Below are 63,371 nucleotides of genomic sequence, written 5' to 3'. Positions count from 1 at the left end.
TTGATTTGGGTGAGTTAAGATAGAGATACAAGACAGAGAAGGAGAGGAGAGGGCTACATTCAAACATCTGCATTTATAGAATTATGAGATCGTCAAAAAGGTAATTTATTCATCTCTTCAAATACACTTAGTAAAGCTCAGAATAAAGATCATAGACATGTAATATACTTAGAAGGTAGAATGGACCTTTTTTCTCCATAACTGATAAAAATATAGGTTAATTAGCTCTGAAGTATAGGGAGCACAAGGTCATATATACCCCAAATTAGAATTAATATAGCATTAAAGCTGCTTGACCAGATAGGCTTTGAGGTCTGAGACAGCTGTGAGCAAAGAACAGTTTCTTTCCGCTCAACATTAGATGTGATGAGTCATTGCAAATCTTATGGGAGGAAAAATATTTGGAATAAGGTGAAAAAACTGTGTCTGTTTATTGAGGTGATCAATTGGTCAAGATCAAGCCATAGCCAACCTTTTCTCCCTATAGCCTTTATTTTCAAAACACTCCAGACTCCTACATTCTCTTAGTCACATTAACTATCATAATATTTGATGTAGTTCATCTTCAAACTAGTTAATCTGCACAGATAAGAGACAGTACAAAGTATAGAAATACTTCATTGTAAACCTTTGTGGGACATAAACATTTCACCTAAATGGATTTTCTAAAAGAAGGCAGTTGATATTTCTGTGTGCCGCCTCCACACCCACATGTTGATTTCCAGGCTGAAGTGTAGGAAGACTAATAATTCTAAGAAAAAATGCAGGGTATGTTTTAGTAGGTATAACAAGGTGCTTTGCTTGTGCTTTACAATATAAGATTATTAATATATCCATGCATATTTGAATGCACTTTTGAGCATTAAAGTGGTGTGCTTTTGAAGGAGGCTTTATGTTGTATTCAAAAAGTTGAAGAGTCTTTGTGTGCTTGGATCTCTGGATGTAGTGTAACATAATTTATGACAATACAAAAGAAAACTTCAGATGTACAAAAAATCTGCTTGTTTGGGTCTCTAGGCATATGTGAGTACAGGTATCTAGATCTTCTCTGAATGAGTTTATTAATTAAAAAATTATTTTAATGTTTATTTTTTGAGAGAGGGAGATTGAGAGCATGAGCAGGGAGTGGTAGAGAGAGAGAGAGAGATAGAGGATCTGAAGCAGACCCAGTGCTGACGCAGAGAGCCCAGTGTGGGGCTCAAACTCATGAACCATGAGACCACAACCTGAGCTGAAGTTGGACGCTCAACCGACTGAGCCACCCAGGTACTCCTCAATTTGTTAATTAAAACGTGTTGGGAGCCAACAGAGAAATGTGAATAGCTTTGTGTTTCTCTGAAAGTGGAGATGTGAGTAATCAGGATCTTGAAGCCCTCAGATAAAGCAGTAATTATATTGAAATCCTCTTTCAATTAGTTGCTTTATCTCTCTGTCCCTGGAGTCCTGTCTCAGAATCATGGAAGAGCAAAGCAGTAATAAAGATCAAAGGCAGAAACTCTTTTATTTCACTATGGGCAGAGGTGGCAGGGATAGTTCTCTTATCTTACCTCTGATATCTAGGTATCTTGTGGAAATCTTGATAAATACCAGACATGGCATTGCATTTGTGAAAGTGTTGGGGAACACGATAGATTTGTCAGTGAGAATAGGGATGTGGAGTTACACAGGCTGTGCAGCTACTTGTGTTACTGTGTTAATAGGCATCATCCAATGCTAGTCTCAGGGCTGGGTCATGGTAATATCTAGCTATGCTATCATTTCTATACTGAGGAGAATTTAATCCTATGAAAGTGATAATAATAATATATTTATGAATCTAATATTCCACAACTTGATAAGATCTGTCAAAAAGAAGTGTAAAAGACTTGTAAAGATGCAGTAAGAGCAAAGAGAAATAATCTGCCAATTTCTGTCCGAGGTAATTCAGCAAAAAGTCAGAGAGGAGATTACTTTCGAGCTAGACACTGTAAGAAGAGCAGTAGTTTGCAAAGGGAAATGAATAAAAGGGAGGGGGAGGAAAGTTGCAATTAGAAAAGTATGTGAACAAAAGCACAATTTTACAAAGAAGCATGACATACTGGGGGATACTTAGAAGGTTGGTGTTACCCCATGGAGGGTATAGAAAGAGTACCTGGTGAAAAGGCTGGAAAGAATGGTTTATTTTGTTATCTAAAATGCAGATCTTATTATGGATACTTAGAAACTTTACTGGAGCTCATTACCTATAGAATGATTACCAAATTCCATTAGAATCATTAGTTTCTTAAATTCTTGCTCTTTGTAAGATAGTGTTCTAATTTGTTAGTGTATTAATTAACTTAATCCTCCCAGCAAGTTTTTGTTTCACCCACTTTCCAGAAGATAATACTGGGGAAAAAGATATAGTCAGTATGTATAAGACAACCTAAATCTTATTATGGAGATAAATGCATTTAATAAAAAGACATAAGAAGAGTCTATGATGAGAATGAAAATAATCAGATGGAAGGGAAAAAATAACATCACTAGTGATACTTGACCAATTTCAAGGTTTATTGAACTTTATTTCTTCTGAGCCAAATATTGTAATAATTGAAAGTATTATATAAATGATCATTTTATAAGGCCCAGGCCAAACTGAGAAAAATTCCCAATAACACTGAGAATATTTCTAATCAAATATATAATCAGTCTGATGTGTTCTACATTCTTCCCCAAATACTGGGTAATGTAAGTCATATTCCAGTTTAATAAGGCATTTGACCAGTGTCTATGAATTATAATGTAGGGGTGCCAGGGTGGTTTAGTCAGAGCTCATGAGTTTGGAGCCTGTTTCGGATTCTGTGTCTCCCTCTCTCTTGGCCCCTCCCCTGCTTGCACTCTGTCTCTTTCTCTAAAAAATAAACAGTAAAAAATTTAAAAATTTTTAAATTATAATGTAGTAAACAGGATTCAGTGTTTGTAATCTCATTATTATTATATTTAATAGGTCTCTTTCTAACTAATAAACAGTATACACACCATGTTAGAGGGATCAATACAATATTCCAGGATCATAAAAAGAATCCTGTTATTGGAATCTACTTACATCAAAATTATATTTCACTTGTTTTTATGTAGATGTATGTATGTGGATAAATGCTTAATAATAACAAAAGAAACACATGATAATGATTATTTTAAAATGTTACAGATTATAACGTTTAAATGAAAGGGCTAGTTTTTTAATCATTTGTTTAAAATCTCTTTGAGAGTCTTCCTTGGGGCACCTGGGTGGCTCAGTTGATTAAGTGACTGACTTGATTTTGGCTCAGGTCATGATCTCACGGTTTGTGAATTCAAGCCCTGCATCAGGCTGTGCACTAACAACACGGAACCTGCTTGTGATTCTCTCTCTCCCTCTCTCTCTGCCCCTCCCCTGCTCGCTCTTTCTCTCTCAAACTAAATAACCTTTAAAAAAAATTAAATGAAATCATCTTGAGAAATCTGACTTGAAGATTGTGAAAAATATTAATAGGTTATAGTTGACTAAGACTAACAACTGTGCCACGAAATATTGAGTATAGCATAATGAAAATATCATGGATTTGGCAGTCATGCAGAGTTTTGTGTTAAGAGTTCTGGTGTCTCGCCAGACTTTCTGTGCTGCCATTGCATTATCTGTAGCACTCTGGGATTCTGTTTCCTAACTGGTAAAATTGGCAGAAAAATATTTGGTTTGCATTGGTTTTCTAGCTAAAGTGAACAAATAGAAGGATTCCAGGACAATGTCTTTTTTCATGTTAGGATCAACTAAGTATTACTTTTCTTCCTTACTTCGTATAAGAAATAATTTGAACTGAAATCACACTAATAGTGTAGAAATCAAAAGAGATAACAAGTGCATGTATCTCTGTAGTGACTAGTATATTCAAATACAAGTAATAAAAGTTCAGAACTGGACACAGAATGTACAGAACAGAAGAGAACTTAGTGGAAGCATGAGTATTAAATGACTTTGTGAAGACTATGCAGAAGACAGGTGAGTCTGTAGTGCTCCATCAGAAAGGCCAGTAATGCCTTGCAGCTCCTGGGGCTTGGTTCTGTGACAGCACTAGAAAAAACAGGACTGTCTGAGAAATGAGTAACTATACTTGAGAAAGTGAGACGTCGGCTAGAAAATTACATTTCAGGATGACATTGAGAAGGCTGCTGGACTAGATAAATTCTAAGATCCATTTTGCCTATAACACCAGATATTTTAGCAAAAGCTAATCTGGCCTTAAGACTGAATCGAATTGTGAATTCAAGGAGTGGCATTGAGTTTTATTGTACATGGATGTTACAAAGTTGGGTTTTTCTGCTTTGTTTTGAACAAATTTGTGAAATTCATGACTTGATTGAGAATAAGGGCTTTGTATTGGGTTGCATAGTTTTGCCTAGTGTTACTAAGTTTTTTTCACTCTAAATTATAACCTGAATGTTTTCTAATGTGATATTTTGGGGTCTTCCAGTTTTGTTTTCCATTTGTTGCCAGATTTGATTGTGATGATCTTGCCAGAAAACTTTTGCCCTAAAAAGGAGGATTGCTTCCACAAAAGACAGAGAGCAGCAGTACTATGGGACCAGCCAATAAATCTCAAACATCTCCAGACACCTTCTTGCTGATGGGCATCCCAGGACTAGAGCACCTGCATATCTGGATTGGGATTCCCTTCTGCTCCATGTACATGGTGGCTGTGGTGGGGAATGTGACCATCCTGGCCGTGGTGAGGGCAGAGCGGAGTCTCCATGAGCCTATGTTCCTCTTTCTGTGCATGCTCTCCATCACTGACCTGGTCCTCTCCACATCTACACTGCCTCGCATGCTCTGTCTCTTCTGGCTTGGAGCACGTGACATTGCCTTTGATGCTTGCCTGGCTCAAATGTTCTTCATCCATAGCTTTACTGCTATGGAATCAGGTTTTTTCCTGGCCATGGCCTTTGACCGTTACGTGGCCATTTGTCATCCACTGCACCATACCACGATTCTCACCCATGCTCGCATTGCCAAAATGGGAGCTTCTGTGGTACTCCGGGGAGTGGCCTTCTTTTCCCCACATCCCATCCTGCTCAGGCAGCTGCCCTACTGCAGAACACGAGTCATTACCCACACCTACTGTGAGTTCATGGCCGTGGTGAAGCTGGCATGTGTGGACACAGGAGCTACCAAACATTACAGCCTCAGTGTAGCCTCTGTCATTGGTTCCTGCGATGGCTTTTTCATTGCTGTCTCTTATGCCCTAATCCTCCGTGCAGTCTTTCGCCTTCCATCACAGGAAGCAAGTTTTAAAGCTCTAGGAACCTGTGGCTCTCATGTCTGTGTCATCCTTGTTTTCTACTCCACAGCTGTCTTTACCTTCCTCACTCACCGCTTTGGCCACAATGTGGCCCCCCAAATTCATATCTTTATTGCCAATATGTACCTTCTGGTACCACCTTTCCTTAACCCCATTGTTTATGGTATTAGAACCAAAAAAATTCGAGACCATGTCCTTAGTTCTCTAAAGGTAAAAGTCACTTGATTATCCTGGAATTGTTTGCAGAGATGGTATCATAATCAGAAGGGAAGTAGGGAAATAATTGATCCCATTTTTATAAATGACATGGAATTTTCTCCCACTGAAATCAGACATTTTCACAGAGAAGAGTGACCACACCTAATAGAAATTCCACAATTGTAGTGAAACTAGAGGGCATGAGACATTTTGTGCACACATGGATTTTAAGGAGCTTCCTTAAAGCTTTTTTAATTGGAAAGCAGTCCCCTTCTGCTCCTTGCTGCTACTGATCTGTGTTGTAACTGGGGGTGGTAGTTTATTTTCAAGTAGGTGTGATTTAAAAAAAAAAGTGAAGAAGCCCATGAGAACTTCAAAAATTCCATGCAAAGTATTTGCAATTGAAAATTTAATGATCACTATCAATATTCTACAGAAGAGGCAATATAATAGGATTGATGTCTTTTTAATACAGGACATAGTAATTGTGTATTTTAGTCACAAGAATGGACACACACAAGACAAGTTGTCAAGCAGAAATGTGGAAAAGTTCAATAGTGCAATAATCAAGCCCACAGAATTTTTAAACATATTGCTCATAGAATATTGTGTCTCCACAAAGCATAACTTGTGCCTCTTATTGTTTTGTTATCTAAACTAAGACTGGGTCTCTTAAAGATATTCTCTTTACCTTCATCACAAATTATCCTGAAACCAGAAACAACTTTATGCTTGATGGTATGTATCTACTTGGGAATTTGCCCAGAGCTTAGGCCCAAGCCCACTGAACTAGATACAGATATTACATGTGGTTGCTAAAGGAGGTATCTATTATTATAAATAACTCAATTAATACATTTTTAGTGATTATGCTCCTGGTGATAATTAAAAATAAAATTATTAAAAAAGATATAAGTATTTTACTGGTAAAAGTCTGAATATTTTCTCTTTACAAAATATGATTCCTTCACTTCTTGGCTTGTACAAAATGGAAATTACTCCAGAGTCACTCAATAAACACATGCTGAATTTCCTTGAATTGATGTTCTCTTTTGTGGTTTTCTATTTGTAAAGTATTATTTGTACCTTCTTTCTTCTGTTTAGTATAGGAGCTTCTTAGAAGTAAATATCTGGGCCGCTTCTCTGTATTCCTTTTCCTTAGACTCTGTTGCAATGTTGTTCAAGCTTTTATAATTTTCAATTTGGGATATTTCAACAGTTGCCACTGATATGTTCAAAGCATTAGCTTTTAATTACTATGTCTAATACATCCTTTACATTGAGATCATAGTTATCCTCATAAAAATTTAGAAAACAAACAGAATTGATATGTCAGACCCATGTAAGCACCAGAATAGCAAAGCAAAACTTAATGAAATTCTTTTCTGCTCCTTCTCTTCTCATTCTTATATATCATTTGAACTGGTCCTGTTCATAAAGTCCCCCGCCTTCATTCAAACAATACGTCTCTCCATATCTTCATGTTTTGCTTAGAATGTTTCTCTCCTACCTATTCTCTTTGTCACCTGGGAAGAACTTAATTATCCTTCAAGATCCAGCTCTTGTTTAAACTCCCCCACCTTATCAGAAAGATTATGTTTCTTTCCTCAAGTCAAATTAACTAAAAATTTCCCCCACCTCTATTGTAAAAAACGCCATGATAGATTTTAGTTAAATTCTTAATATGCCTTTTGCCAATTAAACTCTTGGTATGGTTTGGGGTTAAGTGTGCTGGCTCTAGAAGCAGAGTGCTGAGTTCATTATTCATCTCTGTCACTTTCTATCTGTGTGCTCACAGGCAAGTTGTCCAAACTTTCTGGACCTTGTTGTCAAAATTAATAAAATGAGGATTGTAAGATTTCTTGCCCCATAGAATTTTAAGGATTAAATGAATGAAAGCATGTAAGACACTTAACATAGTTAACATCATGGATTATCATAACAAGTATAATTTTGTGTATTTATTATATGTCAGATTTGCAAGACATAGGTGTGCATTTATATGTATATATGTGTGTGGGTAAATGTATACATTGATACGTATACATGCAATTTAAATTATATAATTATCACCATAATCACTAGATTATTAGTCTTGATTTTACATATGAGTAATTTAGACTCAGAGAGATTAAATAATTTGCTCATAGTCACATATTGACTAAGTGGTATAGTCTGGATTTAAACAAAAATGACAGTAATTAATCCCACTTTAAAATCCATTTACTTTTATTTTATTTTTTTTTTAATTTTATTTTAAATTCCAGCACAGTTAGCACACAATGTTATATCTGTTTCAGGTGTACAATATAGTGATTCAGTAATTCTATAGATTACCCAGTGATCATCATGACATGTGTCCTCTTTAATCCCATCACCTATTTAACCCATCCTTCCACCCATCTCCCCTCTGGTAACCATCAGTTTGTTCTCTATAGTTAAGAGTCTTGTTTCTTGGTTTTCCTCTCCTTTTTTTCCCCTGTTTGTTGTTTCTTAAATTCCACATATGAGTGAAATCATATGGTATTTGCCTTTTTATGACTGACTTATTTCACTTGGCATCATATTCTCTAGCTCCATCCATGTCATTGCAAATGGCAAGATTCATTCCTTTTTATGGCTGAGTAATATTCCATTGTGTATATATACCTCATCTTCTTTATCCATTCATCAGTTGGTGGATATTTGGGCTCCTTCCATCATTTGGCTATTGTAAATAATGCTTCTATAAACATAGGGGTGTGTATATCCTTTTGAATTAGTGTTTTTGTATTTTTTGAAGTCCCCTTTACTTTTTATCTATAACACCTCCAAGTGTCCTGTGAACCTATGTGTTCAGTGAATGATTCTGAAGGAATGAATAAAGCAATAAGATATTTGAATTCACATTTCCTGTATTTTAGAACTCCCGATCATGTGATAGTTGTAATTAAGGGACCTGGACTAAAGCCATAAGGATATCTTTCAATGATCTTTTTTTGTAAGATAATGGAGAGTAATGACAATGACAGTAGAGACAGATCTCTCCCAGTCTAAAGAGAAAAGACGTCTTAAGGAAACGTAAACTCTGAGACTATTGCCATTATGTTGGATGTTTCCTGAAGACAAATTATTAAGTCTGGACCTTCTTGCTATATTTTTGTTATTTGGAATACCATGAACCATGGAATTTAATTATAATATATCCCCTGACAAGTATCAGCATTGCTTACATGTTAGGTTTGGAAATAACTACTAAGGAGTTAGTACTCACAGATTATATACCAATGGATGGCAAATAAGAAATGTCCAACAATAACAAACACAAAACTAAATCCAAATCTTCAAAGATTCTGAATTGAATTCTAGTTAAAGGAAGGAAGATATACAACTTATTCATATATTCATGCATCAAAAAATGATGGAGTGGCTAAAATGGGCCAGATTGTGCTAGGTCCTGAGAAGAGGTGAGCAAAACACAAGTGCATGTCTCAGGGACTTTACATTCTGGGGAAATGTAATGTGAAATAATTAAATGATGCTCAAATGCATAATTACACTGGATACTAAGGGCTGTCAAGTAGAAACAAAGATTTCTGTAAGTGCACATAACATGGGGTTTTACTCTAGTCTAAGGGAGTCAAGGAAAGCTTCCTTAAAAATGATATTTGACGGGGCACCTGGGTGGCGCAGTTGGTTAAGCGTCTGACGTCAGCCAGGTCACGATCTCGCTGTCCGGGAATTCGAGCCCCGCGTCAGGCTCTGGGCTGATGGCTCAGAGCCTGGAGCCTGTTTCTGATTCTGTGTCTCCCTCTCTCTCTGTCCCTCCCCCGTTCATGCTCTGTCTCTCTCTGTCCCAAAAATAAATAAACATTGAAAAAAAAAAGATATTTGAGGGGCGCCTAGGTGGCTCAGTTGGTTGGGCTTCCGACTTTGGCTCAGGTCATGATCTCCCAGTCCGTGGGTTCGAGCCCCGCATGAGACTCTGTGCTGACAGCTCAGAGCCTGGAGCCTGCTTTGGATTCTGTGTCTCCCTCTCTCTGCTCTGCCCCTGCTTGCACTCTCTCTCACTAGCTCTCTTTCGCTCTCTCTCTCAAAAATAAACATTAAAAAGAAAATTAAAAAAAAACATATTTGAATGCCAAGTGGGAGGGAGTTAAGCAGCTGAGAAAAGAAATATCATGAAATGGGACTGGTGATGTTACAGGGAAAGAGAACAGGATATGTGAACATGTGTGGGTGGATCTTTAGATAGGAAGTTGCACCATATGTTTGAAAACTTGGAGAGAGTCCATTTTGTGGGCTGAAGGACGGAGAGTGAAGTGAAGAGTGGATGCCTGGGGCTGAGGATTCTCAGTTTTATCCTAAAAATGAGAGGAAGACTGTGAACATTTTATGCACAGGAGTGACATCATGTTTGTGTTTTTAAAAGATCATTGTGGGGCATGTGGATAGCTTAGTCCATTAAGCATCCAACTTCGACTCAGGTAATGATCTCATGGTTTGTGAGTTCCACCCCACATGGGGATTTCTGCTGTCAGCACAGAGCCCATTTCAGATCCTCTGTCCCCTTCTCTCTCTTGCACATGCACACTCTCTCTGTTTCTCCCCCCCTCTCAAAAATAAGGAAACATACAGGGAAAATAAAAAGACCATTGTGACTACAGTGAGGAAAATGTTTTGCGACAAAGAATGGAAGAAAGGAATGCAAACCTCTTAGAACATTATAAAAGTTTTTGAGGACAATATGATAATAATTTGATCCAAGTTGGTAGCAATCATGATAGAAAGAATTAAATTTATTTGAGTACCCTGAGTATACTTTAGGCTAGGAGAAAATGGCTTAATGAAGACTTTGCTCACAGGTTGCAGGACTGTTGGTTACCCTTCAGGTGTTATTATAGGCCTAGAGTCTAGAGTGGAGACCTGTGGGGGCAGGGGAAGAGTGTGTGCATTTATTCATATGTAAACATTGGAAGACCTGCAATTCACCAGGCACTGGGGAAATAACAGTGAACAAACAAGATCCAGTCACTATCATTAGGATCTTTATATTTGACCACCAGCAAAACAGTTAACAGATTTTCCCTCTCTTTACCATTTACTCTCAGATTGAGCTTCTGACTTCTGCCAAAGGTCTTTCTGAAACTCAGTCTCTCCTAAACCCAGTATTGTGCTTTTTTAAAAATTTTTTTGTAGAGCTCCTCTCTTGTTCCTACTTTAATCTCGCTCCTTTATGTTTCTTTTTATATATCCTACTTACCTAACAAGGGCCTTATTTAGTCACTTAAGATGTATTTCAGTAGATACATTTTTTGAAGCATAACTAACATATAGTTATATTAGTTTCTGGTGTACAGTATAATGATTCAGAAATTCTGGGAGCACCTGGGTGGCTCAGTCTGTTAAGCGTCCGACTTCAACTCAGGTCATGATCTCATAATTAGTGGGTTTGAGCCCCAAATCAGGCTCTCTGCTATAAGCAAAGAACCCACTCTGGATCCTCTGCCCTCCTCTGTCCCTACCCCTCCCCTGCTTGGGCTCTCTCTCTCTCTCTCTCTGTCTCTCTCAAAAATTAATAAATAAACTTAAAAAAAAATTCTGTACACTTCTCAGGGCTCAAGATAAGTGTGCTCTTAATCCCCCTTTTTTTCCCCAACTTTTTGTGGATTTTAATTGCATCTAGGAAATCAAGACTCCTAATTTTAGTTTAAGTTTTGCTTATAGAGGTCCCAAAGTCACTGGAAATGAAATGATTTCAACTATTGGTTTGGAAGCAAGCTGTAGCAATTTTAAAATGCTTATAGCTTCACACACATCTGCCTTCTGTTACTCCAGGTGTGCTTTAATTTCCATCCTAAATGATTCTCCAGCCCTTACTCTTTCTCTCTAGGGTTTCTAAACCTTATCAACAGTTAGATTTACAGTGCTCCTTAATATCTGCTCTTATTCATACGTGGTATCCTTAGCGATTGGCTCTAGGATTTGTTTTCCAGAATATCCAGGCTAAATAAGGCACTTTGCCAACAGAGAGGCCAGTAGGGATCCCCAAGGACCAGAACAAACAGCATAAATCTGCCTTTTATTCTGGTCATCAGCAGATCTTCCCCATACCTTCAGTAAATGAATGCTTTGCTGCTCCCAGTCCCACTGTGACAACCATCTACAGGTACTACTTACTCTAGGAAAAGAGAGGAAAAGGAGGGAAAAGAGTAGAAAATCCTGGGATGCAAGGTCATGGAGGGAAAAAGAGATTCTCTTTTAATCCACATACTACCATCACCAGCCCTTGTAAGGCCATGGTTGGAATCTACAATCTTTAGGATACCCAGTGACACTCTTTAGAAAATAAGTATATTTCTAATTTTTATGTCTAAATTGGTGGTGTCTTTACTTATGATTAATGTTGATATAGTTGTTCCTGGCAACTGTTCGTGATTGCTCAGACAGAACTTTACCATGTTGTTAAAACTCTGTAATGTCCTAATGTCCCCATCACATGGAGAAATTTTATCTATATTATTCCTCATGGTTCATAATTCAATTTCTACCTGAAAACTCCAATTGATAGTGAGCTTCTGGTGTCACAGGACTGTCTTTTCTATTTGAATTTGTGATAGGATCATTCCCCCTATTGGACTAAAATACACCTTTAAAAATGTTTTAACATCCTTTATTTGGCCAGATATCTATTTCTGGTGACACTATTTTTTTTTTTTGCTCTTTAGTATTTGAGGATAAAGTTATTTAGGGCCATCAAATATTCCTTTTTATGGTGTCAATTAAAGAGTATTCATTATCCTCGTTCTTTCCAAGAAACAACCAAAAGAACATTACTTTCTCCATATCTCACTTAAAATTTGTACTTATAGAAAAAGAAGAAAATTTGCATGTATAGAATATCAATACACTCGGAAAATTATGCCAGGATCATTGCATGTTTTATACAATATTGAAATTTAATCATGGATTTAATCCTCACTTCAAGCTTTGAAAGGTAAGCCTCATCCCAATTTTGAGATGAGGAAATGAGGCTTTGTCTTAAACAGCTTGATCAAGTCACTTAAGTGGCAGGACTGAGATTGTATCCCAGACATGTGTTTTCTCAAAGGCTCTGCTATTTTAACTATCCCAAGTTACCTTCGAGGAGGTCTGACTATCCTGTGGCTATCGTGTGCTTTTTGGCAAATGCAGTTGACACATGAAATACTTAGATCTCAATTTATGATGTATAAACATTACAGTGGTATGTTAGCAGATATGCCACTCTTATTGGGGGCTCTTCAAAATTTTAAATTTATACCTGAGACTGCTTCTCCCTTCTTCAGTGAGAGTAGCCTAGGATTATCTCCCTCCACACCTTAAGTAACTGAAGCTTTTGATCATTAGTTTATGCAGTATAATTATGATTATCACCATAAGCTACTGGAATACCCAGCATTTTAGGTGCAAATGATGCTGTGATTTCAAAATGTCCCTTGTTTCTTTCTCCCTAGGAATCAGACTGTTAGTAGTTCAGATTAGGGATGTCCTCTTGCAACAACTCCATTCCTCAACCCTTGACATTTGTCCTGGCTGGAATTCCTGGCTTGGAATCTTCCCATGGCTGGTTCTCTGTGCCTTTTTTTTTGGTATTTGTCATTACAATGATTGGGAATGCCGCCATCTTATGCATCATCTGGGTGGAGAAGAGTCTTCATGAGCCCGTGTTTCTCCTCCTGGCCATGCTGTCTGTTGTTGACCTGTCCCTGGTCAGTGTCACTGTGCCCCGCATGCTAGGAATCTTCTGGATGAATGCCAAAGACATCAGCTTTAATGCCTGCCTCGCACAGATGTTTTTCATCCCTTCATTTTATGTCATGGAGTCTGGGATCCTCCTAGCCATGGCTTTTGACAGATTTGTGGCTATCTGGTACCCTCTGAGATATACAACCATCCTTGCTAACAACATACTTGTGAAGATGGCTCTGGCTGTCCTGACAAGGGCGGTGGCAGTGCTGACTCCAGCACCCATCCTGGCAAAAAGACTGGAAAGCTTCCAAACCCACATCATCTCTTACTCCTACTGTGCCTACATGGCTGTGGTACAGATAGCCTGTGGGGACATCTCCAACCACATTGTCTATGGCCTCATGGTTATTGTAACATCTGTGGGATTTGATTTGCTTTTTATCATTCTGTCCTATGGGCTGATCCTTCATGCTGTCTTTCGGATCCCCTCTTGGGAGGCAGGGGGCAAAGCTCTCAGTACATGTGGCTCCCATCTTTGTGTCATAGCTCTCTTTTATTCTCCTGTTGTCTTCTCTGTCCTGGCCCAGATTTTAGGCTACCATATGGCTCCCTATATCCAGATTATCATTGACAACCTCTACTTCCTAGTGCCTCCCATGGCCAACCCCTTGATTTATGGAGCCCGGACTAAGCAAATGCAGGAGCGGGTACTACGGATCCTCCGCTGTCATAGAAACTGAGGATGATATCTGAGGTGGACAGGATACCTGTGATATGGAGCTGGAAATCTTGTTATGTTGAAGGTAGAGATAATGGTTGCCTGATTTGAGGCTTCCTGGGCAAAGGAATAGCAAAGGCAAGAGAAGGATTCGGTGAGTGTGGGCACATAATGGGGGGCATGTTCTCTCTGTCAGAATGTAGTTTTTATGAAACTCTCATGACCAGAACCTTCCCCAAATGTTTATGTAAGTTATAAAGTAGGAGATATTTTGTTGTTAATTCTATTATTTAATCCCATCAGAGAACATAAATTGTAAGCTCATTTTTTTCAAATGATGTAAAAAATGAATTTAGTCATACATTCTCATGATCTATGGGCAAAAATAAGTATCCAAATTTTTTGTTGATTCCATGATTTTTCTTCCACACCTATGTTTTCAGATATTATACCAACATGAAATTATATATAATAAAAAACAATCCTAATGGGAATAAACATGTATAAATATCTATGATCATGTCTGAGTAATGAGCTCCTTTTTGGTCTGAATGGTTTTAATGCAGAAGAGTCATCTATAGAGAGTTACTATTGGTGTCTAAATATGGAACCAATATACAGTGGGTTGGACTTGGTAGGTAAGTATTTTACAAAGCTGGGGGGAGGGGCGGAGAAGGCCTTTAACAAAGTTATTTTTTCACTAGCTTCGTTTTCTCCCTTCCACCTACCTGACCTCATATACTTTCACATATTCCAGACACCTGAATCTGTATCTTAAACTGTCTGTGTTCCAGAAAAAAAAAAAAAAAAAACACACATTATAATAGCCTTGTGAACAACTCTTCATATATACCCTCAACTTAAATCTTCCCAAACTAAACTCTTAGTCTCCTTCCTAGTTTGATTGTCCCTCTGCATTCCCCATTTTTTTCTTTTGACTTCAGTTAAATTAAATAAAAAAGCTTAAAATTACTTAGTTGTCTTTATTTCTTTTCCTTCATCCAACCAGTGACCAAGACATGCCTGCACATTTCCACTCTCTACTTCTCTACCTCATACTTTCATCAGTGTACTGCAGATTCTCCTAACTTTCCTATACCAAATCTCTAGCCTATCCAAAGTTGTTATTAGCACTGCAACACGTCTTTCCCAAGCAAATATATCATTTTGTCCACTTAAATCTCCAGCAGCCTATTCCTCAAGACAAAGTCTAAACTCCCCAGCACTCAAGTTATTGCTTGAGTTGATGCCCATCTGCCTTGCCAGGTGCTTTCTTTTCACTAAATCATAATTAGGCATCAATCCAGCTAAAGCTGACTGCTTTATTTGAAAAGAAACAACACATTCCTTGCTACTTTAGCTCATTCTTAATGCTATTTTGGAGGCAGTTTCACTTGGTCTTTCTTACTCAAAATTCTTCCCATCTCACACTTCAATTTGTTTGCCTTAATGCCTGCCTTCAGATGCTATCACTCAGTCATTTTCTGTATTGCCAGACACTAGGTTTCCTTGACCTGGCCTATAATTCAGATGCTGGTCTGCATGCCTTCCCATTACCCTCACACTGACGTTTCTTTAAGGTCCATGCCCAGAAACTGAATTTTGCACTGCACATAAGCAGATTGTAATCCTCCTTGTCTTAGTTTTTCAGAAACAGTATTGAACATCAACTCATAAACCACGGGATAACCTATACATGAAAATCATACCCATCTTCTTATCTCTAATGTTCACAATTTAGATATCCCTAAGTCTAACTGGAACAAAATTACACAGATGACATTTATGTTGCACAAATGATACAAATATACATGCTTTTTGTTTCATATACATGCTTCCGATCATCTTATTTGTCTATAAACGTCTCTTTCTCTCAGTCTGTCTCTGAAACATGCTATCGTATTCATATTTATACACATTCGTACACCATCCCTGAGAAACGCAGGCATTCAAAAGCACACATATGTACACGTGTATCTGACGTACATATTAATTATATCCATAAATATGCAAAACCACTATTAAACTCCTTGCAGTTTGCCTGAACAAGTTTTCAGAGACCTAACTTTGCTCAGATAAATTAACGACTCCTCTCCGAATGCCCCTACCACATGCTGTTTATCATTTTCTGGGACTCATATTATGCAATAATTCCTATGTAAGCCTTCCTTGACCTTCCCTCTCTTCTTTTTCTCTACTCTCTATTGGGTTCATTTTCAGTGGTCTCCAGTGTCACTCAATCCTTCCTTAATTGTAACACATGATTACTTCATATGACAATTGCCTCTTTACATGATCTTTTTCTACACTAAAATTAAATATATAATATTATAGTGAAATCTCTTCGACTCTATTTCTGAATATTACTTAGGGCATGCTCTTTCACCTTCAGTGTACCATTGGTGTTCCCTCAAATATAATTCCCCTTCTCAATTGTTATAATTAATTTAGCTAGGCTATAAACAACTCCCAAATTAAGAGTTTGGGATTGTTTGGGCTCAATACTCTCATTTCATTTTTCTCTCATGGTTGCATGGCAAAAAGGGTTGCGTGGGGCTAGAATCTTGTGAAGAGTCGGTGAGAATGGACATCCAATGTGGCTTCTTCATGGACAAGCCTGGTGCCATAGTGCTCCTCCCCCTAGGCTCTCTCTCCATAAAATTAGCCTGGGTTTCTTACCTGGTGTTTCAGGGCTTCATGAGGTAAAGACCAGAAGCTGCTGGACCAGATATGGTCTATACCCAAGACTTAGACAGCATCACTTTTGTAGTATCTTATTGCTCAAAGCAGTCAAAGGATTTGACCAAATCAAGGGGTTGGAAAGTAGACTCACTATTGATGATTAGATTGCAGAAAAACATTGAGTTTAGAAAATACTGTTATAGCCATCTTTGACAGGTCCAGTCTGGCATAGTTTGTTCTCTGTCTACAACAGTTCACATCCCTTTCATTAGCAGCATATACTTAACATCTCCTCTAAAATTCCAGGCCTCATCCTATTATGATATCTGTCCAGAATTTCATCATCTAAATCATATCCAGATGTAGGTGAGGCTTCAAAGGTTTGGTTCCTTAGATATAGTTCTTTGAGTACAATTTCCTTTTTCTATGAATATTTATTAACCGAAGAGATAAGTCTTCTGCCTCTTACACTGCCAACATAGAATGTTAGTACAGCAATAAGAAAACTGTAAAAACATTCCCATTCCAAAAGAGGAAGAAAGATGGAGCATGGGAGTCGCTGGTCCCTAGCATGCTAAAATCTAAGGCACACACTCTCGGCTTCTTGATTAAGTTCTTACCCTGCTCCATGAGGATAATTCTGTTTCTTTGTGGTTCTTGGCTTTACCTTCTGAGACCTAGACCCCGTACTCTGTATCATCACTCATTTTCTAAAAGAAGTGGACCACATTTTCATTTTATCTTCCTAAGCCTATAGTTTGGGGACTCTAGTGGTTCTTTTCATTTTGAGATGCCTGCACTTTTCAATCTAACCAGGCAGTTCTTCTGACTAGTAAAAGATCTTGAAAGTGCATACTTTTATCCAGAAGCTAGCTCATGCTTTAAGAGTATATAATGTCTAGAGAAAAAGTGAATGAGAAACAATTTTGTGTTCAAACTCAGAAATACCTGAGGCTTCTGTGGCTGTTGTGAGTAGTGTTTGAAAGTTAAACACTTACTTCTTTAACTCATTTTTCTCTATACATATTTTATTACAAGTGGCATTGTCAACATTATCTGGAAGTTTCCTTCCTTTTTTATTTTCTACCTTAAAAAAATTCCACCATCCACAGATACCTTTATTCTCTGGTACACAATGACAATTTTGTCATTCTATTTAATGCCTTCATTAACAGTCTTATTGGTACCCTTCAAGATTCTGTCCGTCCACTCAAAGCCAGTGCTTCGTATTCTAGGGGTTTCTGTTATTGAAGAATCTAGTTGTTAACATCATTTTTCATATGTATGTATGTGTGTGTGTGTGTGTTATTGTTTATTTATTTTTGAGGGGAGGAAGGGGCAGAGAGAGCGGAACAGAGAATCTGAAGTGGGCTCCACACTGACAGCAGCAAGCCTGATGTGGGGCTCGAACTCATGAACCACAAGATCATGACCTGAACCACAAGGTCAGACACTCAACTGACTGAGCCACCCAGGCATCCCTTTATATTTTAACTGGTGATGTGCAATATAACACTGCAAAACTTAGTGGCTTTAAATGGTATTTTATGATCGTTTTTTCTCTCAAGGTACTGTTGATTGTCTGGACTCATCTGTGTAGTTCTCACTTGGGAGTCTCTCAAGCAGTTGCAGATAATGTTTAGAACAGGAATATAAGACTGGGTACTCAAGCCTTCTTCATTCGTATGTTAGGCATTGCAGTCTACCTCTACACTGACTCCTGTTCCATCGGATTAGAATTAGGTGGGTTCTTACATGGTGGCATGAAAACAGAAAAGGTTGTGGTATTAATTAAGGTCTCTACCAAGACCTGGCACAGATTGTTTTCTGTTGTATTCATGGCAGATGAAGGGCCTTAAATATATCAGGGTATAGGGAAGAGTCCATTCTTGACTGAGGAGTGGCAAGAGCACATAACAGAAAAGTGTGTGATGTGGAAGATACGGTTATTAGCCATTCTTGGAAGATAGATTTTGCCACACTCAACTTTTCTTTCACTTCCATCATAAATGATTTTTCAGTTTCTACCTCTTCTCAATGGTTCCATATTATGTTCCTAAACATTTCTATCATTGCTCACCAATGATGATTTTCTAGTGCTTCCCATATTAGGTCTCATACATATAATCAGTCTACTCTCGATTTTGTGAATTAGTTTTATTCTCTAGAGATTCCAAGGCAGCCAAGGTGTTTTGGATACAGAGATTTATAGGGATTCATGACAGCCAGGGCACACCAGCACACATCTATTCCTTTCCAAGACAACATGCCTAATTCTATACAATAGCAATTTTCTTCCCATGACAAAAAATTAGCTTCCCTTCTGATTCCTGCTCTATTGAGAAAAGACTCTCAAACAACTTTAGTTTCTATTCTAGAAAAAAAAAAGTTGGATTGGGTACAGGTATGGAATGTAAAGTCATATGGAAAAAAGAAATACTCAAATATTCTCACTGATTAAATACACCAACAACCAGTTTTTAGTTCATATGCCTACCCACTGAAAATAATTATCATTCCTTACAGCTCTGACTCAATCCAACCAGTGGTACTTATAGCTGCTGTGATTTTCTTCTAATTCCATCTGCCGCATGAAGAATGTCAATCCATAGAAAGGATTGCTCAATTGCTTTTTGAAAATCTCCTCTGATAGAGAGCTTCCTCCACGCGCACACCCAATGGCACTATGTGGCATAATTTACATAATTCACACTATGGCATTGTGTTTCCCTCGAGTTCTTAGCAATAGTGAGCTCAAATTTACCTTCTTTTTATCATCCACTCCTGAAATATATAAGATCTGGTGGCCACAAAAGAAATATATTTTGTCTAGCATATTCTTGCAATTGAAGTGAGAGTTACCAGAGACTTCAAATTCTACTTTAATAAAGGTAAAAATTCAAAGTTCCTTAATAACATTAGTCACTTTCAATTCAATTAGTCACAACAAATGTTTAGTTTGTAGATGACTTTCAAGGTTTTCCACCCCATAGGTAAGAAATAATATTTTTACTTTTTTAAAAAATGTATTTTAGAGAGAGACAGGGAGAGTGTGAGCCAGGGAGAGGGGCAAAGGAAAAGAGAGAATCTTTCTCCACTCAGTGTGGAGCCTGATGTGGGGCTTGATCCCATGACCCTGGGATCATGACCTGAGCCAAAATCAAGAGTGAGCCAACCAACTGAGCCACCTGGGTGCCCCTATACTTTTTTAGTACAGATTAAGTGCAAGATTAAAATTTGCCATTTAACTATCTTATCACAATTGCAAAATTTATATTATTTTTTTCATCAAATTGGGACATTAAAGCATAAACTTAAAACAACCATGTCCAAGGTCACCTCCAATAAACTCTGAATGTATCTCAGATATGAAGTACTTCAAAGCCTTTGATCTTTGGGTTATACCAGCTTACCTTCCTGCATGCCATTATCATTTAGCTGTGTTTTCCCTTGTACCAAATACAGCTAGCATTTAAAGCTCCTTGATCTGACTAATGTCATCAATCAAGAACAATACTGTATTAATCTTTAAACATCTGGGGCACATAAAGTTTGACTCAAGCAGTTTGAAATCAACAAGAGAGAAGAAACATTTTTTTTCCAAAATATGACACCATTTTTGTTATTTTTAAAATGAAAACAGGGACTGTTGGTGGGAATGTAAATTGGTATAGTCACTATGGAAGACAGTATGGAGGTTCCTCAAAAAACTAAAAATAGAACTACCATATAATTCAGTAATCATACTTCAGGGTATATATACCCAAGGGAAATGAAAATAGAATATCAAAGAGATATTTCTACTCCCATGTTTATTACAGCAATATTAACAATAGCCATGATATGGAGACAATCTACGTGTCAATCAGTGGATGAATGGACAAACACACACACACACACACACACACACACACACACACAATGGAAGATCATTCAGCTATGAGAAAGAAGGACATCCTATTGTTTGTCACAACATGGCTGGACCTTGAGGGCATTATGTTAAGTGAAATAAATCAGAAAAATACAAATACTATATGATATCACTTACATGTGGAATCTATAAAGGCCAAACTCATAGAAACAGAGTAGAATGGTGGTTACCAGGGGCTGGGGATGGAGGAAGGGGAGATGTTGGTCAAAGAGTACAAATTTCCAGTTATAAGATAAGTTCTGGGGGTCTAATGCATATTATAGGGATTATAGCTAGCAATACTGTATTATATACTTGAAAGTTGTTGAGAGATAACATCTTAAATGTTCTTACAACAGAAAAGAAATGGTTATTATGTGACATGATGCTGGTGTTAGCTAACACTGTGGTGGTATCATTTTGCACTATATGTGTTTTGAATCAACACATTGTACATCTTAAACCTGAACAGTGTTATATGTCAATTATATCTCCACAATGCTGGAAAAGAAATAAATGCAATATAGAATTTAATTCTGCTGTGGTTATGAAGTAGGAGCTTGAGTCAGATTACACATAGGAATTTTCTCTCTAACTGATCTCACTTGGGCATTGGTACGTGAACATCTATTAACACATAATATCCTATGATTGTAAAGGCATAGACATTTATTGGAGTTTTTATAGAATTTAACTTCAGGTTTTCCCTAAAATCAACTTCCATTAGAAGTCATAAACTGTCCATGTATCAAATATTTCCTTTAGGATGTTTCAAATTTGCACTACTTTTTAAAATAGGTATTCTTATTTCCATTCAGAGCAAGAAGCTGCATATCAAGAAGACTAGAAAGGAAATATAAATTTTATTATAGTAAGATTTTCTTCAATATATTAAAATTTTATAGTGGAAGCAACAAAAAAATACACCACCAGTGTTTCCTTACTCCGTCTATTTTTCCTTATCTCAGGTCGCTGTCATAACAATGACTTCATTGCATTTTATATTAAATTTTTAATGCCTGTCTTCATTATTATTGTTAACAATTTTAATAATGATAATAACTATCTTTTAAGCACCTTATCATTATGTACTATGCTTAAAACACATTTTAAATTGTTATGTCCATATAATCGTCCTTTAAGGGAATTATTATTATCCCAATTATAAAGATGAGGGAAACTAGGTTTAGACAATTAAAATACTTTTAAATTTTCTTTTTATAACACACAGCTATTAGGTAGTAGAGTCAAAAGTCAAGCTTACATCTGTCTGATCAAAATATCCATGTTTTTAATATTTTTACAGTACTGTTTTCCTGGAGAGAATTTCTTGAGGGCAGGGACTGCATGAACATTATTTAGGCTCTTTCAGAGCCTTTCATACTATGTACACAATATAGATACTGAGTTTAAACAAAATGAATGAATTAATAAATGGATAAATAGATTAATAGCTCTCACACCTGTTTTGGATTTTGATCAGATCGTGGCAGGAGGATTGAAAGTTTCTTTCACTAGTATATTCCATATTTTTTTTTTTTGAAGACAGCTAGTTTATCTTATTTGGAAATCTCACTCTTTTGGTCTGCCTTTTGTATGTCTTTCTTTTAAAAGACTCTAGATGGGGGTGGGGGGATACCTGGGTGGCTTGGTTGGTTAAGCCTCTGACTTAGGCTCAGGTCATGATCTCATGGTTGGTGAGTTGGAGCCCTGCGTTGGGCTTTGTGCTGACAGCTCAGAGCCCGGAGCCTGCTTCAGATTCCGTGTCTCCCCCTCTCTCTGCCCCTCCCCTGCTCACTCTCTCTCTCTCTCTCTCTCTCAAAAATAAACATTAAACAAAATTTTTTTAAGTAAAAAACATAAAAGGCTCTAGATGGAATTCTAGTCCCACAAAATATATAAAAGAATCTTTCTTATTACAAAAATCACTTTAGGATAAGAATTTAATTCAATATGTCTCAATATTTCTTATGAAGACACACAAGATAATACCAAAAAAAAAAAATCATCCAGTGAGCCTTATCTTGTCTGCCTGGGAAACAAAGGATGCCCCCTCCTTCCCAGTAGAAAGGCTATATAACCAAACTCAGTTTTCCACTGGCTCAGGTAACAGGGAAAGTCTCCACATATTGGGAAACTAGTGTTTTCATTTGTTCTTCTAAATAGTTCGTACTTCAGAATTTTTGCCATAAATATCTGACTGCTTGGTACCTGAGACCTATGTATTCATTCTCCTACAAATCTATTTCATGGGGATTCTTTCTCTGGAGTACATGACACATTTAGCATTGTTCCATACCTTGTCTAAGTCTGTGAAATCATGAAGGAACTTAACTGTCTTCTGTTTACTTGTTTTTTTCATGTTTACCCAGAAAAACATTTTCTTAGCTACATTATAGAAGACTGTCCATTTACCCTCAACCTGCTCCATATATTGCCTGTAGATAGTCTCTTCATTTCAGTGGATTCCCATGACTCCAAGACCTTTCTCTGACCTGGAGAGCATGCTCTGTCCATAAATAGTACATGTGAGAAGTGTTGGGAAGGTGATATTTTATGAGTTACCATCTAACAAGAGATGGAGATTTCTAGATAAATATGCTGTTTCTAGCCCCTCATTGGTACAGTTTCAAGGTGTGACACTTACCTTTTCCAAATACCTTCAACAGGAAAGAGCTCTGGTAATCCATAGCAGTAACCTGCTCAGTCGTGCACACATGAATGACTTACTTCCCTTCATTATCTTTCTTGCTCAGTCCCTTGCAAACTTTTTTCTTGAAGCAAGTCCCAAATATACTACATACACTAAAATTATTGCTTTGATTTGCTTTTGGGGAAACCCTTGATAGACACTCTTATGCCATACTCACCTGTTTATATACTGAGATCATCATAGGGTAAACTTTAATCTTCTATTCTTACTATAAGACATAGTATAAGTCTTTATCTTGACCATCAAGAGGAGGGAGACAAACCACTATGGTAAATAGAGAAACCAACTGAGTTAAGAATATTGGTTTCCATACGGTGATAATAATGGTAGTGTATCTGCTCTCAAGCCACAGAGACGCTGGACAAGAAGGTCTGACATGAAAAGGGAACTAAAGGAGATATAGATAAACTTAAAAGTCTTTGGATTTTCTTCACTAGCTTGTAAGCCCTTTAAGAAGTTTCATGCCCCTCATCAGAGAACTGCTCATGTTGATGGATTACATCTCAAAAATGTTGGAAGTGTCTCCTAATATCATTTAGGGAAAAAAAATAAGTTCATAGTGAGTTACCAGACTATACAGAGAATGAACTCCTTCCAAGGCCATCACAAGCTAGTCAATGGCAACTCTGAAAAGTTGAGTTGTCCAATAATTTTATCCAATAAATAAAATTTATCCAATAAATCCAATTTATCCAATAAAATGACTATATTTGTACAACTAAATAAAACCATGTGTCAGACATTGATATATTAATACATAATTCCCTACTTCAGAATTCTGTGTATTATTGATCACTAACAAAGGCACAGATGAGCCTGCTTTTTCCTGAATCACTGCTCAAGGAGGTTAGATGCACACACACCCGCACATACTTCTCCACATCTATATGAGTTATGATGATAGTGTTTTAAAAATGTGAGATCTTGGTTAATAACATTTTATCATTTTAAGTAAAATGCATTATTCAAATCTCACATTTGTCTTGACTTCCTATATGAGGTCTTCTCCGATTCTTTTTAAAATCTAAATTAGTTGCTTCTCACATGTGAAAGTAGATCTTTTCTTATTCTTTTACCATGGCCTAAATAACATTAAATTATATTTGCTCAGTAGTTTATATTGTAGCTATACTCTCATCTTTTGAAATCATGGAATCTGTCTTTGTCACTGTTACACATAAAGGATAAACTGCTTCTTGGTATTGCAGAAAGATACAATAGATGTGCAAATGAGGAAGGAAGAAAAAAAAACAAGAATGATTGATGGAAGGAAGGTAAAAAGAAAAGATAAAGGAAGAAAGGAATAGAGATATGGGGGAGATTATAGGAATTAATGAGATGCTTATATACTTGTTACTCAAGTTTATCTCACCTTCTGATTCCTTTTGTTTGGGTAATATAGATTATTTAGGGGAGATCCTTATAATGTGAAACTCCCACCAACATAGACATAGTGCAAGGAGTTTCCATCATAAATGGGTAAGTATACATTTTTCCGGTGTCATTCTGTTCTTAGATCACTTCTGGATGTCAGGCTTCAGAATACAAATCTGAGCAACCCGCATGCGGATCTCCTTGGTCTTCACACCATAGACAATGGGGTTAAGGGCAGGGGGCACAAGCAGATAGATGGTAGACAAGAGGATATGAACATAGGGTGATACATGTCCAAAACGGTGGCTGAAGAAGGAAAAAAAGGCAAGGATATAAAACTCCAGGAAGACAACAATATGGGCAGTACAAGTATTGAATGCTTTGCGTCGTGCCTCCTTCTGGGGAAGACGAAAAACAGCCTGAAATATCAGAATGTAGGAGATGAAGACAAAGATCATGTCAAAGCCTAGAATTGCAAAGGCCACAAAGAGCCCATATGATTTATTAATATGGACATCTTCTGCAGCCAACTTGACCACAGCCATGTGCTCACAGTAGGAATGGACAATGACCACAGATTGGAAAAGTTGCAGGCGTTTAAGCAGAATGGGTAAAATTCCAACAAGCACCGTTGCCCGGACTACTACCACCAGTATGATTTGAACTAGAAAGAGAGGTGTGAGGATGGATGTGTGCCTCAAAGGATCACAGATGGCAACATAGCGGTCAAAGGCCATGGCCAACAGGATACCAGATTCCATGCCCTGCAAGGCATGAATAAAGAAGAGCTGAGTGAGGCAAGCATCAAAAGCCATGGAGCACAAGCCAAACCAGAAGATGGCCAACATCTTGGGAGCGATGGCTACACAGAGACCTAGGTCAGTGGCTGCCAAAACTGCTAGGAAGATGTACATGGGTTGGTGAAGACTGCGTTCTGTAGGGATGATGATTAACAAGAAGATGTTCCCCAGCACAGCCACCAGGCACACTCCAAGGAAGGGAAATCCGATCCAAAACTGCACATGCTCTAGTCCAGGGATCCCAATCAGGGTCACAGTCTTTGGGTTCAGATATGACATGTTGGTAGATCCCATCAGGGTGATAAATCCTTTTCTCTCCACTGACTCTGATACCTATTCAGAGAAAAATTATGGGTGAAAAATAAGGGAATTCTCATCATGTCTTCTATAACATAAAAAAACATAGATGGAAATGTGGCCACTACTTTTAATTTTGGGGAATCAACAAGTCACTATTAGAACAGGATTCTTGAATATCTTTTCCCAAAGCCAGTGTGGGTGTCTGCATGAAGAAATTGTAGAAATGGAATTTATGATTCTAAGAGCATTGATCTTGCTAGGTTCTGAAGTGTTCTCAGATGGTGTCATAGAGGACAATATTAGCTCCTTTGTCTATATCTATCTCCAAACTCCAGACACCTTTCAGATTAAGAGAAATCCCTCTGTGGCACTTGAAGGCATAGGATAGATTCTCAATCCCATAGACCTGTCCATTGTTTTCAAAGCTCAAAATCTCCAGAAAGTGGCAGCCTTTCCCAGTCTTCCCATTTTTTTTTTTTTGTGGTTTAGGGAGTAAAATACTGTCCCACAGATCTTAGGAATTGACTCTCAGAGTGGGGAATGAGGAGATTTGTTCTTTCTGCAAATACTGGTTGAGCTGACTATGTGCAGACCCATTATCCAGGTTCATGGAAATGATATGGAGGAGTTGTTCTTTTATCAGTAGAGGCAGAGTGTATTTGACTCACTGAGATAATTCTGTTTGGTTAGCTTTCAAAGTGGATATATAAGCAGAATGGGGTAGATGGTGATAGAAGTAGTCACAGATCCTAGAGAAGACAGAAAGTTGTGAAGATTGATAGGAAGTCAATTGAATAAACAGGCACCATAAATTAGGATAGGATAGTAACCTACAGAAATGGATCAATTGGAAAACCAGTGTAGCTTAAATATTCTGACAATATTAATGTGTTTCAGATGCAAAAAGGCAGGGTTGGCTGTGAGCCACTGTAATGTCCATAATGGAGCTCGACCTAACCTAGGTGCTTTCGTTCATTTTACTGGTGTTATCTGGCCAAGAAAATTACTCTTTTGATTGTACTGCCCCATTTCACACCCACCTCAAACTTCTGGAATTTTTATAATTTGCTCTCTTTCCTTATAAATTTATTCAGTAAACCTTATGTACTCTTTTTTACTTTTTCATTAGCCATTCTACAAGCTTAAAATCATCCAAAAGTTTCATTTTGTTTTCCTTATGATTTTGTCATAGCCAAATCATTGAATAGAGAATACCGCTCTGAATGAGATTTTGCACATTTTTCTTTGAAGGGAAACTAGAAGGATTACTGCTATAACATCATAGGAAAAAACAGACTGGTTCACAGTCAGTAGGAATATAGATGTGGCTATAACTAAGAAGTCCCTAATGCAATAAAATCTAAAATACTTTACTGCTTGATTATATGACCTTCTGTAGCTACATATACCAATGGACTATGACCAAGGCAATAAAAAGCTATATATTATAGAAATTTTGTGAAAGGAAATTCCCTATGATGCCCAAATAACGAGGTTAGGTGAGGAAGTAGTGGATTCTGTAGAAGAGATTACTGATAAACATGAATATATCTTACTAAGGTGACATGAGTAGACAAAGGCAGAACCTAAAGGAACAGTAAAAGGCCACTAGATATATTTATAATGCTTGACGGTATAAGGATAAAATGCTAAATAGTATAGCATATGCTATATATAAATAATATAAATGTGTATTATATAAATGCAAATATATATATGCATTATTTGTATATTTATAATACATAAAATAATTATAATAGTTATACAAGTAATATGAATACATATTATATAAAATAAATTTATATTAGACAAATACATATTTATATAAACATTTGTGTATATAATTTATATTATATAAATATATAAGAAAATATAAAAATATAAAATGTATAAATGTAAACAAAATATATATAAAAATTAAATTTGTATATGATAAAATATACATTATATGTAAGGTTTTATATTATATATATAAATATATATGTATATGTAATTTTTTGTATATTATGATGTTTTGATATCTTACAAAACCTTTCTGGCTGGGAGAGACCCACCCCTCTCTGGCTGGGTTAGCTAATTCTTAAGGTAACAAAGGGCCCAGCCAGGATCATACCTTCGATATGCAAACTAACCAGTCCATACCTCCTTTATCTGCCAGGAAACAGTATCCCTCTGCCTTAATTATCTTGAGGCCAAGTACCAGGAAACTAGACACTCCACCTCTAACACAAAATCCACCAAACTTATTCCAACTAACCAATTCTAAACTGTTCACACTTCCCTTCCTTCCTTTCCTGTGGAAATACCAACAAAGGCCAGAGCTTAAGCACTTAAATGCTCTGCCTTTGCCACCCTCCCCACCTCCCCCTCCTTTCCTCTGCCTCCTGATCCACCCTGGTGATTTTCTATTTGGCCCTGCAAGGCCTCTGTGTCTCCTGTCTCTAGGACCTATTGGTATGATTACCTCTGTTTTCCTGAGCCTCTCCACTGTTTTTTCTTGAGGCTGCAGCAGACTGATAATCTGATAAAAAGATAACAAATAGTACGGAAAATCGTGGGATAAGAATTTAGAAATATAGCATATCATCTATTGCTGGCACTACGATATGTTACATGGAATCTTACCCAGTTCCTTAATTTTTCTCAACTGTAAATGGGAGTAATAATGGCACTTAACTCATTGAATTATTGTGAGAACTGTGTTAGTTTATATGTGAAGAACTCAGGACAATGTATGAAAGAAAGTAAACACTCAATGTTTGGTAGTTAGTGCTTGTCAGAACCTGTATAGAACTTCTTAGAATACAGACACATCACTGCCTTCTTGAGAAAGACAAAACAAAAGGTAAAACAAAAATATGGAAATGAGGGAACCCGGTGGTTCAGTCGGTTGGGGATCTAACTCTTGATTTGGCTCAGGTCAGGTCATGGTCTCACGGTTTATTAGATCGACCCCCACATCGGGCTCACGCTGACACCTCCTCCAATCCTGCACATGAGAAACTTCCTGAAAAAAGAGTTGATTAAAACTTCATGAGATGTTGAATTTTCTGGAGTGGAATACACTCCCTCAGTTTGATCTATGGGATTGGACATTCGTGTAAGCAGATGAAATGATCATTGTTACAACAACAAAAAAATGACTTCCCAATCATGTGCAGACTGTGTTGGAGTCAATATATTTCACTGATTTTAATTAATTTGACCACTTCACCTGATAAATAATCATGTCCTCCTTTAAAGTCTTAATAGGTAGGGGCACCTGGGTGGCTCAGTTAAGCATCGGACTCTTGATTTCAGCTCAGGTCATGATCTCATGGTTGGTGAGTCTGAGTCCTGCATTGGGCTCCACACTGACAATGGGGAGTCTGCTTGGGACTCTCTCTCCCTGTCTCTGCACCCCCCAAACAAAATTAAATTAAAAAAACCTTAAAAATAAATAAAGTCAGTAGGCAGATGGAAAACCCATAAATAGGAAAACTAATTTCTAGTAGCTTCTAAGGCCATAAAGGCATGCATCTTATGCAATCTTTCTGTATTAATCAGATCAGAAAAATGTTCATTCCTGGTCCCTGAGTAAAAGAGAAGGAGAGAAGAATAGGAAGATGTCTTAAATGGAGGCAGGGTAAAGTATAAGAAACAAGAGACCAATATACTAGATTTTGATGCCCCAGATAAAGAGAAAACTATATTTCAGGAGATGAGTTATGAGCTATGCTTATGGTGGCAACAAGCCCAGATAGTGAAACTATTAAAGGCAATAAGTAGGAAGTTCCCATTTTTGACTTTCTCTTCATATCTTACAAGCTTTCCTGCTCAAACTGCAAACACACGCACACACACAAACACACACCATTCAAAAACATGGATTATCTTCTTATTTTTTATAAACCAAGCAATGCTAGAACTACTTTGTAGTAAACACTAGAGAAGGAGCTTGAAAACCTTATGTTATTTTATTTTCTTTATTTTATTTTATTTTATTTTATTTTATTTATTTTTGCCCTGCCACTAATTAACTGGGATGGCAGTTCATACTTTTCTTCACATGGGATTAAGAAGATGGTACTGGATTACCTTTGCATCTCTTCCATCTCTAAATGACATGAATCTAGTCCATCTCTAATATTATTGACAAATGTACTTGGGTCAGAGAAAATGTGACATGTCAAAGGAAAGTATGCCACTGAAAGTTGCAGGATTAGGATCATCTAATTCTCTATCCTTTCCAGTTCCTCTTAAAATTTGCTACAATTAGAAACACTGAGCCATACTCAGGTCCCAATTAGTGGAGAAGAAATTTACCCAGAGAAAGAGAGAGCTGGCTACAATGTAAGATCAATGGATGAAGCCGCTTTTTTTTTTTTTTTTTTTTTTGCTAGGCTTTGATTTGGAAAGGTACTAATAGCTAAGTGTTTTTTATCATCTGTCTTTAGCTGTTGCTTTTCTTGGCCTTTGAATTTGAGGTGATCCCAGGGCAATTTTCAGACCTGGCCTAGAGAGCTCACCACCTGACTGAAACTCAGCCCCATTTTGGAGGAGAAAGGTATCTCTTGCTGGAGGGCACATAGCCAGAAAGCAGTTACTCCATAAGAAGTTATTTTCAAAGAATGAAAATCAGGGAATCTCAAATTATGGGTCATGTTCAGATCATGGTGCATCTGAGATCATTAGAAATGTGGGGGGTTGGGGCGCCTGGGTGGCGCAGTCGGTTAAGCGTCCCACTTCAGCCAGGTCACGATCTCGCGGTCCGTGAGTTCGAGCCCCGCGTCGGGCTCTGGGCTGATGGCTCAGAGCCCGGAGTCTGTTTCCGATTCTGTGTCTCCCTCTCTCTCTGCCCCTCCCGCGTTCATGCTCTGTCTCTCTCTGTCCCAAAAATAAATAAACATTGAAAAAAAATTAAAAAAAAAAAAAAGAAATGTGGGGGGTGGGGGGAACATCTAAGAAATGGAAAATTTGTAGATGGAAAAGAGGGAAGACAATTTAGTTCACTCTCTGGCCTATGGCCAGACTTGTGGCTTAAGGGAACAGAAAAGATGCTTATCTTTATAAATACTACTCATAGCATGCAAAATTATGTTGGAAACTTAAAATTGAAACTAAAGGACCTCTATAAAACTATCTCCCCCTTTTTGCTAAAGCAAAGGTTTCACTTCTCAGTTGCTCTTGTTTTCATCACAACATTGTATTGTTTCCTTTGTCTCTATTAAATATTTGGACTCATTTTGTTGAGGCCCCTCATGCTTATAATTAGCAACCTGAGCAAGTGCTTCCTTGTCTCCATGAAAGTTATTACCGTGTTCATAATTCTTTTACATGACTAACACCAACTTTGAAATTACTTACTATATTTATTTTATGCCAACATTGTCAAATGCCTCACATTTTCATTCTCTCACTATTCATTTCCTGGAGATTAATTTTAAAAATGGATATTAGGTTCCCCTAATGATGAGGGTTAAAACTGTAGGAACAAGTCTTTTCGATCTCTCTCTTTCTGAATGTGTGTGTGGGGGTGTCTACACACGTGTGTATAAGGGTATACACAAGGATTGGAGAGCAGGTGAATTGCAATAGTGTGTTCCAGTATAGGGTATGTATGGGCCTCATGGATACTGGGGGAAGGGTGTTGCAGTCAAGGACAACAGAAAATGCAAAGACATTGAAGTTGAATATACAATGCATGCTTGGTAGCTGTAAGGAGGCATGGGTAACTGGAAAGGAATAAGCAAGGGGGATTCACTTATAAAGGATAATTTCGAGGGGTGCCTGGGTGACTCAGTCAGTTAAGCGTTTCGACTCTTGATGTTAGCTCAGGTCATGACCTCACGCTTCCTGATCTAGCTGCACATTGTGCTCTGCCCTGACACCATGGAGCCTGCTTGGAATTTCTCTTCTCCATCTCTCTCTGCCCCTCCCCCACTCATGCTCTTTCTTTCTCTCTCAAAATAAACATTAAAAAACTAAAATAAAAGATAATTTTGAGAGATAAGAGTGGTGCAATTGTAATACCTAGGCTCTGATTCTTAAAAAAAAAAAGGCGAGAAATTGAGTTTGGTTTTGTAGTAGAGAAGTGTTTATGTTCTCAACTGTATTTAAGTAAACTGCCTGGCTATTCCTTTGGTAATTGGTATAAGTGGAAAATAGTTGAGACAGGGAGCCATTTATAACCTGCATCAATCAACATAGACCAACTAATGTAGTAAAAAAAATTCCCTAAATCTCAGGAACTTGTAACAACAAAGATATACTTCTCACCTATGTGTCAGTTTTGCTGCTTTGATCCAGGGCTTAGGCTGAAGGCGGAGCCCTTTTATTAACCACTGCTATTGTTGTGTCACCAGAGAAAGAGACTATGAAAGTAAATGATGAATTTAATGTTTATTTATTTTTGAGAGAGAGAGAGAGAAAGAGAGAAACAGAGTGCTAGCAGGGTAGGGGCAGAGAAAGAGGGAGACACAGAATTCAAAGCAGGCTCCAGGCTCAGAGCTGTCAGCACAGAGCTTGACCCGGGGCTTGAACCCACAAGCGTTGAGATCATGACCTGAGCTGAAGTCAGACGCTTAACTGACTGAAACATCCAGACACCCCAGTAAATGATGAATTTTAAATTATTAGTTCATAAGTGACATAAGTCTCTCCATTTCTATTACATTGACAAGGAAGTCACATGATGTAATACTGATGCGATTAATATGGAAAAAAGTATGATTAATATGGCACAGACTGATATGGGTGACATTATTAAGAAAGTTTCATAAATATTAGGGACTAATAATACAATCTACTACATTGTGACTGCAATGTCCAGAAAAAAATTAATGGTTTGTACCAGGTAGTTATTTAGTAAATGAGGTGGCCAGAAGCACTTGTTCTGGATATTTTAATAGGAACCCAACACAATGAGATTTAACCAGAAACAAAAGCTCATATCAATATATGCAGAAAAAGAATTTTCAAAAGTTCTATATGCAATCTTCATTTAAAAAATAAATATCTACAGGTGCCTGGGTGGCTCAGTTGGTTAAATGTCCAACTTTGACTCAGGTCATGATCTCACAGTTTGTGAGTTCTAGCCCCACATCAGGCTCTGTTCTGACATTTCAGAACCTGGAGCCTGCTTCAGATTCTGTGTCTCCCTCTCCCTCTCTGCCTCTCCCCACCTCACTCATGCTCTGTCTCTTTCTGTCTCTCAAAAATAAATAAAAACATTTTAAAAAGTATAAAAATAAATTAAAAATATAAACAAACAAACATATATCCAGGGGCACCTTGGTGGCTCAGTCAGTTGAGCGTCTGACTTTGGCTCAGGCCATGATCTCAGGGTTTGTGAGTTTGAACCCCACATCAAGCTCTCACTGCTGTCAGCCTGTCAGCTCAGAGCCCGCTTTGGATCCTCTATCCCCCTCTCATTGCCCCTCCCCTGCTTGCACTTGCCCTAAAATAAATAAATTTTTTTTTTCAAGCAAAAAATAAAAAATAAATATCTAGTCATGAGCAAAATAGGAATATCACTCACATAGCCAGTTAGAAAACACAGCTGGCCAATAGCCCCTTCCAGCCTGGCTCTTAAAAATATCCTCACTTTTGATGTCAGGAGAGCTGAGTGTTTATGCTTAGTCTGTGCTTTCTTACTTTTTTTTTTTTCTTTAGCAGATGTCAAAGAGAATATTTGATTGTCAGCTATATAAGTGATGGCTGCTGTGAGCACAACACTCACTAAAGATAAATGGCTGACTGGTCCTGCTTGCATATTGTGTTCCCAGTGCATGTACCAACAACTTTATTATTTGCCATGAAACGTGTGCTGGTTAATGATTCATTGCCTCTCAGCTCCAGGTTCACTTTTTGCCTTCTCTGTGAACATGTGCCTTGGCCCTCTGATTACTTTGTCTTCACAGCTGGTGCAATGCTACACTTTGTCCGTGGATGGCATGGGTAAGGAACTGAAGGAGGGGAGGGTTTTGCTTCCTGATTCCTACATGGTCACTCCACAGACTCAGTGCAGTTTGTTTGCCATCTGTAGTCGACAGTAGGCTCCTGCAGCTCTTGCAACTCCTCCAGGGCCCAAATTCTGCAATAAATGAAGCAGGCAGCACCCAGTGGTAGCCGTTTCCTCATGAGCCCTGGCATCCTACAAGGTGGACTTGTGGCAAGTTCCACTGAAGCAGTATCACAGCCACTTTTCTGTCTCTCAGTGATCCAAGGCTCTTCCTTCTCTAATGAGGTCTGGTTAACAGACCGGAGCTTTATAGTTTTTTTCATCAATGCTTAGGTCTATGATTCACCTTAAGTTAATTTTGCTATGCCATATGAGGCAGATGTCAAAGTTCATTTTCTCATACAATTATTTGCTCCAGCTCTCCATTTCAGGAAGACTATCTAATCTCCATTACACCACTTATCTATCTTCTTCAAAAAACAAATGACCTTACATGTATGAGTATATTGCATATTTCATGGGTAACAGAAGTCACAATAAATATTAATTTTATTTGTAATTGAATAAATGAAAACACAGAATATCAAAATGTGTAGCATGTGAAAAAGCAATGGTTAAAATAAATCCCTACTTGAAAATGCATAAATTCCAAAAGGGAAAGTTTGAAAACCAATAATCAAAGCTTCTTTATGAATAAGTAAAAAGAACTGCAAATTAAACACAAAGAAAGTAAAAGGAAGGACATGATAAAGATTGGATTAGAAGTCAAATGCATTACAGATAGAAAGTACCATTGTTAGTCTGGATACTTTTTATGTCAACCTAGCTGTGGTTTTGGAGCTAAAAGCTTTTAAGATAGAGCCTAATGATGTGAATCCCCAATAGTGAATGCACGGAGTCCAAACTCTCTCCATCTCTAGGAAATAAAAGTATTCTGTACCTGACCACAAACATTTGATAGATCACTGGTGGGATCCATGACTCAGAAGAAAAATCCGTGCCACACGCTTACGAATTACCTTATTTTTTACACCATAGACAATAGGGTTGAGTGGCACAAGGAGATAGATGGTAGACAGGAGAATGTGGGTAGGGCGAGCTACATGTCCAAAACGGTGGCTGAAAAAGGAGAAGAAGCCAAGAATATAAAACTCAAGGAAAACAAAAATATGAGCTGTGCATGTGTTAAATGCTGTGAGCCGTGCCTCCTTTTGGTGTAGATGAAAAACAGCCTGGAAAATAAGGATATAGGAAATGAGGACAAAAATCATGTCAAATCCCAGTATTGTAAAACCTACTAGGAGACCACATGTTATATTGACTTGGATGTCTTCTGCAGCTAGCTTGACCATGGCCATGTGCTCACAGTAAGAGTGGGGCAATCAGAATGGAATGAAAAACATGAAATCTTTTGATCAGAATGGGTGACAGACCAACCAGCACTGTAGCTCAGATCGCCACTGTTGCTATCATCCGATCCAGGATGGAAGGCGTGAGGATGGATGTGTCTCAGTGGATCACAGATGGCAATGTAACGATCAAAAGCCATGGCCAACAGAATGCCAGACTCCATGCACTGCAAGGCATGAATGAAGAACAGCTGGGTCAGGCAGCTGTCAAAGGCCATGGAGCAAGATCTGAACCAGAAGATGGCCAACATCTTGGGAGCAATGGCTGCGCAGAGTCCTATGTCAGTGGCTGCCAGCACTGCCAGGAAGTTATACATGGGCTGATGCAGGCTGCATTCTGTAGCAATGATGATTAGTAAAATAATATTTCCCAGAAGAGCCACTATGCACACAGCAAAGAAGGGAAACCCAATCCAAAACTTCACATGTTCTAGTCCAGGAATTCTGATCAAGATTACAGTTCTGAGTGTCAAATATGATGTATTGATGGATGTCATAGACATTGGTATTCTGTCTTCTTGGTGCTCTGATTCTGACACCTGCAGAAGGAAACTTGGATGAGAAATGGAGAGGCTTCATCCCTCACTATCATTCAACCATTATCTTTCAACCATTGAGCATTGAGCAAGTAAGTTCAGATCTATGGATGGCAGTATGGCCAGAATGTTCTGATGAATTTCTATAATGTCAGAGCAGTAGAAGCAAACAATCCTGCAGACCTTAACCTGAGCTAAAAAATGGGAACATTTCAGTATTCCTGCCTTCGTTTTTCTGGAAATGGAAACCATGAGATGGAAAACACTGATTTTTGCCATCTGTCATCAGCTCTAGCCTAGTTTGCCTGAAAGCCACCATTAAGTGTTCCTTCTTTATGTACCTAGATGCCAACCCAGTTTCACTGCAGTTGGAAATTCTCCTGGCAGTCTTGATGTCCTAGAAGAAATCTTGTTTCTGTCACTGTGTGTGCATTAATATATAATCCTATAAGAGCCTTCAATATTACTTCAATATTACTCCTGGTGCCAGAGAGGGAGTTATCTCAGAGTCATTAACATTGGCTCCCAATGGGATTTGTTAGAAGAGTTTATCTTTCTTATATTAACTCATTCGTTTATCAAAATATTGAACAAACTACTGCTTTTCCAGGCACTCAACGTGGTCCTTAGAAGAAATTTGAAGAGGGTGTTCACCTTTCAGATACAGCCAGATGAAATTAATTCTCTAAAATAATTAAGGCTCACTTATTTAGGATAGATTTGTGGAATAGGGAATGTGAAATAGTCTGTTTTTACTGGGGCTTAGGAAAAGGAAGAAGAAGAAAGAAGGGGAAAAAAAAGAAAAGGATGCACAGTTACCAAATTCAAGAAGAATGGACAATTTAAAATAGGATAGTGTATTAAAAAAAAAAAAAGCAGGGGTGCCTGGGTGGCTCAGTCAGTTAAGCCTCCGACTTTGGCTCAGGTCATAAACTCATGGTTCATGAGTTAGAGCCCCAAGTCAAGCTCTCTGCTGGCAGCACAGAGCCCAATTCAAATCCTCTGTCCCCCTCTCTCTCTGCACTTACTCTGCTACTCTCTCTCTCAAAAATAAATAAATAAATAAATAAATAATAAATAAATAAATAAATAAATAAAAGAAAAGCAGAATCTGGCTACTTTAGACATACTCTGAAGCTAGGTTAGTGTAATTATGTTTTCTTCCCTGTTAAAGATCACTGGATCACTAGACTTCTTGAGCTCTGGGTAAGATTGCATATCCTGTTTTGCATGGTAGACTCTCTACTTTTGCTTTTTAATACCTTTACACTGTATTGTGAATGATTAGCTGTGGTTTAAATCCTGAAGCACCTCTGACTATGATGTCTTACAATATGAGTAGTACCTGATATCGAATGTCACATCGAATGTCATAACGGAGCTAATGGTTCTTGAAGTAAAACTTAAAAAAGTGTAGGGACCCATCAATGCGTTCGCCTGGAGTTTATCTCTCATGTTTTCCCAGACTAAGCCCCCAGCAACTTGTCAATTATAGTTTGTATTTCCTTATCCTGGCACTGCTTCTCTTAGAGATTTCTGCTCTGGTAAATTATAATTTTTCTGTCTTCACTTATTGGTTTCTCCAGTTTGGGGGACAGCAGTTTGCCTTGTGACCTTACTTCTCTTATGAGTCTAGGAAGAGTTGCTGACTTCTCAGTTGGTTCAGCTTTTTACTTGTTGTTAGGGTAGAGTGTGAACTTCCAGATTCTCATATGCCAGCCTGGAAAACTGAAGTCTGAATCCTGCTGTTTTCATCCATTCTACCACTCTTCATTTTGACTGGGGATTTTAAAACATTTACATTTATTTTTTATTTTTATTTTTTTAATTATTTTTTTTAACGTTTATTCATTCTTGAGAGACAGAGCATGAGCAGGGAAGGGGCAGAGAGAGGGAGACACAGAATGCGAAACAGGCTTCAGGCTCCGAGCTGTCAGCACCGAGCCCGACGCGGGGCTCGAACCCACAAACTGCAAGATCCTGACCTGAGCAGAAGTCAGATGCTCAACCGACTGAGCCACCCAGGCTCCCCAAAACATTTACATTTAAAATAATTTTTCCTAGGGAAGGATTTACCATTACTGTTTTGTTATTTGTTTTCTTTATGTCTTATAACTTTCTTGTCCCTCGTTTCCTCTTTTATTGCCTGTCTTTGTGTTTGCTTAATTTTTGTAATGACACTTTTTGGATTCCTTGACATTTCCTTTTGTGTATAGTTTACAAATATTTTCTTTGTGATTGCCGCAGGAATTACATATAACATCCCAAAGTTATAACAATATATTTTAAACTAAACTTCAGTCCCAGACAAAAGCTCTACTCCCTTCTTTAGAACTCCACCACCCACATAATGACATTATGTTATTAATGTTACAAAGTACATCCTTATATATTTCGTATGCATTAACTTAGATTTATAATTGTTTGTGCTTTTGTCTTTCATATCCTGTAGAAGAATAAAAAGTTGAGTTATGAACCAAAATTGGGATAATACTGATTTTTATACCTGTGTATGTATTTATCTTTGCTGAAGAACTTTATATTTTTGTATAGGTTTGAGTTACTCTCTAGCTTCCTTTCATTTCAACAGAAAGGACTCCCTTTAGCATTCCTTGTAAAGCAGGTTTAGAGATAATGAACTCTCTCAGCTTTTTCGTGTCTGGGAATATCCTATTGTCCTCATTTTGAAGGGCAGTTTTGCTAGATAAGGAATTCTTGAATACTTTTTTAATAATTTACATATAGCACCCCTCTCTGTTCTGGCCTGCAAAGTTTATGTCCCAAGTTGCAGTGGAATGAAGCTGATGTGTTAAAGGAATAAAGAATGTGTTCTCTATCTTTTCAGTTCCCTTCAAGTCCTGTTAAGTGGTTGACAGATTATATCAAAATACTAAGAGATGGCTATATCTGCAACTGTAAACCCAAGGGAGTGTGCAGATAAACTATGATTCCTGCAACTAGGAAGATTATCAAATATTTACCAACAATACAAATACCCCCTCCCCTTTCTTAGTGATTCCATGAGGACCTGTTTGTGTCACTTGTTATTCTTGCTTATCCTCTGAGATTACCCTGTTGAAGCTACTATATATGGAAACTACATGTTTAGGTTGCTTCTTGGTTCTGAGTCTGTTTCCTTGTGAGATAGTTAAGGTTATGAAACTAAAGAAGGATGGAGAGAAAGATAGTCTGAGCAATCTAAGGAAAACTTTCAAAGACATGGGATTTTCTTAACATCTTTTTACTTTCCAAATGTCCTAGTTTCAAGAAAGAAGATATAATTCTTTGAAACAGAGGGAATACACATTTTTCATTCTTTATGGATGAAATGAAGAAAAAAATAGATTGTAGGAAACAAAGATCTTTTTTAAGGATCTCATAGAAGTGAAAGTTTTCTCTCATTTTGACCATATTTCATATTGTGTGAATCTATTGAAGGAACAAGAAGAAGGATACCTCATGATCTCCATACTCAACCTCAGGTTGGCATTTTCAGGGAGATGATCTCACAGACATTGTATCATGTGTTTTTGTACAGAAAAAAAAAGTGTTTTAGAAACCAGTGTGTGTATCTCTGAGTGTGTGCACTTTCTACTTCTGTGCTTACAATGTTCTGCATTGTATCTGTAACTCCAGCAGTTACTAGTAAGCACCTGACAACCACTGCATTGGTCTAGATTATAAAATTTCCTGCTGGTTATGTGCTTACACATGAATGTGTAGGGACCTTTGTTTACCCACAGAATTTTATCTCACTTTAATTTCTTTGTAATCATTTTTAAAAAAATTTTAATGTTTATTTTTGGGAGAGAGAGAGAGAGAGAGAGAGAGGGGGCTTGAGCAGGGGAGGGGTAGAGAGGTAGGGAAATACAGAATCCAAAACAGGCTTCAGGCTCCAAGCTGTCAGCACAGAACACGACACAGGGCTTGAACCCACAAACCATGAGATCATGGCCTGAATTCAAGTGGGATGCTTAACTGACTGAGCCACTCAGGCACCCCATCGCTTTGTAATCTTTGAGTCTCAATTACACTAGATTTAATTCATTACATCGTGATTGTCCTTCCCAGTGGAACTTTGTTTATGCCCCTTTCCTTTCCTTTGTTTATGTGTGTGTGCATGTGGGTGCAGATAAACAGATACATATTATCTTTATCTATACCTAAATATCTATATTCAGATTCCATGGGACCAAGTCATATAATCTTCACATTCCAACCTAAGTTCCATTTACTCAAGAAGACTTTTTTTTGACTCACGAAGCTTAATTTGATCCTTTGCTATCATTTCTGTATAACTCATCCTTCCCTTAGCTTTGGGATAAGTTTTGGCCATATAAATTATGTGTTGAAAGTTACACTACCATTATTTGTTTAAAGTTAAATCAGGAAAAAGACATATTTTTGTTTTTCACTGTAATAAAGCTAGGTTATAGTACATATAAAAGTCTGGAAAAATTGTTTGGTTAATAATATATGGGGGATATAATAAGTATTCTGGTATGATTCAGGAAAGCATATGTATCGGTAACTCTGTGTAAGTTCTTATTAGTACATATTATATTTATAAGGATTTGTTTGGGACAGAAAGAGAGCATATTATCTTTAAAAACTGATGGAAGTTCTACATAAGTACTATGTACTGCCTTGATGGGAGCCAGGAGAAGCAGAAAACTAGTAACCAAGGGTTACTCTCCAACTGAAACATTTGTGGTGACTTAGAAGTTAGTTTTTCTCTTTAACCTTCTCAACTCCTGCCTCATGCTCACCCACTTTATCCCAGGACTTCTCTGCTATGGGGATTTGACTATTGCTTGGAATTATAGGACGAAGTATAAAGAAATCTACTATAGTCCATAACTGATATCTCAAGCATCATCAGGTATAAATTTACCAATCCAATAAATAAACCGTTGTGCATGTTTGAGAATTTGAGTTTCTAGATCAACAAATGAAGGAGCACAATTAGTATCCGTCTGTACTGTGAAATAATCTAAATCTGGAAAAAAAATGAGAATAAAAGGGTAGTGAGTGGGGTTAATGTTAAGAAATATCTTATCCTTACCAATAGATATCTGTTGGTTCAAAAGAACATAATATGTGCCTACTTGAACAGTACATGATAGAAAGAAATAAACAATAGGAAAAAAGCAAGTTGTAATCTTGTCAGATTAGTCACGTATGCACAGTGGTAAATGAAAGGCTAAAGATAAAGACTGAGTTGATTCTACTTCAAAAGCTGTGTCAAAGACTTCAATATCATGTCCAGAGAGGGACAAAGACCATTTATTTCTATTCCCCATGTGAATGCCAGATTGGACTATAAGGGTCCTTTCAATAACTACTTGATGTTTTCATAGTGCCTCTGCTTGATCACTTCTAGTTAGGGGAAAGCCCACTGACATAACGGGAAATAATGAATGGTAACTCAAGGAAGACATTCAGTAAATATTAGTTGACTTACATTCAGGTATGACTACAGATGGAATCTTTTACTGGAAATGAAGAGACAAGGTAATTTATAAGTCCCTGGGATAATATGATATAAGTATTATCTTTCTGTACTTCTAAACACAGTCATTTGGTTAGTTATTACTAATTTTGGTATTATGGTCCTAGTGAATTTAAATACACTTGATTATGAATTTGAATTGTTTTTAGCAATAGATCATTAAGGGTCTTCCTGAACAGAATCTCCATGTTTTTAGCATCTGGTTGTGATCATCTGTCATAGCAACTTTATCTTTAGAAGTACTGATAAGCACGGGAAAAAGCATCATGCCTCCTTTCAACACCTCTCATCCTTCTCCTGTCACCTTCTTGCTGATGGGCATCCCAGGACTAGAGCACCTGCATGTCTGGATTGGGATTCCCTTCTGCTCCATGTATGTGGTGGCTGTGGTGGGGAATGTGACCATCCTGGCCGTGGTGAAGGCAGAGCGGAGTCTCCATGAGCCTATGTTCTTCTTTTTGTGCATGCTCTCCGTCACTGACCTGGTCCTCTCCACATCTACACTGCCTCGGATGCTGTGTCTCTTCTGGCTTGGAGTCCATGACATTGCCTTTGATGTCTGTCTAGCCCAAATGTTCTTCATTCATAGTTTTACTGCTATGGAATCTGGCTTTTTCCTGGCCATGGCCTTTGACCGTTATGTGGCCATTTGTCATCCACTGCACCATACTACCATTCTCACCCATGCACGCATCACCATAATGAGTATTATTGTGGTGATTAGGGGTGTAGCGTTCTTTTCTCCACATCCCATCCTGCTCAAACAACTTCCCTACTGCAGATCACGAATTATTGCCCACACCTATTGTGAGTTCATGGCCGTGGTGAAGCTGGCATGTATGGACATAGGGGCCACCAAGAGTTATAGCCTCAGTATGGCTTCTATCATTGGCTCATGTGATGCAATTCTCATTGCTGTATCCTATGCCTTCATCCTGCGCTCTGTATTTCGCCTGCCATCCCGAGAAGCTAGCTTTAAGGCTCTGGGCACATGTGGGTCACATGTCTGTGTTATTCTTGTCTTCTATTCCACAGCTGGTTTTTCCATTTTCACTCACCGTTTTGGGAAAAATGTGCCTGCACATGTCCATATTTTTATTGCAAATATGTACCTTTTGGTGCCCCCTTTTCTCAACCCTATTGTATATGGAGTAAGGACCAAGAAAATACGGGAACATATTAGGACATTAATGGTCAAAGTTGCTTGATTGTAGCTGAATTGATAAAATAAATGGAAATAAAAGAAGTGATATAATTAAAATAACTAGCTGCTCTTACTCTCACAAGCAGAATTGCATTTACCATGTGAAAGTTCTTTTATTTACTATATGTCTGTGAATTCCAAAAATTCTAATCAAACAAGTTATTTCAGCTTTTTCATTTATTAAATATTCGAGGACAAATTGTCAATCTCCTTCTAACTGTATGTCTTATGGAGGATAATTACAAACAGAGAGTGAACAGTGGAAGGAGAAAAAGGATAAGTAAACAATATAGAAAAAAAAGATTTCTATAGAGAACTAAATGATGGACAGTTTCCCACTTGTATTTATGGAACAGCTCAGTGTACAACTGCAATAAGCTTCTCTTGATGTTTCTCTTTGTTAATATATATTTGTATGTTGGTAATAAAGAAAAGACCATGAAGATCAGTCTTATCATCGATCTATATTTCCATGTATCTATGTATCTATCCGATATCACCACTTATGCTTTTTGCATTAAGATAAGAATGTAACTAAAGGACATTTACTGGTGGCTTTTTTAGTATTGTGGTAAAATATACATAACATAATAGTTGTTATTTTAACCATTTTTAATTGTCCAGTTCAGTGTAATTCATGCATTCACATTGCTGTGCAGTCATCACCACCATTCTTCTTCAGAGATTTTTATCTTTCCCATCTGAAATCTATCCATTAACATTAACTTCCCATTCCCCACATTCCCTGGCAACTACCATTATACTGTCTTTGTGAATTTGGCTACTCTAGGTACTTATATAAGTGGAATCATACAGTATTGGTCTTTTTGTGACTGGCTTATTTCACTCAACATAATTTCTTCAAGGTCCATTCATGTAGAATGCGTCAGAATTTCCTTACCTTTTAATGTGGAATAATATTTCCAATAAATATTATAGTGGACTATAGATACATAGATAAAACAGACATATACCTAGATACAGATTCCTATCTATCTATCTATATTTCATTTATCCATTTATCTGTGGATGGACACTTGGGTTGCTTCCAACTTTTGCCTCCTATGAGTAATGCTATTGTGGATGTAATTATATAAATATCTGTTCTAGTCTCTGTTTTAATTTCTTTTGGATAAATACCCAGAAGTGGAATTGCTGTATTATATGGTAATTCTGTGTTTTCATTTTTGAGCAATAGCCATGTCTCTTTTTGCACAGCAGCTGCATCATATTACATTCTCACTAGCAATGCAAAGGGTTCCAATTTTTCATATCCACACCAACGATTTTTTTTACTTTTTTTACATGTTTATTTATTTTCAAGAGACAGAGAAACAAGAAGTGAGGAGGGGGTAGCACAGAGAGAGGGAGACACAGAATTCAAGCAGGCTCCAGGCTCTGAGCTGTCAGCACAGAGCCTGATGTGGGGCTTGAATCCATGAACTGTGAGATCACGACCTGAGCTGAAGTCGTACGTTTAACCGACTGAGCCACCCAGGCACTCCTAATTTTTTTAATTTTTTAAAAATAGTAGCCATCCTAATATATGTGAAGTGGTGTCTCATTTTGGTTTTGATTTGCATTTCCCTAAAAATTAGTGATGTTGAACATCTTTTCATGTATATATTTTCCATTTGTACACATTCTTTGGAAAAAAATTTATTCAAGTTATTTGCTCATTTTCTAATCTATTATGTTGTTGTTGTCATTGCTGTTGAGCTTTAAAAGTTCTTTATATATTCTGGCTATTAATTTATTATCAGATATATGGTTTACAAATATTTTCTCCCATTCTGTGGGTTGCCTTTCCCTCTCTTGATAGTGCCCTTTGATGCACAACAGTATTGTTTTCCTGCTCATTTTTTAATTGAAATATAATTAACATATAATGCTATATTAGTTTCAGGTGTAGAATATAATGATTCAACATTCTATACATTACTCAGTGCTCATCACAGTAAGTTGACTCTTAATCCCTTTCACTTATTTAACCCATTTCCTCACCCACCTCCCCTCTGGCAACAACCAGTTTGTTGTCTGTATTTAAGTACAAAAGTTTTAATTTTGGTGAAGTCCAGCTTATTTATTTTTATTTTTGTTGCCTATGTTTTTGTGTCTTATCCAAGAAATTGTCAAATACAATGTCATAAAGTTTTCTCTCTATTTTTTTTTTAAGTATTTGATAGTTTTACCTCTCCTATTTAGGTCTTTGATCCGTTTTCAGTAATTTTTTTCTGTATGATATGAGTTCAATTTCATTCCATTGAATGTGGATATCTAGTTCTTTCACTGCCATTTGTTGAAAAAAAAAACTGTTCTTTCCCCATTGAATGATCTGGGCTCTCTTGTAGAAATTACCTGACCATATATGTTAGAGTTTATTTGGGAGCTTTCTTTTCTCTTGTATAGGTCTATATGTCTGTCTTTAGGCCAGTACCATACTTATTTGATTACTATAGCTTTGTAGTAAGTTGTGAAATCAGAAAGTATGAGACCTAAACTTTGTTCTTATTTTCAAGATTTTTTTTGTGTGTGGCTATTTTGTGTGAGATTTTGTATGAATTTTAGATTGGATTTTTCTGTTTCTACAAAAATGTCATTGCAACTTTGGTAAGGATTGCACTGAATCTGTAGATGACTTTGGGTAGCGTTGGCATATTAACATTATGTTTTCCAGTCCATGAGCATGGAATATCTTTCTATTTATTTGTATCTTCATTAATATCTTCCAACAATGTTTTGTAGTTTTTAGTGTACAAGTATTTGTCTTTTTGCTTAAATTTATTTTTTTTATTTTTGAGACAGAGAGAGACAGCATGAACGGGGGAGGGCCAGAGAGAGAGGGAGACACAGCATCTGAAATAGGCTCCAGGCTCTGAGCTGTCAGCACAGAGCCTGACGCGGGGCTCGAACTCACGGACCGCGAGATCATGACCTGAGCCGAAGTCGGACGCTTAACCGACTGAGCCACCCAGGCGCCCCATGCTTAAATTTATTCCTATTTTATTCTTTTGGAATATATTATAAATATAATTATTTATGTAATTTCTTTTTCAGATTGCTCATTGTTAGTGTATAGAAATGCAATTTTGGGGTTTTGCATGTTGATTTCGAATATTGCAATTTTGCTAATTTATTTATTGGTTATATTAGGTATGTTTGTGTGTGTGTGTGTGTGCATACAAGTGTGATATCTTTATGGTTTTCTTCTTACAAGATCAAATCATCTGCAAACATAGTTTTGTATCTTCCTTCCCAACTTGTATGCCTTTTATTTATTTTTCTTGTCTAATTGCTATAGCTAATACTTCCAGAACTATGTTGCATACAAGCGATAGAAATGGGCATATCTCTCTTGTTCCTGATCATAAAGAAAAAACTTTCAGTATTTCACCATTGAGTACAATGTTAGTACAAGGGCTTATCATATATGGCCTTTATTATGTTGAGGTTGAGGTTGCTGGTCATTTTTTATTGTCCCCTTTCTAATATTTAATAAGAGTTAACTAGGAAATACTGTCATTCTTTCAAATCAACCAATTACCAAAGCCCTATAGAATTATTAAAGGTATCTATATTAGTAAGAATCTAACCAGGACACAAAAAAAAATTTGAATATTTAGGACAGGACATCTTTAATACTGATAATTATTTATATAATTATATAGCTTCTGAGAAGTGAAATATTAAAAATAAAGACTCCCAGAAATTAAGAACTATAGGAAGCCATACCAGCTCTAGGTCAGTGAAACAGAGAGGGGAGCCAGCAGTTCCAGACTCAAAGATATGGGTCTCCCAGTAGAAGCTGAAACCATGGAAGTCCTCTCTGGCAGGATCTGGAGCCCTGGAGTAGATGCAGTTGAAGAGAGTGAGAAATAGGGAGAAATAACCTGACTTTCCTTTCCTCTTCCCTAATATTTTCCTGCCAGTACCTACACTGAACAAACCCAGCATAAATACAGATGATCTGTGATCCTGGGAAACATAGCCTGCAATGGTCAATGCTCCTGAAATACAGAAAAAGGAGAAGAAGTTGAGGAAGGACAAGTTTATAAGGAAGACGTATTTAATATTTGCATAACATTGCAACGAAAATGCACATAATGATTCTTTTGTATATAGGGATAATGAATATCCTTTACTTGATTAAACAAGTAAAATTCAAGAGGATTCAGTAATAGAAACATGACTAGAAAGTATCCTGGAGCTTTAGTTGTTTTTCAGAACTAGATAAGATTCAAGTAAGTTACTTAATATCTGGAGACATATGGGGATATTAATATGGATACCCTAATTAATTAATAACCATGTGCTTCTCTGATATTCTCCATTCTGTCTAGCTCTCATCACATATGTTGTGAGAAGGCATTAATTCGCAGTGCCTACATGTGCTTAAACCCTAGAAGTGTAATAAATCAAGTATCTCAAGAGACTCGGAGTCCAGAGACCATCTCCTCTTGGTTTCTAAGTTCAGAGCTAGCTTGGGTGGCAATGACACTACAAGATTGATTCCCTTCAAGAGACCAAACTGTTCCTGAAGAGACTAGGAGAAATTATTGAAATTGCTTATAATCAGACAACATTCTCGAAGGAGGTGATAGGTAGGATATTCCTTGCAGGCATCTGGTCCCCCAGGATAAGAGATATAATGAAACTTGCTGTAGTATAGCATATATTAAGCTGACCTTCACGGTGAACAATGGGACCATCTCATTATAGAGGTAAGATAACCTGGTTACAGGCTGCAGAGTTGTAGTTGAGTTAGGATTGGAAAACTCAATGCTTCCATAAAAAGGGAATGATGGAACCTAGGATGGGGTTCTAGGTCCAGTCTTAAGTAGTGAAGACAGCACTTGTGGCTCTCTGAAAGATGGTTGAACTTCTTGACAAAAAATAAGGTAGAAGAAGATGAACTCAATATTTAAGCTGAAATGAACAGTTTGTTCATTCATAATTTTTGTTAGTCTACTTCTAGGATTTAGTCCTAAACTGAACTGGTCAAAACATTTTTTTAAAAATAATTCTTACTTTTATTCAGAGTGAAAGGATACTTCATGTTATAAAAGCTCACCATATACCAATATTTGAACCAAAATAATTATTTATCAATTCAAAATTTAGTATTGTTAGGATATCCTTCCAAAATAATTGCTCACAAACTCTAAGGAGTGATTTCTGGTAAGCCGATTTCTGGAAATCAAGAGTTGCATTTAAAAGTTTGCTTAAGGAATCAGACCTCTAAACCCAGACAGCAAACTGATGGTTGCTAGAGGGAAAGGGGTAGGAGATGGAAGATAGAGCCTTCCAGTTATGGAATTAATAAGTTATAGGAATAAAAGGCACAGCATTGGGCATATAGGGAAAAAAATTTAGCTTTGGAAACAGAAGGCAGTGTGAAGTGTACTGTGTGATTGAAGAATGTATTATTCACCTTCTGGAAGAATTTGATTGATCTTTTACAAAACAACACAAATATCTGGTAATCTGAATACCCATGTTTTCCAGACTTCGTCATTTTTTCTATTGGATAGTCCTTTGCTAAGTGATTTTCTTATTGTTCAGTTGAGCTGATTTTATGAAGATAAGGGTCCTTGATTTATTAGCTCAATGACTCACTTTAAAAATAGGACCAGTTTGGTTCATACTTCTTCATTCTCCTTTTTTTTTAGCTAATTTCCCCAATTGTTCTTTAGTATTTCCCAAGTCACCTTTTCATTATATCTATAAGCCCTATCATTGAGAAGGGGGTGAGAGAGGTTAAATGTCACAAATCACTGATCTCAATCATGATGGTTGGACTTACCCTTTTTTGCTTGTCTCAAATTGTAGAAAATTATATCTTCATACTCAGCAATATATCACCTGTTACCTCTCTAATACTATAATACTACTGAAATGCATCTGGCTAACTGAACAACACTTTCTGGAAAAAAAAAGGCAAGGAGATAGATGACAGATAGATAGATAGACGATAGATAGATACTTTTCTACTAATTTTTCTTACCCAAAAAAGCACTATCCCATGTATTTAATGCATTGCGAGATTATACTACTGAAGAAATAATTCAATAACTGGCATCTCTCCAAACCCATAGTAATGGAAAAAAAACATTGATATTCATATATTTATAATCTTTGTGATTTTTAATTTGGACAGGGTCATGGAATATCTATTGTTTGCATAATGTTAAATTACAACAGGACCAGTCTTCACCCTACCAGCTTTCTACTGCTTGGCATTCCAGGATTGGAGGCTGTTCACATATGGATTTCTATCCCTTTTTGTCTAGTCTACCTCGTGTCACTAATGGGAAATGTTGCCCTTCTGTTAATTGTCAAGACAGACCACAAACTACACGAACCTATGTACCTCTTTCTATGCATGCTTTCAGTGGCTGATTTGATTCTTACTTCTTCTACACTTCCCAAGATACTTAGCCTCTTCTGGTTCAATTACAGAAAGATCTACTTTGAAGCCTGCCTCACTCAAATGTATCTTATTCATTCTCTGTCTACTATGGAATCTGGATTTATCCTGGCCATGGCTTTTGACCGCTACATAGCCATTTGCCACCCATTAAGACATTCCACTATCCTGACCCCTGCAGTGGTTATAGGCTTCGGTTTGGGCATTGTCTTTAGAGGAGCTGTACTCCTCAGTCCACATCCCTTTCTCCTGAGGTGGCTTTCCTACTGCAGAACTAATGTCATCTCCCATACGTACTGTGAGTTTATGGCTGTGATAAAGCTAGTTTGCACTGAAACCAAGATTCGTAGAGCCTACAGCCTAATTGTGGCATTCCTGACAGGGGGATTGGATTTCATATTGATCATCTGTTCTTATGTCCTTATTCTTTTCACTGTCTTTAATCTGCCTTCGAAAGCTGCCCGCCTCAAGACCTTAAGTACATGTGTCTCCCATGTATGGGTCATCTTAGTGTTTTATACACCAGCCTTTTTCTCTTTTCTCACTCATAGGTTTGGCCACCACATCGCTCCACATATCCATATTTTTATAGCCAATATATATCTTCTTATTCCACCTATGTTGAACCCTATTATTTATGGTGTAAAAACCAAGAGAATCCGGGAGGGATTTTTTAAATTCTTAATAATCAAATGTGTTTGAAAGCATATATTGCTGCTTTCAAGATTCTCCCTTTGTCTTTTTCTTTTAAACATTTGACTGATACTTTAGGTAAGGATATCTTGTTTTCATTCTGCTTAGAATTTGTTGAGCTTCTTGTTTGTGAGGATTGAAGTTTTTTTGTTTTTTTTAATCAATTTTTGAAAAATTTCAGCCATTATTTCTTCAAATGTTATTTCTGTCTCTCCTGTCCTTCTAGGATTTTCTTTATAGGCTTTTTTTTTTTTTTTTTTTGTATCCTACAGGGGTCTTTGAGACTTTTTCATTTTCTTATTCTTTTTTTTTTTTTTTTTTTTTTTTTTTTGCTTTTCAGGCTGAATAGTTTCAATTGGCCTCATTCATTTTTTTTCTCTAAGTTTAAATATGCTTTTGAGCACCTATTGTGAATTTTACATTCATTTATTATACATTTCCATTATATTTGGTTCTTTTTAAATAATTCCTATTTATACTCTGTTTTTGGTGGCACATGATTCTCAAACTTTTCCTTTTCTTCTTTAGACTTGGTTTATTTTAGTTCTTGGAACTTATTTGTAATAGCTGATATCAAGTCTGATTCGTAAGCAAGATTTTTACTTTGGGTGGGTTTTGTTTGTTTGTTTTCTTTTGTCTTGTTTTTGAAATCTTGTGCATGCACTATGCACATGGGTAGGTGGCCTTCTATATTCCTAAAAATATGTGGGAACTTTTCAGATCCTCCTATGGATATCTCATTCTCTGTTTTTATTTGTTTGCTTGTTTTTGTTTTGTTTGTTTGTTGGCTGGTTTGTTTTGAGTTTTATAGTCAGTCTTTTGTTAACCCAATTAGTAAGTTTGTCTTAGGACACTTTAATGTTAAACAATTGCCATTACAATTGCCTTTTTCTCATAGGTTGATTTCTGGGTCATGTCAAATGAAAACAAGCCTTTTGAATAGAGCATTTTTCAAGCTTCCTGTTGTGTCAAATAGTGACAGTTTATTTTGATGGTGATTTTTGGACTGCCAAACCAATTTTGTCCCTTCTTTTGGATGCTGGGATGCTGGTTTTCAAAGATATAGAATGCATTTCTAAAAACTTTAAATGCCTGTGTCGATTAACTTTAATATCTGTGTCATTTCTGGGTCAGTTTCAATTAATTAATTTTTCTTACTTATTATGAATTTGTTCTTCTATTACTTTTCATGACTTATAGGTTGGAATGGATTATATATATAATTATATATGATAATATATAAAACATATGTAAACATATAAAATATGTAAAAAACAATATATATTTTACCCTGTGGGATGCTAAATTCTTTTTTGTATTTCTATGTTTTCAGGCTTTGTTCTGGGACTTGATTAGATTGAATATTGGTCAAGCTTGTCAGGTTTTGTTTTAGGCTGTACAGTGTGAAACCAGAGCAATATTTCATCTAGTACTCATTTTGTCTCACTGTTTGGTTTCCCTATATTTTCCTATATCACAATAAATTATGAAAAATTCCTCAGTGACTTCTCAAAAAGGGTTGGCTTCAAATATTGTCCCAATTTTGTGTGTGTGGTTTTGGGTAGATTGGTTCACAGAGGTTTTGCTCCAACTAATCTGAACTATTTAGTTCACAATGAACTAAACAGTATTGAAGTAATTTTTAAAGCAGTCCTTCTGAAGAACAAAGAAGTTGTCTCTCTGCAGATTTCTTCTCTTTGGTACACTGATTTACTGTTTCTGTTTTATTCTTCCAAGAATCCCAGATACAGGGGTACCTGGGTGGCTCACTCGATTAAGCATCCAACTCTTGATTTCAACTCATGTCATGATCTCATGAGTTCATGAGTTCAAGCTCCGCATTAGGCTCTGCACTGACAGCAGGATTCTGTATCTCCCTCTCTCTCTCTCTCTCTGCCCCTTCACCACTCACTCTCTCTCAAAAATAAAAATAGAAATAAATTCCTTTTTTTTTTCAAAAATTAAAAAAAAATGTTTATTTATTTTTGAGAGACAGAGAAACAGAGGATGAGCAGGGGAGGAGCAGATAGAGAGAGACACACACAGAAAGAATCCAAAGCAGACCCCAGGCTCTGAGCTGTCAGCACACGATGCAGGGCTCAAACTCAATGAACTGAACTGTGAGATCATGACCTGAGCCAAGCTTGGAAGTTGGACGGTTAACCGACTAAGCCATCTAGGCACCCCAAATGAACAAACAAACAGAAATCTTAAAAGAAGGAGAAGGAGAAGGAGAAGGAGAAGGAGAAGGAGAAGAAAGAAGAGGAAGAAGAGGAAGAAGAAAAAAGAAGAAAGCTGAAAGAGGAAAGAAGAAGAATCCCAGCTCCCAATCCTGAATTTAAGAATCATGTTGTACTCTGCCTGGGCTCTACCTTTCCCTAATGTGTTTTGGTAACTTTCCCTATGTAGTAAGCTTGGGCAATTGAAAGGATAACCTCATTAGTTTCCCATCCCACAGACCATTGTCTTTCATTATCTGATGTCCAATACCTTGAGTGCCTTTACTTCATATATTTTATGGTACTTTAATTCTTTCATCCACATTCGTGTTACTCCAGCTTGTCCAAAAACAATTGTCCCCACATATTCCTTTAAGTTCAAATTTAGAAAGCCTCAACTATCGGGGCACCTGGGTGGCTCAGTCGGTTAGGCGTCCGACTTCAACTCAGGTCATGATCTCACGGTTCGTGAGTTCGAGCCCCGCGTCGGGCTATGGGCTGACGGCTCGGAGCCTGGAGCCTTCCTCCGATTCTGTGTCTCCCTGTCTCTCTGCCCCTCCCCCGTTCATGCTCTGTCTCTCTCTGTCTCAAAAATAAATAAATGTTAAAAAAAATTAAAAAAAAAAAAAAGAAAGCCTCAACTATCTAAATTCTTATATCTGATTCTTCACTATACAAATTGTGAAACATTTTCCCATACTGTTCACTAATTGAGTAAACATACACAGACACACTCGTATGCACATACAAACACACACAGTGTATCTGTATAGACTGATATAAAATACTTCAGTTGATAGGGTGCCTGGGTGGCTCAGTCGGTTGAGCATCTAGCTCTTGATTTCAGTTCAGGTCATGATCTCACATTTTGTGAGTTCAAGCCCCAGAAAGGGCTCTGTGTGGACAGTGGGAGGTCTGCTTGGGATTTACTCTTTCCTTCTGTCCGTGTCCCTCTCCTACTTGTTCTCTCTCTCTCTCTTTCTCTCTCTCTCTTCCTCTCTCTCAAAAGAAATAGATAAACTTAATAAAAATTATTAAAAAAAATTTTTTTAACATTTATTCATTATTGAGAGACAGAGAGAGACAGAGCATGGGAGGGGCAGAAAGAGGAGGAGACACAGAATCTGAAGCAGGCTCCAGGCTCTGAGCTGTCAGCACAGAGCCTGATGCGGGGCTCAAACTAACAAACTGCGAGATCATGACTTGAGCCGAAGTCAGATGCTTAACCAACTGAGCTACCCAGGTGCCCCCTAATAAAAATTATTTTTAAAATATTTAAAAATAAAGCAAATACTTTGTTTTAAATATACCTTTATTAAAAATAGAGCTGCTTTTGGAGGATGTTGCTTTCATATGCATGAACTTTGCCTTTATTTTTATTGTAATGAAATCTAGACGTAATTACCAGTCATCCATGGTCAGTGCTTTATTGCTATCCATTTTTTTATGAAGTTTATTTATTTATTTTGAGAGAGGGAGCAGGGGAGGGGCAGGGAGAGAGGAAGAGAGAGAATCACAAGCAGACTCCACACTGTCAGCACAGAGCCTGACGCAAGGCTTGAACTCACCAACAGTGAGATCATGACCTAAGCAGAAACAAAGAGACACTTAACCGACTGAACCATCCAGGTGCCCCTGCTATCCATCTTTGTATGTCGAATTTATAGCCTAGAGGGGCACCGGGGTGGCGCAGTCGGTTAAGCGTCCGACTTCAGCCAGGTCACGATCTCACGGTCCGTGAGTTCAAGCCCCGCGTCGGGCTCTGGGCTGATGGCTCAGAGCCTGGAGCCTGTTTCCAATTCTGTGTCTCCCTCTCTCTCTGCCCCTCCCCCGTTCATGCTCTGTCTCTCTCTGTCCCAAAAATAAATAAACGTTGAAAAAAAATTTTTTTTAAAAATTTATAGCCTAGACCAGCTGACATAATTGGAACTCCCTAAAGGCAACTGGGTGTAGGGTGTAAGGGATTTCCCTTTCCAATAAGGAAATCTTTAAATCCAATGAGTCTCAGAGGAGGACAATCTATGTATCATTTATTATTACCACTTCAATTCCCATCATGATTAGTTGCCACTACCACTTATTACCATGATTATTATGTTATTCATTGTATTAAATACCATAACCATATTAATTCATTTAAGCTTCATATAGACAATATGATATATGTACTACTAGTATTCATATTTTAAAGTTCAGGAAATTTGAGATTGTAAAGATGAAATTACATGAAAACAGTTATACAACCAATACTAGCAGAGCCAACTCTGAAGACAGGTCTTCCTCTACAGCATGAGGTTCATCACATTTTATCTAACGACACTCATGCTGATGTTAACAGCAAAAGGAAGGTCTGTCCATTTAGAAGCATTAGCCACTTAGTTCCCTCCGTTTCCAGAAGACTAAAAGCCTTTCGTTCAAAGTATTCTAGATTATTTTGGTAATCAGAGATGTAGAAATATATGTCTGCATATCTATCTGCATATCAATATATCTATATCTTTGTAATTAAATATTTAAAAAAAGAAGAGAAGAAATAGGATATGGAATCCCTGATATTTAACGCTATCTATGGAGTAGACTCCTGGTGTTAATAACACTATGCTTTCCTTGTACTTTACACATCAAATAGGGGCCTTTTACACCATACTGACTGAGAAAAAGGAAACAGGGAATTTTGTCTTTAAGAAGGGAAACTCAGATCCTGGGATAAAATATGTTATATAGCACTATATATATATATATATATATATATATATATATATGTTTTCCCTTCCATTCAAGTTGACATATTAAATCTCACAGTGCTAAATGTGTTCTTTTGAGACATCCTTAGTTGCTCTTTGTTTGATTTTGGCAAATCATTTATCCTATGAGCTCTAGCGAAGCTATCTCAATGGATAATATAAACATCAGAGGCAAAATAAATGGTACAGTGGATGGCAAGGGAAGTCTGCAAGTGTAGACTGGTCAGAGAAGACTAAGGACAGGAGAAGTGGTAGAAAAGGGGACAAAATCCCTCATTATGTTTTCTGTGTTGGCTTATGTCTGGTATACCTCATCCATTGGTCATCAGTGTTTGCTAGTTCTAATTTCACAGATTCCTTCCAATGCTAGCAACTAAAGAGCAACAGGGAATTTAATTACACTACTTGACATTGTTACCTAGTCCCTCACATCCATTTGGAAATGGAAATCCCAGGCTTACATTTGAAAGGCAAAATTAAATAACGAAAGTAATAGTAAATTAAAAAAAATGACTTTTTATTTGTCAAACAGTAAATGGGGTATTTTGTTGTATACATTATTAATTTTCATATTATATAACTCCTGAAAAGAAGATATTATTATCCTCCTCTTTAAGATAAGGAACTAACATCAACTAAGCTGTTGTAACTCATGCAATGTCTGGGGAAATATGAAATTTTAGGGAATATCTGGGTAAAGATGATCATTTCAGGTGATTATGAGGCAGGCACTGCATGGGTAACACTTTATTCACACTGCTTTAAACAATACTGACTTATAACTCTGTTCGAAAATGTGGGATTATAGAAAGTTTATTCAGCTTCATGCTGTGAAGACCGATGTTTTCCTTATACAATCTGCAATGTTCAGTTCCACAAAAGTACAATTAAACAATCATCATTGTGACCCTAGTACCCACACACTCTTTTGATTATTGGTTCCTGAGGTTAGTCCTCTAATGACTGCAAAAGTCTCAGAAGGCTGTCATCTGTCTGGTCAGTGAGATTCCTCTAGAAGAACAAAGAGAGACATTCTCATTGGTGATCATTGACAGCCATCCCCATGGGGCATTCGTTTTGCATAACCCTCCTAAAACCTATGGCTCCAGAGCAAGAAGCAGCAGGCAGCTGGTTTGTCTTATAGGCGTCTGCAAGATGAATGCAACCCCAGGCAAAACCCAGCCAGATGAAGAAATAGGACTACGTGAGACAGGCATTTCTACTCGAGAGAAAAACAGAAGAATTAAAAATACTTAATAGCTTATATGACAAGGATAGTGAGCAACAAATGTACTCCAACCATAGCACAGACGCAGCATCAGGAAGGTCTCCTTCCATGCCAGTCTTTACTTCCATGGCTAAATTGTAGGGGCATCTACAGGGTCTCCCATAGAGGGTAAGGTGACTAAAGGAAAGGCAGCACTTAGGGAATTTAAGATGCAGACTATTTATAAACAAGAACAGAATTAATTAAACATAATATTTTATGGGCTTACTGGTGCATGCAACTGAACAAAATGTTTTCTAGGTTTGAAAGATATTTGAGACCAAAAGTAATGGTAAATGAGGTAGTTAAACTCTGAAGTAGTGCACACTGCCTGCCACTCTGGCGATGCATCTGAGAGGTATGGCTAGATGCTTTGTTTGAACTTTATAAAGTGAGAGTAACATAAAGATCAAGTAAAACCATAAATCAAGGTCCGTTTAAATGGCCCAAGTATTCATATTTGTCTTTGCATATCAGTCTGATCACATTCACAGAAATTGATTTATGCTAGGTTCAGTAAGTGTTTTCAATCCAAAATAGCAATTTGCTTTTATAGACAGTTTCTAAGTAAAACGACAGTTTTCCAATGAAGAGAAAAAATAAGCCTGATAGGGGAAAAGATGTTTTAGAGACATAATCAGGGCAATAACTATCTAGTTTTCACTTGAAAATCAGCCTCTTTTTGTTCTTATTTGTTTAGTGAAACTATCAGCAAAATAAATCCATGCTGTTTTCAGTAATTACAGGGTGGTGTTTATGAAGTGGATATACGGAGCAAAATATGACTTTAGGTAGTGTGTTTTCTTTCTCTAGGGTAACGTTTACGCTTTCTTTCACTTTTTGAATTTTAAGATTAAAACAAATATTACTGGCTAATTCCAAAATCCTCACCCTCCATACCTGTTTCTGGCACAAACTTTCCTTCCCTCTATAGATTATCATAAGATATGGGTCACATATTTGATGTACAAAGAGTATTTTTTTAAATATTTATTTCTTTACTTTTGAGAGAGGGAGCACAAGCAGGGGAGGAGCAGAAAGAGAGGGAGACACAGAAACCCAGGTGCCCCACGAAGAGTATTTTTTTTTTAATTTTTTAATCTTTATTTTTGAGAGAGAGAGAGAGAGACAGAGCATGAGCAGGGGAGGAACAGAGAGAAAGGGAGGAACAGAGAGAGAGGGAGGCACAGAATCCAAAGCAGGCTCCAGGCTCTGAGCTGTCAGCACAGAGCCCGATGTGGGGCTCGAACCCATGAACCGTAAGATCATGACCTGAGCTGAAGTCGGACGCTTAACTGACTGAGCCACCCAGGCACCCCAACTATCTTTTTACTCCATTTGCTTTTAAGATCTCTATGATTTCTGAAACTCTGTTAACTTTTTAAAAAATGTGTCTATATGGAGATGCAGTTGATTTATAACATTGTATAATTTAAGGTATACGGTTGTTAATTTGGCACATTTATATATTGCATTATGATTACCACATAGCATTAGCTAACACCTTTAATCATATCTTTTTTATCATTTCTTATTTTTTTATCTTATTTTGTATATTTTTATTATCTTATTACCATTTCTGTTTTGGAGTTAGGAAAAATTAAAATCTAATCTCTTAACTACCTTGAAGTTTATAATAGCAACATTTTTGTCTATAATCATTTTGCAGTGAATTAGATCTCCAGAACATATTACTAGTTGCAAATTTCCACTGACTCTTTGTTAACTTTTTAAAGTTATTCCTGATTTTTAAAATCCATTTTAAAGTCTCGCTCAAATCAAATTTCATTGTCCACGGACATCATGTGATAGAGTAATTGTGTACTTCCTCTGGCACCATTTATACTTCTCAGAAACTACAGAAACATCTGTTGCGGTGCTTGAGCCGCTGGGACTCTCCAGTGGAACTGTAAAATCTGAAGTTAGCATTTCATGAGGGAATAATTCAAATCTCTGAATTCCTGGCTTTAATTCAGCACAACACAATTAATCTGGAGGGATGTAGACAACTTGTCTATGTTTACTTAAACCTAAGACATGAGAGAGGCAGTGATGAGGGTACTGTAGCATATTGGTGTGAAGAAGGACTTTCTAGAACTCAGGCATAAATATTCAAATTTACTTTGGACTCTTGAGAGTCAGCTGTGCTGAAAATAAACTGAGAGCATGCAATAGAGGAAGACACGGTGGCCCCTCTGAAGATAAGTTAGAGACTTCTCTGGATTGCCTCCTTGTTGACAGGTAAATTGGTGTAGTCCCACCACATAGAACTAGCCACTAATAAGTTAGATCAGGATGCTCTTGGCATTTTCCCCAATCATCCTTTAGACATTCTGGTCCACAAGGTACCTGGTACCAACTCTGGAAAAGTAAGTGTATGCAGGTATATTCTCTGGGCTTAAGAATAATTTAGTAAGAAATAACATACTAACCATTAGTTTCACAGTGAACAGCTGGTATCAACTGAGATGTTGGAATGTAAATTTTATATTATATATTTGTATATTAGATATTATATTAATATTGTATATATTTATTTATATCATATATATATATATATATATATATATATATATTTGTATGAATTATCATGAAAGCATGGACAATCTGCCAGAGTAACATTTTTCCAGGGATCCTGGAAAATCCAGGGAGCATACTTTTTGGATGTAAGGTCAATGACTTTGTTGCTATCTTAAAGCTATTATGCATTTAAGTGATCAGATGCTGGTTCTTTTATGGCCAGAAATTCACCAGGGCAGCATTCAAAAGTATTGTCCTTTGAAGCATTGCAAGTGTGGAATGCTTATTATTCCTTCATGTCTTGCTTTTAAAAATCTCTATTTAGAATTTATCTCATGCCAAATTCTCCAACACCATAATTACTTTGGAGGGGTACTTCTCAGAGAAGGCATTGTTACAGGTTCCTTGTTAGAATGCGAGGAACTTGAGTTATTTATCAGAAATTTTGCAAAAGGAAGGAAGAAAGAAAGAAAGAAAGAAAGAAAGAAAGAAGAAAGAAAGAAAGAAAAGAAAAAGAGATTTTGCTTAGCCTGGCTATCACAGACAGAAGGAGAAGACTTAGTGTCAGGCAGAATGTTGTGGAGTTTCTGAGCTTAGGAGATAGTCTTTACTCAAACTAGTCCTTAATGAGATTAATAGCTGACAGTAATGCAATACATGTAATTTCAGAGAAGCTCACCAAGGAGGACTTAAAATATGAGTAAAATTGCTCAGTTGCACTTTTACCTAAGTAATCCTACTGTATATTTACCAGAGTATATATGCACTTGACCACTCCAGGGACAAAGGAAGGAAAGAAAGCAAGACCATATCTTCACATAGCCAGAATCACCATGATTGACTTTAACTCCACTGCATTCACCAATCCTAGTACCTTCTTCCTGATGGGCATACCTGGCCTAGAATATTTGCATATTTGGATAGCCATTCCTTTCTGCTCAATGTATATTGTGGCGCTCATGGGAAACATACTTATCCTTTTTATCATCAAAACTGAGACTGTTCTCCATGAACCCATGTTCTATTTTCTTTCCATGTTGGCCATCACAGACCTCATCTTGTCAACCTCCACTCTTCCCAAGATGTTGGGTATGTTCTGGTTCAATTATCATGAAATCGGCTTCCATGCCTGTCTCACTCAGATGTTTTTCATCCATGCTTTCTCTGGGGTGGAGTCAGGGCTTCTTGTGGCCATGGCACTTGACCGGTATGTGGCAATCTGTAATCCGCTGAGACACACATCCATTCTTACAAATACTGTGGTGGCTCGAGTTGGCATAGTGGCACTTCTACGTGGGTTAGTACTAATGACACCACATCCATTTCTAGTAAGGAGATGGCCATATTGCCAGTCCAATGTAGTCCCCCACACATACTGTGAGCACATGGCTGTGGTGAAATTGGCTTGTGCTGACATTTCCATCAATAGTCTTTATAGTTTGGCAGTCATTGTCTTAATTGTTGGGACTGATGTGACATGCATCTCTCTGTCCTATGTACAGATACTTCGTACTGTATTTAATCTCCCTTCTAATGATGCCAGGTTGAAGACCCTCAGCACTTGTGGGTCCCATGTGTGTGTCATCCTCACCTTCTACATCCCTGCTCTTTTTTCCTTCCTCACCCACCGTTTTAGTAAGCATATACCACGCCACACCCACATCCTGCTGGCCAACATGTACTTGTTGGTACCACCTATGCTGAACCCTATCATCTATGGAGTAAGGACCAGACAGATCCGAGAATGTGTTCAACAATTATTCATGACTAAAATCAGCTGAGAATTCTGGGTCTTATTTTTCCACTTATTCCCATCCTCCTGTAATTCTTTGGTATAAATTTCTTAGATTCTAGCTTCAGCAAGACCAAGTATTAGAATCTTAATTCTTACTTACTATTTCCATAAGTGGAAGTTATATTTAACTAACATGCACATGTAAAACAGATACAGCAATACCTATGTCATAAGTTAATGGTTACAAAGTGTTTAGTACTGTTTCTAGTATATTGTAGCACCTAATAAAGATATTATTTCAGTCTGTGAAATAATTCTTCTGTGTGTTATGTGTTTGTTTTCTCAGTGTCTTTATGAAACACGTTTATTAGTTTATTTTATAAGATTAACCAAATAAGAACATCAATCTGTGGCACTTTTTTTTTAATGTTTATTTATTTTTGAAGGAGAGAGAGACAGAGCATGAACTGGGGAAGGGCAGAGAGAGGGAGACACAGAATTCTAAGCGGGCTCTAGGCTCTGAGCTGTCAGCACAGAGCCTGACGCAGGGCTCGGACTCAAGAACCATGAGAATGACCCAAGCCAAAGTCCGACGCTTAACTGACTGAGCCACCCAGATGCCTCTTTTTATCTTTTTTAATGGGGGAATTTTCAACAAGACAATCCAGATGGCAGTCTGCATTGGGTTGATTTGTCCTCTCACTGTAACCATAGGGAAAGTTGGTGAGAGATGGGCAGAAGAGAAAAATGTTGGGTAGGCCACAGAGCTTTCAGCTTGCAACTTATGAGAAGGGTGCATGTTAGGAACTCCCTTGAGAATTGATATGGATTGCAAAGTGAGTCATTCCCACTGCTAGTGCAAACACTGTGTATCTTTCAAACTTGTGGAAAATTTCAAAGAATGAGAACTGTTATTCCTGAAATAAGCAAATAAAATAAAATGATAACTGATTTTGCATTCATCTATCCACTCAGCAAGTATCTAGTAAGTATCTGTAATGTGCCCAACACTTATATGGGCATAGAAGACATGACAGTAAACAAAAGAAGCAAAATTATTTCCCTTAGTGAAGCTGATAGGCAATACGTAAAGATGGTAAATGAAAGTAATTAATGTATACTGATTATAAGGGGGACTTTTCTAGTAATATTTAATGTTACAAATTTTAGTCTAATCTACTTCTGGTTGTATCCCACACCTTTTGATTGCTGATGGATACTGAAAGAGGAATCTTAAATTTTCCAAATACAATAGTGGATCTGACAACATTTTCTTTCATTCCATCAATTTTCTTCATGTAATTTGAACTCTGCACTTAAGTGCATATGCATTTATCTTCTTTTATCTTGATATAATACCTGTCTTTATCCTTGACAGTATCTCTTATTCTGAATTCTACTTTGTCTTATATTAATATAGCCACTTCCTCCTCTTTTACATACTGTCTGCATGGCATGTGTTTTCCAACTTTTTAATTTAACCTATCTATGTATTTATATTTAAAGGAGTTTTTTGTACACAAATACAGTTGGATCTTGTTCTTTTATCCGATTTCACTATCTCTGTCTTAAATTGGTGTGTTTAGACCAGTACCATTTAATGTGATTAATGATATGGTTGAGCTTAAGTTTACTATTTTTGTGTGTGTTTCCCATAAGTCTGATCTGTTTGTTGTTCTTATTCATCCCCTCCCCCCACTGCTTACTTTTGAATTTAAATAGTTTTAGTATTGAGTTTTAATCTATCTATTGGTTTTTGGCTATAATCTAGTTTATTTTATTTTATTTTGTAGGGATTGCTCTAGATCACAGTTTTCCAACTGTGACACTGTTACTATTTTCAGCCAGATAATAATTTGATGTAAAGTTTGTCCTGTGCACTGCAGGATGTTTAGCACCTTCTCTGGTCTATGGCTGCTAGCTACTGCTAACAACTAATGGTATCTCTAGAAATTACCAAATGTCTGACTGGGAGCAAATAGGACTGAGAACCACTGATATACAGATTGTGACATACATACCTAACCTTTCACAATTGACTTAGAGTTAATATTTTACCACTTCAAGTGAAATGTAAAAGAACCTTACTTTTATGGGATCCTGTACTTCCCTACATGTTGCAGTTGTCAAATGTACATCTGCACGCATGGAAACCCCACAAAAGCTATGTAAAAGTTATCTTAAACAACTGGAGCAAGTGAGTTTCATATTTAACCATATAATTATAATTTCTGTTGCTCTCCCTTTACTACTGATCTCCTAATTTTCAAATTTGTATAACCTCTCTTCAACCATAAGTCATTTTAGAATTTCATGTTGAGACTGGCTGCTGGTGATGGATTCTCTCAGATTTTCCTCAGCTGGCAAAGCCTTTATTTCATCTGCGTTCCTGAAATATATTTTCTCTGTGTACTGAATTTTGAGTTAACTGTTTTTTTAAAATAAATTTTAGCGCTTAAAAATACTGTTCCAGTGTCTTCTGGACTTTAAGCTTCCTTATGAGAAATTACACTCATTCAAACTGTTCATCTTCACATATCACTAAATATATTTCTCTGCCCAATATTTTTTTTCCTCCTTCTGGGACACCAGTGACATGAATATTAGAGATTTTTATGTGTTCTATATCCTTGAAGTTCTGTTCATGATTTTAATATTTTTTCTCTATTCTCCAGATTGAATCATTTTCTTAATCGAGTTTACACTTTCTTCTTCATTCTGCTATTGAGCTAATCTGATGAATTTCAGATTTAAGACTTTTACTTATAAAATGATGACATTGTTCTTTTTTTATACTTTGTTATCTCTGTGTACGACCTCTCTTTCACATCCTTCAACAGTGTTTACCTTTAAGTCATAAAGAATAATTGTCATAACTGCTTTAGAGTTTTTGTATGACAGTTCCAACGTCTGACTGATATTGGGATTGGAATCTGTGGATCATTCCTTCCCTTGATAGTCACATGTTTTCTGGTTTTTCATATGTTTAATATTAAAAAAAATTATCATGAACATTTTGAATATAGATCTTGTTAAAATCCTTTGTATAAGGTTGATTTTATCTTTTCCGGGAAATCAATTTGGTTATGTTCAGACTGCAAGTCCTATCTTGCTTCCTGTGATGGTTCTAATGGATGCTTTTGTCCCTCATCCTGAGATTTGGAGATGGTTTATATAGTAATTGAGTTCTCAGTGCCTTTACTGTGTTTTGTTGGATCTGTCCTATGCATGTGCAGCTCAGGAGTAAGCTCATAGTTGGTGTCAGTTCATATACAGAATTTAAGGAGCTACTTATTCAGCTCTCTCTTCTCCAGGATTCTTTTCATATTCTGTAGTTGTCAGGAGTCACCTCTCACGTCTCCATGACCAGAAAGATAGCCTTTCTGGTAGAATTTAGCGGTATGTATCACCATATCATCAAAACGGGTACCGCCCTTGGGGAAGTAGGAAAGGAAGGAAGG

General features: G+C 37.2%; 6 protein-coding genes, 1 non-coding gene and 1 pseudogene across 7 annotated transcripts; 5 read left to right on the top strand and 3 right to left on the bottom strand.

Annotated features, from left to right (window-relative positions):
• The first annotated feature begins 4,480 nt into the window (after positions 1–4,480).
• Positions 4,481–6,413, top strand: LOC125176892 (olfactory receptor 52D1-like). Its single transcript, XM_047878812.1, has one exon. It carries the CDS (start codon positions 4,578–4,580, stop codon positions 5,520–5,522), a length of 945 nt encoding a protein of 314 aa, XP_047734768.1. The 5' UTR covers positions 4,481–4,577; the 3' UTR covers positions 5,523–6,413.
• Positions 6,414–13,000: 6,587 nt separating this feature from the next.
• Positions 13,001–13,945, top strand: LOC125176048 (olfactory receptor 52D1-like). The gene has a single exon (XM_047876817.1). It carries the CDS (start codon positions 13,001–13,003, stop codon positions 13,943–13,945), a length of 945 nt encoding a protein of 314 aa, XP_047732773.1.
• Positions 13,946–24,745: 10,800 nt separating this feature from the next.
• On the bottom strand, positions 24,746–25,696 carry LOC125177191 (olfactory receptor 52A1-like). Its single transcript, XM_047879303.1, has one exon. It carries the CDS (start codon positions 25,694–25,696, stop codon positions 24,746–24,748), a length of 951 nt encoding a protein of 316 aa, XP_047735259.1.
• An 8,910-nt stretch (positions 25,697–34,606) lies between these two features.
• On the bottom strand, positions 34,607–35,550 carry LOC125146693 (olfactory receptor 52A1-like; annotated as a pseudogene).
• A 1,981-nt stretch (positions 35,551–37,531) lies between these two features.
• On the bottom strand, positions 37,532–37,616 carry TRNAR-UCU (transfer RNA arginine (anticodon UCU)). The gene has a single exon. It is a non-coding gene; the product is annotated as a tRNA-Arg (tRNA).
• Positions 37,617–41,367: 3,751 nt separating this feature from the next.
• Positions 41,368–42,309, top strand: LOC125146784 (olfactory receptor 52E4-like). The gene has a single exon (XM_047823615.1). It carries the CDS (start codon positions 41,368–41,370, stop codon positions 42,307–42,309), a length of 942 nt encoding a protein of 313 aa, XP_047679571.1.
• A 6,174-nt stretch (positions 42,310–48,483) lies between these two features.
• On the top strand, positions 48,484–49,434 carry LOC125146713 (olfactory receptor 52K2-like). Its single transcript, XM_047823469.1, has one exon. It carries the CDS (start codon positions 48,490–48,492, stop codon positions 49,432–49,434), a length of 945 nt encoding a protein of 314 aa, XP_047679425.1. The 5' UTR covers positions 48,484–48,489.
• A 9,502-nt stretch (positions 49,435–58,936) lies between these two features.
• Positions 58,937–59,956, top strand: LOC125176714 (olfactory receptor 52E4-like). The gene has a single exon (XM_047878516.1). The coding sequence runs from the start codon at positions 58,937–58,939 to the stop codon at positions 59,954–59,956; it is 1,020 nt and encodes a 339-aa protein (XP_047734472.1).
• Positions 59,957–63,371: the final 3,415 nt, after the last annotated feature.

The sequence above is a fragment of the Prionailurus viverrinus genome, chromosome D1, assembly GCF_022837055.1.
Source record: "Prionailurus viverrinus isolate Anna chromosome D1, UM_Priviv_1.0, whole genome shotgun sequence".
In the NCBI taxonomy this organism is placed as follows: Eukaryota; Metazoa; Chordata; class Mammalia; order Carnivora; family Felidae; genus Prionailurus; species Prionailurus viverrinus.
This window is presented reverse-complemented; position numbering and strand designations above follow the sequence as displayed.

Excerpts from the sequence above, each read along its gene's own strand:
- LOC125176892 (XM_047878812.1), top strand. The coding sequence starts at position 4,578 with ATGGGACCAGCCAATAAATCTCAAACATCTCCAGACACCTTCTTGCTG.
- LOC125176048 (XM_047876817.1), top strand. The coding sequence starts at position 13,001 with ATGTCCTCTTGCAACAACTCCATTCCTCAACCCTTGACATTTGTCCTG.
- LOC125177191 (XM_047879303.1), bottom strand. The coding sequence starts at position 25,696 with ATGGGATCTACCAACATGTCATATCTGAACCCAAAGACTGTGACCCTG.
- LOC125146784 (XM_047823615.1), top strand. The coding sequence starts at position 41,368 with ATGCCTCCTTTCAACACCTCTCATCCTTCTCCTGTCACCTTCTTGCTG.
- LOC125146713 (XM_047823469.1), top strand. The coding sequence starts at position 48,490 with ATGTTAAATTACAACAGGACCAGTCTTCACCCTACCAGCTTTCTACTG.
- LOC125176714 (XM_047878516.1), top strand. The coding sequence starts at position 58,937 with ATGCACTTGACCACTCCAGGGACAAAGGAAGGAAAGAAAGCAAGACCA.